The 72,089-nt window shown below is 46.4% G+C and overlaps 1 long non-coding RNA gene across 1 annotated transcript; it reads left to right on the plus strand.

The window, feature by feature from the left end:
* The first annotated feature begins 20,954 nt into the window (after positions 1 to 20,954).
* On the plus strand, positions 20,955 to 31,729 carry LOC136572003 (uncharacterized). The gene is made up of 2 exons (XR_010785730.1): positions 20,955 to 21,163; positions 31,477 to 31,729. It is a non-coding gene; the product is annotated as an uncharacterized lncRNA (long non-coding RNA).
* Positions 31,730 to 72,089: the final 40,360 nt, after the last annotated feature.

Below are 72,089 nucleotides of genomic sequence, written 5' to 3' on the forward strand. Positions count from 1 at the left end.
GGATCATGCACTAACACTGCATATGGCTATTGGGAGACAGTCTGGCCAGGGTCGCCCTATTCCCTGCATCATTTTAAGCATCTTTCTCTTTTGTGTGCCATTAAGTCTCTCCACCTTTCCACTACTCAATGGGCGATAGGGTGTTTAAAAGGCCTGGGATACACCCAGAGCAGACGTGATGCGTTGCATTATTTCCCCTGCGAAGTGTGTACCTCTGTCTGACTCAATCACTTCTAGTTCCCCGTATTTGCAAATTACCTCGTTCATGAGCTTCTTTGCGGTCACCTACTCGTCTACCTTGGTAACAGGGTAGGCCTCTAACCTGAGAAGACATCAACACAACAAGCACATATTCATACTTCTCAACAAGTGGGAGCTGAATATAGTCAATTTGCAATCCCTGAAATGGGTAGAGTGGTCTAGGCAAGTGTTTCTTGGGGCATCTTTACCTTCTGTCCTAAGTCGCCTATGGCACAGATCCTGCAAGTTTGGACAAATGATGCAGCAGCTACAGAGAGCCCAGAAGTCACCCATCCTCGTTCAAGCATTGACGTCATTGCTGCTTTTACTAGATGCGTCTTGCATGAGGAGACTAGGGGGGTTATCTATGGTCAACCCTGTGGTGTTTCTTGTAAACACCTTTGTTAAGATCAACATAGGTAATCTCTGGCAGGAGAGAGCTCCACCGTGGGTATTCTTCTGTTGGGGATGGCTCTGGCTTTTCTTCCAGGAATGAGAGACAGGAGAGCAAGTGAAGGATCTTCGCATGCCACACGGGCATCTTCCGGCTTATGCTACTGTGGTACTGAAGATGATAAGTCAGTGGGGTCTGGGGATGAGGGAGATCAGGACTCTGTAGAGGAAGCTCCTCAATAAGAGGGTTCTGTTGACCCATTTCCAGAAGCCTCTGGCGCTCAAAGACTGCCCAAGGCGGGACCTGGAGGGAGGGTTACGTTTATTGAATTCTGACAGGATCCCCTTGAAGTTTTGGGATTTGACTTGGCGCTGTTTCCACGGGAGACTGTATGTAAGGGGCAACTTGAAGAGCACGCCTCTGGCGGATAGCGGTTGCCCCCGTCCGGAGTGCAGCGATATGCTGGAAAGCATGGAGCATTTCCTGCTTCAGTGTCCCTTTCTTACAGAGGTGTACAATCTGGTGGGAGCCTCCATTGGTTTGCCCAGGTTGGAAGGCCTCTCGTATGCGGAATGGGTCTATGGGGCATTCAGGGACCTTGGTGGTAGAGACCGGTGCACTTTGTTCCTAGTCAGCCTATTGGTCAGGTTTCACATGTGGAATGTGCGGTGTTTAGTGTCGACGGAAGAGAAAATCCTCCCCGTGGAAGAGGTGAATAGAAACAGTTTTCTTATTGTTCGGGTCTTTTTAGGGATAGATTAGCGAGAGGTAGGAATAGTTTCTCTGAGGGTAAGTTTTAGGGAAAGAGTAGGAATATTGTAGGGACAGATTAACTATAGGAATAGTTTTTCTCTATTTGGTCGGTGCCCGGGTTATCATATCCAGTCCTTGTGGAGGGTTGAGAGTGACACTAGTAGAGTTTTTGTTTTCGGTCAAAGATGAAGTATGTAAGGCTACAGGTAACTGAGCTTAGTCTTTCAGGTATTAATGTGTAGTGTTGGGTTGTGGTTATGCAGTAGATAAGAGATGTTATATGTTTTGTATATAGGATTAGGGGTTATAGATTAGTTGGGTGGCGGTTTATTGGGGGGAAGGGGGATTTATGCCTCAGCCATAGCTTGACACATTCCGGACAATGAACACTGGGCATGGACTTTTAGTGCGGGCGTGGCCATCAGGCTGTGGCGGGCAGGGAGTGTAATACAGTGCAGCTTGGCTCGTCCTAGACATAGACGTTAAGCACGGACTTGGAATGCAGGCGTGGCTCCCAGGGGTTTTGTGTGGTGTGTGTGGTGATTTGGTCTGGCTATAGGGTTAGTTTAGAATTATTGAGGTTTTATTCTCTAGGTTGTGGGCATTACAAAAAAATGTAAATTAAGAAAAAAGGGTATTGGGTCATTATTATTATTACTTTTGTTATTACTATTGTTAGTTATTGTCATTATTATGTAATTGCTTTGGTTTGGAATTGCAGTTGTTAGGTTTTCTTTCTTCTTTTTTAGGGGGGGGGGGGGGGGGATTTCAGGCTGGATCCTGTGAGTTATGATTACGTTTTCTTAAATGTGGGTTTATTGTTATATGTAGTATGTAGTGTATATGTATTGGTGAGGATGAGTGAGTGTAGTTTTGGAGTGCAGGTTGGTGGTGTGTGCTATATGTATTATTTGGACCAGATGGACCTTTGGCTTTTATTTCGTTGTGCTGAAGTAAGACTAATTCCAGTTAAAATAAGTAGTAATTTCTTTTTGTTTACGTCTTATGCTAACTGAGCAATATTTATGTTCTTGTCATTGTTATGTTTTTCACTGCTTTAAAAAAAGGTCTACAGCATGTAACTCAGGAGCAGTACAGGATAAGTAATGTATGTACATAGTGACTCCACCAGCAGAATAGTGAGTACAGCTCTGGAGCATAATACAGGATGTAACTCAGGATCAGTACAGGATAAGTAATGTATGTACACAGCGACTCCACCAGCAGAATAGTGAGTGCATCTCTGGAGAAGGCTGTGTGCTAGTGAGCTCTGCTGAGATCCAGAGGGTGTGGTCGTCTCAGGCACAGCTTCAGAGTTTGGCCCAGCAAGGTGTGCTGTTTCTGGGGCTTCCAGCAGCAATGGAGCCCCTGACCTCCTCCCTCCGGCTTCGGTCGGGGGAGGGAGGGTAGAATCCCAGGAGGGAAAGAGAGCTAGTCGGGGCAGTAGCAATGTCACCCTGACTCCCCGGCTGGATACAGAGCCCAGGAGGACAAGATCCCAAGCTAAAGGAAAGCAGGTCAGTGCTAAAAGACAGCCTATAAGTTGGGGCGAACGCCAAAAGGGAGAGTCCGTGGAGGAGCTGGCATCCTGTATCGCCACACATATGCGGGACTATGAAGAGGCTGGGAAAGAGCTGGTGAAGCAGCGCAGAGAGCTACAAGCTGCCCGCTGTGACATGGAGTGAGCCTCCCATGGTAGAAAGATGGCAATAAGCCAGAAAATTAAAACCTGTGAAGAGGCTATATTGAAATGTATGAGGAGGAAAGGGAGAAGATCCTGGAGATCAGCAGTCCCTTTAGGGAAAAGTTGCTAAACGACAGGCGGTTCTCCCAGATGGCAGCCAGGAGCCCTGGCAGCAGAGAAACTGGGGGAAAATACCAGCAGAGCAGCACAGAAGAATCGGAAGCTTTGGAGGGGCGGGCGGCATGCTCTGCTGAGCAGCAGCCCTCGCTGCAACCAGGAACGGGCACCAGCATCCTGGCGGAGCAGATCTGCCTGCCCTCATCGTCAGATGACTCGGACGGCAGTGACTACGAGAGCAGCAGCAGCGGACAGGGGGCGCTGTTGATGCAGCAGATCATGCTGCAGGAGTCCCCTGCAAGAATACAGGCTATGCACTTTGGGGATGAACTGCCACCAGAAACAGCAGCGGAAGGTAAAAAGACAAAGACAAAGAAAAAGAAGAAGAAAGCTTATATCCAGGAGAGGTTCGTTTATGTAACCAAGCACCCTGGCCTGATTGCAAAGTCAGGACAGGGGGCTAGCCCTGGGCTCCTAGACCCGGCCTCTTTTGTGAGTCCGGTGCAGGGGACCAGGGAAGAGAGGGTTAATGTGACCCAAAGCTCCAAGCCCGCTTGTGCCAGTAGTGGGACTGGAGGAGTTAAGGAGGCAGAGAAGGTCGGTGAAAAGGGCAAAATGAAGGGTCGTGGCCCGACCGGAGGCACTGGCGCTGTTAGTCGCAACCCAGTGGGAGGGGGAAGCGATTCAGCGCCAGGTGGCATAAAAAAAGATGGCGGCTTGGCTGTTTCCCCTGTGTCCCTGAAGTGCCTGTCGGGGGGCTGAGGGGCCGCAGTGGGTGGTGGTAGGGTCGGCCAATCCTCCCACCCATCCTGGATGTCCCGCTGCAGATCCCAGAGTCGCTAGTGTGGGCAGAGCTTCAACAACAAAAAATCCTATGAAATTACACACGGCGGATGTGGTTTTGCAGCCTTAGTCAGCTGCTGAGGTCGGGGACTTGCCCTCTGGGAAAAAATTAACTAAGCAAAAGGCAGGTCCTGGTCAGGAGAAGGGTGTAAAAAGTGTGAAGAATGTGAATGTGAGTACCGCTGTTACCCCCGCTACTGCTGCTGTTGTCTCTATACCTCCAAATGTCCCCAAACCCCCAGGCTCATTGCCTGCTGAACAAGCAGGTACAGTTTCAGTAGATGGTCGGGGGGTGGGACAGGATCCAGTTGGCCCTCCAGCGGCGACAACATCTGGCAGAAGTTATGCCAGTGTTCCCGCTTGGGGTAGGGGAGAGGCGTCCTCCTTGTCTTCGGGCTCCGGGGACGGTGTCTTACAGCGGCGTCTCCTGGAGGCTTTAAGGAGAGGGGAGAGCTCAATGACTGTAGGAGGTAGAGTTGTGGACTTGTCTCTTTGGGTAGAGAGACATGGACTTGGAGCCTTCCGAGAGCAAAGGGGGGAGACCGTATGGTCCCTGCCGACAACCGGGCAGGACATTGGCTGTAGGAATGTCGCCTGTCTTCAGTGGAGAGGCAGTGATGCGTGCCCATCGAGGGGCAAAGTGGTTGAGCTTCTGCTGAAGATGGGTTTTAGGGCGCAGGACATCTATGCCCTTATCCACCCCTAGGGCTCGTCTGAGTTCGACATCAGCTTTGCTCGCCCAGAGGGTCTTGAGCTCTTCTGGGGGAACTATGAGCTGATGAAGGACGAGCCCAGCTGGCTTGGTTTTGCTGCGCAAGTGGTAACCCGCCAAACTGGAGTGAAGAGTGTGACCGTTTTGACCCGTAATGAGTCACTCTCTTGTTATGACATCATGACTTGGCTCAGTCGATACGGTGAGGTAGTGCATATGCCACAAAAAACAAAGATGAACACGGAATCTGGTCCGGAGCCTGGACATTCATGGTAAAACTAAAGCGTTCAGGGAACTCGGTGGCCCACATACCATCTGCGGCTTTCCTCGGTAGGGATCGCATTCTGGCCTTCTACCAGGGGCAACCGAAGCTCTGTCACAAGTGCGGCGACCCCACACATTTGAGTGCGGCCTGTAATGTCATCAAATGCACTCTGTGTGGCGAGGTAGGTCATCTAGCAGCATCTTGCATGGAGAATAGGTGTCACCTGTGTGGTGACCTCGGTCACCCATTCAGCCGCTGTCCACGCTCTTTCGCCAATGCAGTCATGGCCCCAACGGAGGAGAGCCATGAGGTTGCCTCTGCGGGGGAAGGGACCAGCAGAGGTGGAGGAGTCCAGGAGCCTGTGAAGAACAAACATTTTGGGGCTGCTGCACTAAGGCGCCAAGAGAAGCGCAGAAGGAGCAGAGAACTAGTGGAGACCCACGTGGCAGGTGGGTCAATGCTGGCACCTGTTCTGGATGCGACTCATGCGGCTGAGGCTCCAGGGGAGGGCGAGTTGAATGAGGAGGTCAGAAGGATCCAGAGGGAGGTGGCTGCCACTTCTTCAGATTCCTCCCACTATGAAAGTGTGGATGAGGATGGCAAGGAGTGGCGACAAAAAAATTGAAAGCAGGGAACCGGGGACAAAAAAAAATACGGGTAAGAAGATCTTCCCCTATACTGGCCCAGGTGCAGGAAGGTAAACCAAACTCACCTCTTGTTGAGCTCTCCTACAGGTTCCAAGTTCTCTCTTCTTCTTCTTCTTCAGAGGAGGAGGTGGAGGGTGAGGATCCTGGGGCAAGTGTGCGGCCTACAGGGGGCGCCGAGTCTTCCTCTTGTGAGGGTACAGTAACCTCCAAGGGGAGGGCTGGCCTGGGGCCCGGTGACAAGGACGACGAGGTTGAGGAGACCCTTGCCATGGACCTTTCGGTGTCAAAAAAACGTGGCAAGGAGTCTTCCTCAGACCCTGAAGTGAAAAGGGGTGGGAAGAAGAAAGCCATTTAACTCAATCATCAAAGATGGCGGCACCTGCTCCGTTGATGCTGGCATCAATTAACATTGCCAGCATTAAGTCAGATATGGCGAGATTTGCGGCCTTTGATTTTCTCGGCCGCGTTGAAGCCGACATTTTGTTTTTGCAAGAGACTAGGCTGCCAAATTTAGCAGCTATACATAAAGCAAAGAGGGAGTGGAGGTCCGGGCCATCCTACTAGTCTCTTGCGTCCGAGCCGTATAGCGGAGTGGCGGTTCTTTTTACCGCAGCAGTTGAATGCCGACGGGTAATTGAGTTAGAAATAGGGAGGTGCCTGATCTTAGATGTCCTCATGAAGGGACAAGAGCTACGGTTGGTTAACATCTATGGTCCCCAAAACCCACGGGACCACAAGGATCTCTTTATGAGGATCAAGCCATACCTTTTTACCAGCCGTCAGGTGATCTTTGGGGGTGAATTTAATACCATCACGAGGACCTGTGACAGGGGAGGCTCCCTAGATCGGCTGGCTTACGATAGCATCGCACTTAATAGCATAGCTAGCGAAGCTCGCCTAGTGGATGTCCACATCCGGCCCACCCCAGGCCACGATGGGTTCACCTATTATAGAGGTGAGAGCAGATCTAGAATAGACAGGTTTTATTTGAAGGAGGAAGCCATCTCTTCACCGGTGTCTGTTGTTGAGGTGGAGTTCTCCGATCACTGTTTAATATTATTTTCTCTGAATGTTGCAGAGACCCCCCGGATGGGCAGAGGTTTGTGGAGGCTGAATTCGTCACTCCTGGAGGAAGCAGAGATAAGACAGTCCTTTGAGGATTTTCTGCAGAGCCAGGTACCATTACTGGATCTCTGTAGCAGTAAGTCAGAGTGGTGGGAGATGTTCAAGAAGAGAGCGGCAAGGTTCTTCCGCCAGCTCTCTAGCCTTAGGAGCCTGAGCAGGTACCCCCTGTATCAGGGCCTGAGGAGGAAACTCGAACATCTCGTCTCGACTGGAGGTAGCCGCGAGGAGATCTCTAGAGTGAAATCTATGCTCAAAGGGTGCCAGTATAATAGGCACGCGTCTTTAGTTTTTGAGAGGGATTTCGGGAAGTACCACTCGCCCGACCCCTACAGGAACTGCAAGATGTCAGTGAATCGTAAGGTGGTCACGGGACTGATTGACAGTACAGGATGCCTGAATAGGTCCAGATCAGGGATTCTGGAGGTCGTCAGATCCTTTTACTCGCATGTTTTGGGCAGGAGGGATCTTGATCGGGATGTGATGTTGGCTTTCCTCGCTGAAACTGTCCCTGAGCCAGGGGTAGACACCTCTCTTGGTGTTTTGACAGAAGAAATCAGAGTAGAGGAAGTTAGACTGGCGATTGATGGGCTTCGGCTCAAAAAGTCGCCAGGTCCGGATGGATTAACATCAGAGTATTATAAGACCTTCAAGGACCTCTTGAGTTCCCTCTTGACTGAGGTATTCAATAAGTGTCTTTCCTCGGGCACTCTGCCAAAGTCAATGAGGAGGTCAGCCTTGATCATTCTGTCAAAGGGTAGAGATTTGAGCCGTATTGAGAAATGGCGTCCCATAGCACTTCTCAATATGGACAGGAAGGTTCTGGCAAAAGTGCTGTTTAATCGGCTGGTGAAGGTTGCACCCCGACTCCTCTCAGGGGCCCAGAATTGCTCGGTTCCAGGCCGCAGCACCTTTAGTGCGGTTCTCGGTGTCCAAGAGCCAGTGGAGCAGGGTAGGGCTGGTCACTGGGAGGGGTACTTGCTGTCCCTGGATCAGGCCAAAGCATTTGATCGGGTTAACCACGAGTACCTCTGGTCTGTCCTTCTGAGATATGGTCTGCCAGTGGGGTTTGTCAATTGGCTTCGCACATTGTACGCAGGGGCTGAGACTTTCCCGCTAGTGAACGGTTGGGTCGGCCGCCCTTTTGAGGTCAGGTCTGGTGTCCGTCAGGGTTGTCCTCTGAGCCCTTTGCTATATGTGTTTGCCATTGATTCTTTCCTTAGGAGGCTTGATGGTGGACCTGTGGCGGGGTCGGGATGGATCGGGCGGTACCGGAAGCCACTCTGAGGGTGGTGGCGTACGCTGATGACGTAACTGTCTTTGTGTCCTTGAGAGGGGAGGCAGAGTACGTTATGGATGAGGTGGACCGCTATTCGGAAGCATCCAGATCTGACATCAACCGGGATAAGTGCAAAAGTCTCTGGCTAGGAAGGGGAGATTCTACTTTCAGTCTCCTGGACACCCTTCCAATGCCCCAGGATTCAGCTAAAGTTCTTGGCATCGAATTTGGCCGGGGAGATTACCCCAAGCAAAATTGGGTGGCTAGGCTTGATGGTGCTACTCAGAAGGTGGCCCAGTGGAAGGGTTGGTCCTTGACCCTTCGGGAAAGGGTTAGCCTGATCAAAACATACCTGCTCCCGTTATTCATCTACTTGGGCAGTGTATGCATTTTGCCAGAGCCTCTCTGGACCCGGGTCTACAACCTGTTCTTCCTGATGTTGTGGGGGAATAGGTTGAACCTAATCAGGAGAGATGTTACGTACCGCACGAGGAGACTAGGGGGGTTGTCTATGGTCAACCCTGTAGTGTTTCTTGTAAACACCTTTGTTAAGATCAACATAGTTAACTTCTGGCAGGAGAGGGCTCCTCCGTGGGTATTCTCCTGTCGGGGATGGTTTCGGCCTTTCTTCCAGGACTGGGAGACAGGAGGGCAAGTGAAGGACCTTCGCATGCCGCACGGGCATCTTCCGGCTTGCGCTACTTTGGCTCTGAAGGTGATATGCCGGTGGGGTCTGGGAATGTGGGAGATCAAGACTCTGTCCAGGAAGCTCCTTGACAAGAGGGTCCTGTTGTCCCATTTCCAGAAGCCCTTGGCACTCAAAGACTGCCCAAGTCGGGACCTGGAAGTGGGGCTATGTTTGTTAAACTCTGACAGGATCCCCTTGAAGTTTTGGGACTTGGCTTGGCGCTGTTTTCACGGGAGACTGTGTGTAAGGGGCAACTTGAAGTGCAGGCCTCTGAGTGATAGGGGTTGTCCCCGAGCAGAGTGCGGCAATGTGCTGGAAAGCATGGAGCATTTTCTGCTTCAGTGCCCCTTCAATACAGAGGTGTACAATCGGGTGGGACCCTCCATTGGTTGGCCTAGGCTGGATGGCCTTTCTTATGCGGAGTGGGCTTATGGAGCATTCAGAGACCTTGGTGGCAGGGACCGTTGCACTTTATTCTTAGTCAGCCTAGTGGTCAGGTTTCACGTGTGGAATGCACGGTGTTTAGTATCAACGGAGAAGAGAATCCTCCCCTTGGATGAGGTACGTAGGAACATCTTGGGTGACCTGGCGAAGGTGCGCTCTTTGGATTATGAGAGGTTGGGCACAAATAAAGCCTCTCTCCTATGGAGAGGGTTTAATTTTGGTTAGGGACAGTTTTCTTTTATTGTTAGGGTCACTTTAGGGAAAGCGTAGGGGAAGTTAGGGAGAGTTTTTTTTTCTGAGGATCAGTATTAGGGAAAAGAGTAGGGAAATTTTAGGGACAGATAACTCTAGGCATAGGTTACTTCAAGTATCGGTGCCCGACTTATCATATCCAGTCCTGGTGGGGGGCTGTGTGTGGCACTAGTAGCTTTTTGTTTTAGGTCAAAGATGAAGAAGTATGGCTGCAGGTAACTGAACTTAGGCTTTCGGGCTTGTGGGAATTGTGTGTTTTAAAAAAAAAAAAAATGTGTGTTATAGGTGTATATATGATATTTGTTTTGTATATAGTTTTGGGGTTATAGATAGGTTGGGTGGGGGCTTGTTGGGGAGGGGGGGATTTATGCCTTAGCCGTAGCTTGACACGTCCTGGACATTGAACACTGGGCACGGAGTGTTGGTGCGGGCGTGGCCCTCAGGCTGCGGCAGGCAGGGCCTGTAATGCAGTGCAGCTTGGCCCGTCCTGGACAGAGACATTGGGCACGGACTTGGGATGCAGGCGTGGCCCCCAGGCTGCACTGTATGGGTGGAGTGCTGGGTGTGTGGTGGCGGGGAATTAGCTCAGGAATAGTTGGGATAGTTGATTTCATTTGAGTTTTGTGTGCATTTATATATTTTTAAAAAAAAATTGAAAAAATAAAAATAAAAAATGTGAAGAAAAAAATAAATTAAAAAAAATTAAAAAAAATTGAAGGGGAAAAAAATTTTTTGAGAAAAAAAAAGTTAGAATGATGGTTTAAGTTCCGTTATATTGATAAAGATTTCTTAGTTTTTTTCCCCTCATTTAATTGCTGTTTATTTAGTTTGGTTTTAGTTCATTGTAATTTGGACCAAAGCAGGTCTGGATTAGGTCAGACTGGATCCCTTGAGTTAGGTTGGTAAATATGGCTTTATTTTGTCTCCTCCCCCAAACCCTTAGTTTAGTATCCCGTTTTTCATGTTTTCTTCAGTTACAGATTATATAGGTTGTGATGGTTTGGATGGTGTGTAGTGTGTGTGCGGTATTTTGAGCCTGACCAGAAGGACCGTTTAGTTATAATTTAAGGACAAGTTTCGTTGACCGAGAGCCGGAGGCTTCAGACAAACTTTTATGTATTTAGTATTATTAATTTGTATTTGGTTATTGTCTCTATGTGAGTTATGGGTCTGTTCTGTTTTGTTGCTGTTATGTTTTTTTAATTTTATAATAAAAAAAAAAGATCTACAGGATGTAACTAAGGATCAGTATAGGATAAGTAATGTATGTACACAATGACTCCACCAGCAGAATAGTAAGTGCAGCTCTGGAGTATAATCCAGGATGTAACTCAGGATCAGTACAGGATAAGTAATGTATGTGTACAGTGACTACCAGCAGAATAGTGAGTGCATCTCAGGAGTAGGCTATGTCTTGGAGAGCTCTGCAGGAACCAAGGTGTGGTCAGGAGTCCCAGGTGGAGATCTTGCTGGGATCCCAGGAAGAGTGCACTCTCTTGGGTGCGTGTTTGTGATGGAGTCCCGCACCTGCTCCCTCTGATCTCGGTCGGAGGGAGGGCAGTGACTGCGGCGGCATCAGCGACAGCAACATCTTCGCTACAGGTGCCAGAGAAACCAGCAATGTCAGCAGCAAAGAGGCGGCTTGGAGCTACAAGCAACACGGTGAGGAGAGCGGGTTCTGGTCGTGGCTGCTGCGATGCGGACCAGGTTGGCAGCGTGGTCACAATGGATGTCACAGGAGGTGATGTTGTGACCCGCAGTCAGGCCCGCTGGATAAAATATGAGCCACAGACAGCGACAAAACTGTCAAAATGGAGTGATAGACAGGAGGAGGAATCTATAATAGACATGGCCTCCCGGTTGGCAAAGCATATGCAGGATTACCAGACGGCAGGAAAGATGATTGTCCTGCAGAAGGGAAAACTGCAATCTGCTAGGATGATGAAAGAGCAGAAGTCATCCAAGGAGGACAAAGCAGTGGCCAGAAGGGCAATAAAAGACTGCAGAGACTGTATTAATATGTGGCAGGAAGTGAGAGAGAAGATCTTGAAGGAGAGCGGCCCCTTTAAGGAGAAACTGATTAATGATTGGTTTCCAAAATGGCAGCAGGGCGCAGTGGCCATGCGCAAACAAACCGATACTTCAGGTGATGTTGAGAGCTCGGACGAGGAGGAGTATGAGGATGTGCAGGAGAGTCTGGAGGAGCAGCCTGTGTGTTCTGGTGAGCAATCACTGACCCAGAGCAGCACCACAAGTGCCAGAAGTCTCCAGCCTGAGGAGGTACAACTGCCACCAACATCAGAGGAGTCTGAGGTGGAGGGGAAAAGGATAATGGAAGTGCTACAGGTGCAGAAGACCCCACAGCTGGAAGCCTCTCCTGATATGGGGGGCTTCATGTTCGGCAATGATTTGCCAGAAAAGGACTCGGTAGTTCGTAAAAGGCAACAGAAGAAACCAGAGAAAGCGCAGGAGAGGCTGGTTTTTGTGTCAGTCCCTGAGAGCACTGGTCCAGCTGAAAAGTTGGATCAGGGCTCTGACCCCAGGAACCCCCTTAACTCAGGCCGCTGGAGGGGGGGGGGGGTCCTCCTTGTCTCCGGGCTCTAGGGAGGGCATTTTGCAACAGCGCCTCCTGGGGGATATGCAGAAGGGTGAGAGTTTGATTACGGTTGAAGGCAGAGAGGTGGACCTATCTCTCTGGATAGAGAGGCACGGCTTAGGGGCCTTCCGAGAGCAAAGGGGGGGAGACCGTATGGTCCCTACCGACACCCGGGCAGGACATAGCTCGTAGGAATGTGGTCTGTCTTCGTTGGAGGGGCAATGATGCATGTCCCCCAAGGGGGAAGTTAGTAGAGCTTCTGCTGAAGATGGGCTTCAGGGTGGTTGACATCTTTGCCCTGATCCATCCCTACGGCACGTCTGAGTTTGACATCAGTTTAGTTCACCAAGAGGGTCTAGAAATCTTCTGGGGGAATTATGAACTTGTGAAAAACGAGCCCGGCTGGCGAGACTTTGCCATCCAGGTGGTGTCTTGCCACAATATTATCAAGAAGGTGACCATTTTGACTCGTAATGAGTCACTTTCTTGCTTTGACATTATGACGTGGCCCGGGCGATATGGTGAGGTGACGGAGATGCCCAAGAAAAACAGGGATGAGCACTGCATATGGTCCGGGACCTGGACATTTATGGTCAAGCTGAAGCATTCAGGAAACTCAGTGGCTCACATTCCATCTGCAGCCTTCCTCGGCAGGGATCGTATCCTGGCCTTTTACCAGGGGCAGCCGTAGCTCTGCCACAGGTGCGGCGACCCGTCACACTTGAGTGTCGCTTGTAAGATCTTGACGTGCGCTCTGTGTGGGGGTCTGGGTCACCCAGCCGCCTCCTGTACAGAGATTAGGTGTAACCTGTGTGGTGACCGCGGTCACCCATTTAGCCGCTGTCCGCGCTCCTTTGCCAATGCGGTTTCAGCCCCTATGGATGAGGGTCATGATGTGGCCTCTGGGGGGGGGGAGAGAACCAGCAGAGGTGGGGGAGCTCAGGAGCCAGGGAAGAGCCGGCAAAAGACGCCTGATGAGCAGAGGCGTCAGGAGAAATGCAGACGGAGTAGGGAGCTGACAGGAGCACCCACAGCAGGTGGGTCAATGGTGACCCCTCTTCCAGAAGCAAATCTCGCAGCTGAGGCTTTGAGGGACAGCGAGTTAAATGAAGAGGACAGGAGGATCCAGAGGGATGAGGATGAGACCAATTCTGCAGATTCCTCCCACTATGAAAGTGTGGATGAGGAAGGCAAGAGGTCGCTAGAGAAAAGGCGTAAGCTAGGTGCCACGAGGAGGAAACGTAGGGGGGATTCAAGATCTTCTCTCACCCCGGGCCAAGTACTGGAAGGAAAAGCCTGCTCACCTCCATTTGGACTCTCCAATAGCTTCCGAGCCCTTCAAGACATCTCTTCCTCCTCCTCTGAGGGGGAAGCGAAAGGCAAGGTTCCTAGGGCACAGAAAGGGTAAACACCTGGCGCTGGGTCTTCTCCTCGTGGAGGCATAGTTCCTTCCGGGCAGGCGGCTACTCTAGAACCTGGAGACAAGGACGATGAGGTTGGGGGAACCCTTGCTATGGACACATCTGTGTCCAAGAAAAGAAGCAAGGGGCTTTCGTCTGACCCCAAGGAAACGGGCATGAGGAAGAAAGCCATCTAATTTAATCACTTATGATGGCGGTACTCACTCCGCTGACGCTGGCATCAATTAACGTTGCCAGCATTAAGTCAGATATGGCTAGATTTGCGCCCTTTGATTTTCTCGGCCGTGTTGAAGCTGACATTTTATTTTTGCAGGAGACCAGGCTGTCCATAAAGCGAAAAGGGAGTGGAGGTCAGGCCCTTCCTACCGGTCTCTTGCGGCCGAGCCGTATAGCGGAGTGGCGGTACTTTTTACGGCAGCGGTTGAATGCCGATGAGTTATTGAATTAGAAATGGAAAGGTGCCTGATCTTAGGTGTCCTCATGAAGGGACAAGAAAAAAAGACTTGTCAACATCTATGGTCCCCAGTCAAAAAAGGACAGGAAGAGTCTCTTTATGAGGATCAAGCCCTACCTTTTTACCAGCTGCCAAGTTGTTTTTGGAGGTGATTTTAATACAGTCACAAGAGTCCGTGATAGGGGAGGCTCTGGAGACAGGCAGTTGGCTTTTGAGTCGCACTTAATAGCGTAGCTAGCGAAGCTCGCCTGGTGGATGTCCACATCCAGCACACCCCATGCCACGAGGGATTCACCTTTCATAGAGGCAGCAGTAGGTTTAGAATAGACAGGTTTTATTTGAAGGAGGAAGCCATCTCTTCACCAGTGTCCGTTGTTGAGGTGGAATTCTCCGACCACTGTCTAATATTGTTTTCTCTGAATGTTGCAGAGACCCCCCCGAATGGGCAGAGGTTTTTGGAGATTGCTTTCTCCAGGAGTGACGAATTCAGAGATAAGACAGTTTTTTGAAGATTTTCTGCAGAGCCAGGTACCATTACTGGATCTCTGTAAGAGTAAGTCAGAGTGGTGGGAGATGTTCAAGAGGAGGGCGGCAAGGTTCTTCCGAGAGCTCTCCAACCTTAGATGCCTGGACAGGTACCGCCTGTACAACGGCCTGAGCAGGAAACTCGAACATCTCGTTTCAACTGGAGGTAGCAGCGAGGAGATCTCCAGAGGGAAATCTTTGCTCAAGAAGTGCCAATACGATAGACACGCATCCTTGGTTTTTGAGAGGGATTTTGGGAAGTGCCGCTCGCCCAACCCTTACAGAAACTGTAGGATGTCAGTAAATAGTAAAGTGGTCACTGAGACTGATTAACAGTACGGGGTCCCTGAATCAATTCAGATCAGGGATTCTGGAGGTCGTCAGATCCTACTACTCGCAACTCTTGGGAAAGAGGGATCTAGATTCGGAAGCGATGTCGGCTTTCCTCGCTGAAACTGTCCCTGAGCCGGGGGTGGACACCTCTCTTGGTGTTTTGACAGAAGAGATCCAAGAAGAGGAAGTTAGACTGGGGATTGATGGGCTCCGGTTCAAAAAGTCGCCAGGACCGGATGGCCTTACATCTGAGCATTATAAGACCTTCAATGACCTCTTGAGTCCCCTCTTGACTGAGGTATTCAATGAGTGTCTTTCCTCGGGCACTCTGCCTAGGTCAATGAGGAGGTCAGCTTTGATCCTTCTGTCAAAGGGTAAAGACTCGAGCCATATTGAGAACTGGCGTCCCATAGCACTTCTCAATACGGACAGGAAGGTTCTGGCAAAAGTGCTGTTTAATCGGCTGGTGAAGTTTGCACCCCAACTCCTCTCAGGGGCCCAACATTGCTCGGTTTCAGGCCGCAGCACCTTTAGTGCGGTTCTCGGTGTCCAAGAGCCAGTGGAGCAGGGTAGGGCTGGTCACTGGGAGGGGTACTTGCTGTCCCTGGATCAGGCCAAAGCGTTTGATTGGGTTAATCACGAGTACCTCTGGTCGGTCTTTCTGAGATACGGCCTGCCAGTGGGGTTTGTTGATTGGCTGCGAACATTGCATACAGGTGCTGAGACTTTCCTGCTGGTGAACGGTTGGCTTGGCCGCCCTTTGGCGTGGGGTCTGGCGTCTGTCAGGGCTGTCCTCTAAGTCCCCTGTTGTATGTGTTTGCGATAGATCCCTTCCTTAGGAGGGTTGATCGTGGACCTATATCAAGGGTCAAGATGGATCGGGCGGTGCCAGAGGCTACCCTGAGGGCAGTGGCATACGCTGATGATGTCACGCTCTTCGTATCCTCAAGGGAGGAGGTAGAGTTTGTGGTGTCGGAGGTGGATGGCTACTCTGAAACATCCGGATCTAGGGTCAACTGGGATAAGTGCGAGAGTCTCTGGTTAGGAAAGGGGGATCCTGTGTTTCATCTCCAGGACACTCTTCCGGTGCCCCAGACTTCAGTAAAAGTTCTTAGCATCAAATTTGGCCAGGGGGATTACCCAATGCAAAATTGGTTAGACAGGCTCGATGGTGCCACTCACAAGGTTAATCAGTAGAAGGGTTGGTCTTTGACCCTTCTGGAAAGAGTTAGCCTGATCAAAACGTACCTGCTCCCTTTATTCATCTACCTGGGCAGTGTATGCATTTTACCAGAGCCTCTCTGGACCCGGGTGTACAACCTGTTCTTTTTAATGTTGTGGGGGAACAGGTTGAACCTGATCAGGAGAGATGTTACATACCGCACGAGGAGACTAGGGGGGTTATCTATGGTCAACCCTGTGGTGTTTCTTGTAGACACCTTTGTTAAGATCAACATAGGCAACCTTTGGCAGGAGAGGGCACTTCCATGGGTCTACTCCTGCCGGGATGGTTTCGGCCCTTCTTCCAGGAATGGGAGACAGGAGGGTGAGTGAAGGACCTTTGCACGCAGCACGGATATCTCCCAGCTTATGCTACCTTGGTTCTGAAGGTGATACGCCGGTGGGGTCTGGGGGTGTGGGAGAGCAGGACTCTGACGAGGACGCTCCTCGACGAAAGGGTCCTGCTGACCCATTTCCAGAAGCCCCTGGAGCTCAAGGAATGCCCAAGTTGGGACCTGGAGGGGGGTTGCGTTTACTGATTTCAACCCGGGTCCCCTTGACGTTTTGGGACTTGGCTTGGCGCTGCTTTCACGGGAGACTGTATGTAAGGAGTAACCTGAAGGGCAGGCCTCTGATTGGCAGGGGTTGCCCCCATCAGGAGTGTATGGCCTCAGCTGGCACACCTCTCCTATGCAGAGTGGGCTTATGGAGCCTTCAGGGGTCTTGGTGGCAGGGACCGTTGCACTTTATTTCTAGTTAGCCTAGTGGTCAGGTTCCACATCTGGAGTGCACGGTGTCTAATCTCGACTGAGTTGAAAGTCCTTCCCGTGGATACGGTATGTAGGAACATCCTGGGTGACCTGGTGAAGGTACGTTCTTTGGAGTATGAGAGGCTGGGCAAATCTATGGCTTCTCTGCTATGGAGAGGGCTTGTATTTTGTTAGGGACAGTCTTTTCTTAATCTTCTAGGGGTAGAGTAGGGAGAGAGGAGGGACAGGATAGGGAGAGAGGAGGGATAGGGCAGGGACAGTTTTCTCTGAAGGGTCAGTTTGAGGGGCAGACTAAGGACAGTCTAGGGAAAATTAGGGAAAGAATAGGGAGACCTTTTATTTCAAATTCAAGGGATACTACTTTGTGATGTCTGTGCCCGGCTTATCACCTCCAATCCCGGTGGGGGGCTGTGAGTGCACCATGTAGCCTTTTGTTTTGATTTGGGCAAAATGGAATGAAGTAGGGCTGCAGGTGAGCCGACCTTAGGCTTTCGGGTTATGTGTATAGTATATATTATGTATGTTGGTTTATTGGAGTGTATTATGGTTTTGTATATATTGTATATATTCACGTTTTGGGTGGTAGGTAGGTTGGGTGGGGAGTTGGGGGGAGTGGGATTCACACCTTCAAAGGTAGCCTGGCACGTCCCGAACATTGAACTCTGGGCACGGACTGGTGGAGCGGGCATGGCCCCCAGGCTGCGGCGGGCACAGTGTGGTATTTATAAAAAAAAAACCCTGGTGTGGCTTGGCACGTTCTGAACTGAACTCTGGGCACGGACAAAAAAAAAACATATATTTTTAGTTAGTTCCTTTTTATGCCAGTTGGCTTGTTCTTTCTGTTTGAATTTGGTTACTTAGGTTGCGATTTCAGTTATTTATGTTATTGCTTAAATTTGTTTTTTATGGGTACAGTATGGTACGGCTGTAGTTATAGTTTACAGGGTTTATGTAGTTGTAGTTTCCATAGGTTTATGTTTTAGGTATATAGTTGTATATTGTGTTATATGTTGAGTGTGTACGATGGGCAGGAAGCCCGGATATGGACATTTACTTTGTTTATGGATCATGGACTGTGGGGGAAGGGCCTTATATTGCTTTATATGGTTATTCTTATTGTTACAGTTTGTCTTTGTTATGTTTTTTACTTTTATAATAAAAAATCTACAGGATTAAACCCAGGATCAGTACAGGATAACCTGCAGCTGGACTTGTGAAATTCTATAACCAGGGTGTAATGGTTTTTTTGCAAAGTGCCTTGCAAGAAGTGAGCTGCCTGATTGCGACATGAGAGCTGTTTTATACTTGTATTTAAATATGTTAGTTTTAACGGGTATATATTACTATACCTGCTCCCTAAGTATGACAACATGTGGACACTTCGTCTTTGTGCGTTCCATGTGACACACGACTGTGGACACTTTGTCCTTTCAGACAAAGTGTAATAAAGTTGGTTTAAAATTTGGAACGCTACGTGCGTTCCATGCAGCGTGAGACCATGAAACTCCTCCCACAGCGGGATTTTCCTCCCTCTGTGACTACAGAGAACCACCCACGGCGTCCTCTTTGAGCAAAATCATGGAGCATGTAAGCTATATATATCTGTGTTGTTTTAATGTATGTGTTGTTGAGCTGTACTAGCCGAAACACATTGCTCTTAATTGTAAATAAGTTGTGATATACCAAGAGAGAAGATTTAATATGACGATCTTTTTTCAAAACGAGCGCGGATACTTTTTTCCTCTTCTCTGCTAACGACCTGAGAGCTGGGTTCTCCTGTACCAGAGAGTGAGCGGAAGTCATATACCTGGGGTGGTGTGCCCCAGCTCTTGCAGCAGAAATCTAATTATGAGTCCCATCACCCAGGCTCATCACCAGTTACACGGATTGTTTTGACTTCATCACTGTACAACCTCCCCAAAGGTACTGCGCTAATAATGTGTTCAGGGGACAGTGACTGCAGATTTCAGTTAGCAGATTTCGTCATTTGGTTAACTGATGTTCCTGCAAGGCTAAATTAGTTCAGAGGAAATTGGCTGGTGTCCTTGGGTAACATGAGGACAGAGAAGGAGCACTACTATACTGGTTGGGGATTGCATCTAGGGTGGGATGGTCTGTTGCAAGGGTAAATCGGCTCATGGCTGGAGTGGTGTTTGGTTTGAAGCTGAAGGGCAGTCAGGACGTGACAAATTGGTTTTTAGTAAGCCGGGCCCTTAAAGGTTTTCAGAGGAGAAAGAGGAGACCAGATAAATGAAGGCCAGTTTTGTTTAAATTGTTGGAGGAACTCGGGGTTAGATTGGAAAAAAATTTGTACTGGGGAGTTTGAACTGATTTTATTTAGAATGGCTTTTGCATTGGCCTTTTTTTGGAGCGTTGCGATTGGGGGAGTTGGTTTCTCCTAATAAAAGAAAAGGGGGTGGTTTATTGACAAAGGGGTGTGAGACTTCTGGAAGGCAGTTTGGAAGTTTTTATACGGTGATCTAAAACGGATCACACAGGTAAAGGAAAGAGAATTGTAATTGGCCAAGTTCAGGGGTCACGGATGTGCCCTGTCAGGTGTTGGAAGGTTTATTGTAATGCCTCCGGTTTGGGGGCAGGACTTTTCTTGTGTCTTGCAGATGGGTCATTTTTATCTAGATTCTAATTTATTGCATTTTTTTGGAAGGTTTTGTCAAGTTTGGGGCTTGATAGCTTCAAGTTTAGGTCCTACTCTTTTAGGGTGGGGGTGGCAATAGAGGCGGCAAAATGGAGATGGGGTCCGGAAGTAATTAAGATGATTGGCAGATGGGAGGCTGAAATGTATAGATCCAATATCAGACCGCAGTTGTTATAAAGCTAGGGTTGGAGGGAGTGGGAGGGGTACAAGGGGGAGAGATACATTGAGAAGAAGGATGCTATCTATTGTCTTTTTCAAAGCTATTTGGGGTGATATTTCTCCCCTTCCTATTCCCTCTTACCACCCCTTCCCCCCTCACCTCTCTTTTTCTTCTTTTTCAGGTCTTTGCCCTACTCTGGTGTGGATTATGGGGCATTCCTATGTTTATTGGGGTGCTAAGAGGGCTAGCATATGCAGTTGGGGTTTGCGGCGATTGTAGCACTGCTATGGTGGATAGGTTTATGAAGTAAGTCATGGTGTAGGGTGATATCGGAGTTTCAGCATTTTGTGGGGCTGGATGGGGTACCAAATATTTTGGTACTGCATGTTGGGCGGAAAGATTTGGGAAGACTACCTTTTCAGGAGCTTTTAAGGGATATTCATTATGGTATGTAACTCATGATAAATGTCATTAGGAAAAACAACACAACAGCAGAATTGCGCTTTTTTTGGTCGCCCTGTCTACAAGACAAAGGATTATAAAAAGCGATCAAAAAGTTGTATATACTCCAAAATGGTGCCAATAGAATTGAAGTAAAAATAAAAAGTTATGGTGGTCAGAAGATAGTGGCAGAAAATAATTTTGTATCATTGTTATCCTTCTGATAGTGCCATTTAAATGCCCTCATTGGTATTCCCGGATTCTGAACAGCCCCCCCCCCCCTTCTGCAATGAAATCGTGAGGTGCCGTTTAGGTGCCCTGGATTCCCAGGCTGCTATGGTTGATTACCTATCAGGAAACAGAAACAGGTAGAGTAGGTATGCCTGTATCAGGTCTTGATACTATGGTATTCCATTGTACTCCTGTGAGTGATCAAACAATCACAAGTTCAAGTTCCATATAGGGACTAAAAAAAATTGAAATGGAGTTTCAAAAGTTTTATTAATTACAGTATTATAAAAAAAGGTAATATAAGCTTAAAACCCCCCTTTCCCATATTTATAATAAAAATTTTTAAAAAGCATATTTGGAATGACCCTATAAGAAGTCATGTAAAATATGCCAAGGATTCCTGTTCTGGAGAACTCCACCCCTACACATAAAACTGTATAGATCTGGGCTGTCCTATTTGGCAGCAACACCCAACACTGCGCGCTCCATCATAATCTCACCAAATGGTGTCCAAATCAAGGTGACATCAGAGTCCCGGATACCAGAAAAACAGAACAACACTGAATGCTGATGGGAAACCCTCTTACACATGAGGAGTGTTTTTTTCCCACTGGAGTGGCCCTTTAAGAAGTCATGGAAAATGGAATTCCTTTTCCGGAGAACTCCTAGACATCCAACTGTCCACAACACAGTGCTCAGAGCAGACGGAGCACAGGAGCATCACACAAGTCTACTGCAACTGTTGATTGAGGGAAGCAGGAAAAAATGTACCGAATTACTTCAGATAACGAAACCTCGCAGCCGGATCGAGCGCCCAACCCGCCCCCACCAAACGATTATTTGACCTGGTCCATCGTGAACTTGGTCTGTTTCTTTTGGCCCCTTGGGCTCGCTGCCTTGTTCTTCTCCATCAAGGTAGCCGCCAAAAAATACTTATTGTTATTATATAGTATTTGTTTCTTTATTCTTCTTCTTACTTTTTTACTCAATATTTTTTGCTTAAAGTTTAATTTCTTTTTTTCCCCTTTTTATAATTGTATTTTCTGTTATTTCACTATTTTCCTCTTAGATGTTTCTCTTTTCTTGCTCTCATACTGATGTTTTGTGCATTTGTTTGCTGTCTATATAAGAAGTTGTGGCCGCTGTTTATCAGCCGATTAGGAGACGGAATGATGTCTTGTTTAATAAGTCTAAATATGCAGATAGTGTCAGGAGGAGGTGGAGGTCTACTGTAAGACATGATTGAGGGGAGAAGGAAAGGAAGCATGGATGCACTAAATATGCACATAGGCATATATGGAAGTTTTGCGATCTTCACTCACAGACCTGGTGTACACCCTTAACCCCTTCATGATCTGGCTGAGGAGGGTTTTCTACGAATGGGTGTAGACTAGAGATGAGCGAGCACCAAAATGCTCGGGTGCTCGTTGCTCGAGTTGAGCTTTCCGCGATGCTCAAGAGATCGTTTCAAGTAACAAACCCCATTGAAGTCAATGGGCGACTCGAGCATTTTTGTATATCGCTGATGCTCGCTAAGGTTTTCATTTGTGAAAATCTGCAAAACCTACGAAAGTGATGGAAACGCCACAGAAACGGATAGGGCAGGCGAGGGGCAACATGCAGGGCTGCATCTCAGGTTCCCAGGTCCCACTATTAAGCCACAATAGCGGCAAGAGTGGGCCCCCCCCCAACAATTTTTTACTTCGGACAAACCCTCATTAGCAAGGCACACCTTAGCTAAGCACCACACTACCTCCAACCAAGCACAATCACTGCCTGCGGGACACACCGATGCCTCTTCTCCTGGGTTACATGCTGCCCAACCCACCCGCACGACCCTGTGTCCGCAGCGCACACAAAAGTGTCCCTGTGCAGCCTTCAGCTGCCCTCATGCCACACGCTGGCTATATAGCCACACCACCCTCATGTCTATTTATAAGTGCGTCTGCGATGAGGAGGAACCGGAGGCACACACTGCAGAGGGTTGGCAGGGCCAGGCAGCGACCCTCTTTGAAAGGGAAGGGGGGGGGGGGGGCGATAGCCCACAATGCTGTTGAGAATTGATAATAGATTGACGTTTCGTCTTCATTACAATCCTGTGCCACCTCCGTCAGGAGCTGCACACGTGGGCATAAAGGGGAGTCCGCTGCCACCCCAGCACATCTCCACATCTCCACAATGCAGCAATACTTTGTGTGGGAAGTATGTGAGTGGGCCCTGGGTCAGCCTCTGTCCCAGCAAACACCTTGTGTGGCCCAAGGTGCTGCGAGTGACATAGCAATGGGGACCCCATGTGTCCACACATTCTGTTTGGGTGTCGGATACCTCATCGACAACGCAAGTGGTAAACCATCTGCACCCTACCCAAGTCTGTCAGTGTTTTGGGGACAGACAGGTAAAACACCTCAATGGGAAGTCTGTGTGCACCCACAGCATGGGTGGCTAGCAGGAACCCACAGACGGTACATAAAGAAATCCCATTGCAGTGCCCCGGATAGCTGAGGTTACGTGAGAGAAAACACATGTTGGCTGCGGCCCACACTCCATGCCCTAGACATTCTGTTTTTTTTTTAAGTGCCAGGTAGGTACAGCTCTGCTATGGCAAGTCTGTGTGCACCCACAGCATGGGTGGCTAGCAGGAACCCACAGACGGTACATAAAGAAATCCCATTGCAGTGTCCCGGATAGCTGTGGTAACATGAGAGAAAATACATGTTGGCCTCGGCCCACAATCCATGCCCTAGTCAGTCTGGGTTTTTTGGGGGCCAGATAGGTAGAACACCGCAATAGGAAGACTTAGTGCACCCATAGTATACACAGACCCCTGTAATATTCCTGTAGCAAAGGTGTAAGCTGACCCCAGTAATAGTTATGTTGCAGAAGTCTAGGGAGACCCCAGTAACATTTCTGTAGTAACAGTATAGACAGACCCCAGTAACATTTCATTAGCAGAAGTATAGACAGACCCCTGTAACATTTCTGTAGCAGAAGTATAGGCAGACCCCTGTAACATTTACGTGCCAGAAGTATAGGCAGAACCCCAGTAACATTTTAGTAGCAGAAGTATACGCAGACCCCCTAGTAACCTTTATGTAGCAGCAGCATTGGCAGACCCCTGTAACATTTCAGTAGCAGCAGTACAGGCAGAGCCCAGTATTTGTAACATTTCAGTAGTAACAGTATAGACAGACCCCAGTAACATTTCTGTTGTAACAGTATAAACAAAGCCGAGTAACATTTCTGTAGTAACAGTATAGGCAGACCCCTGTAACATTTATGTAGCAGAAGCATAGGCAGACCCCTGTAACATGTCTGTAGTAGAAGTATAGGCAGACCCCAGTAATATTTTTGTAGCAGCAGTATAAGCAGACCCCTGAAACATTTATGTAGCAGAAGCATAGGCAGACCCCTGTACCATTTTTGTAGCAACAGTATAGGCAGACCCCAGTACCATTTCTGTAGAAGTAAAGGCAGACCCCAGTAACATGTCTGGCGCCGCAGTATAAGAAGACCCCTGTAACATTTCTGTAGCAGAAGCATAGGCAGACCCCAGTACCATTTTTGTAGCAGAAGTATACGCAGACCCCCTGTAACATTTACGTTGCAGCAGTATAGGCAGACCCCAGTAACATTTATGTGGCAGAAGTATAGGCAGACCCCAGTAACATTTATGTAGCTGCAGTATAGGCAGACCCCAGTATCAGTTCTGTAGCAGCAGTATAGGCAGACCCCAGCACAATTTCTGTAGTAGAAGTATAGGCAAACCCCTGTAAAATTTACGTGGCAGCAGTATAGGCAGACCCCAGTAACATTTTTGTAGCAGAAGTATACGCAGACCCCTGTAACATTTCTGTAGTAACACTATAGACAGATCCCAGTAACATTTCTGTAGCAGAAGTATAGGCAGACCCCTGTAACATTTACGTGGCAGCAGTATTGGCAGACACCAGTAACATCCTTGTGGCAGCAGTATAGGCAAACCCCTGTAAAATTAACGGGGCAGCAGTATATGCAGACCCCAGTAAGATCCTTGTGACTGCAGTATAGGAAGACCCCTGTAACATGTAAGTGGCAGCAGTATAGGCAGACCCCTGTAACATGTAAGTGGCAGCAGTATAGGCAGACCCCTGTAACATGTAAGTGGCAGCAGTATAGACAGACCCCTGTAACTTTCTTGTAGTAGAAGTATAGGCAGGCAGGCAGACCCCAGTAAAATTTCTGTAGTAATAGTATAGGCCAACCTTTGAAACATTGGGATACCATGAGCGTAGACGAAGGCCGGAAAAATTAGTTGGATAAGAGTGTAGGCATGGGCCCCAAAAATTAGTGTACCAAGAGTACAAGTGTACCTCTGAAAAATTTATCAACCGAGAGGGCAGGTGAAACCCATAAACATTTTTTTAAAGATTCAGCTCACTGTTGCTTAAGTTGTAACAGATCCTGGAGGCAGCCCTGTTGAAAAAATTGGTACATGTTACAGTCTCAATACTTTTAAATCTTAGAAAAATTATAAAAACATTGGTAGATATAGATGAGCCTTTTGGGCTGCAGAAAAATTGGCCGTTCAGCACGATGACATGTTGTTTCTGGAGGAGAAGTAGCAGGAGGAGGATTAATGTCAGAGACAGATTGACAAAGATAAATGCCCCGTTTTCCCGGTGATAGAGAAGAGTGCTTTTATATGTGGTTGCAGCAAAAAGAATCCGCTGCAACTCTGCCGGTGGAAAAAAGAAGTCTGGGGAAATCCAGGCTTTTTTCATCTTTATGAGTGTAAGCATGTCGGTACTGGCAGTACCCGCTCGCTTTTCCGTGATGATTCCCCCAGCTGCACTAAACACCCTCTCTGACAAGACGCTAGCGGCAGGGCAAGCCAGCACCTCCAGGGCATACAGTGCAAGTTCGTGCCACGTGTCCAGCTTTGACACCCAATAGTTGTATGGAGCTGAGGCATCACGGAGGATAATGGTATGATCGGCTACGTACTCCCTCACCATCTTTTTACAGTGCTCCCTCTGACTCAGCCTTGACTGGCTAGTGGTGACACAGTCTTTCTGGGGAGGCATAAAGCTGGCAAAGGCCTTGGAGAGTGTTCCCCTGCCTGCGCTGAACATGCTGCCTGATCTCCGCGCCTCCCCTGCTACTTGGCCCTCGGAACTGCGCCTTCTGCAGCTAGCGCTGTCAGATGGGAAGTTTACCATCAGTTTGTCCACCAGGGCCCTGTGGTATTGCATCACTCTCGAACCCCTTTCCTCTTCGGGAATGAGAGTGGAAAGGTTCTCCTTGTACCGTGGGTTGAGAAGGGTGTACACCCAGTAATCCGTAGTGGCCAGAATGCGTCTAACGCGAGGGTCACGAGAAAGGCAGCCAAACATGAAGTCAGCCATGTGTGCCAGGGAACCAGTACGCAACACATCGCTGTCCTCACTAGGAAGATCACTTTCAGGATCCTCCTCCTCCTCGTCCACAGGCCATAAACGCTGAACAGATGGGAGGCAAGCAGCATGGGTACCCTCTGCAGTCAGCCCAGCTGTCTCTTTCCCCTCCTCCTCCTCCTCCAAAACGTGCTGAGATATAGACATGAGGGTGCTCTGACTATCAAGCGTCATAGTCTCTTCCCCAGTCTCCTGTTCCTACCGCAAAGCATCAGGCTTCATGCTTTGCAGCGAACTTCTCAGCAGGCATAGCAGAGGAATGGTGAAACTAATGATTGCAGCATCGCCGCTCACCATCTGGGTAGACTCCTCAAAGTTTCCGAGGACCTGGCAGATGTCTGCCATCCAGGCCCACTCCTCGGTAAAGAATTGGGGAGGCTGACTCCCACTACGCTGCCCATGTTGGAGCTGGTATTCCACTATTGCTCTACGCTGCTCATACAGCCTGGCCAACATGTGGAGCGTAGAATTCCACCGTGTGGGCATGTCGCACAGCAGCCGGTGCTCTGACAGATTAAACCGATGTTGCAGGGTCCCGCAGGGTGGCAGCGTCCGTGGTGGACTTGCGGAAATGTGCGCAGACGCAGCGTACCTTGCCGAGCAGGTCTGACAAGTGCGGGTAGTTTTCCAGAAACCGCTGAACCACCAGATTGAAGATGTGGGCCAGGCATGGCACGTTTGTGAGGCTGACGAGCTGCAGAGCCACCACAAGGTTACGGCCATTGTCACACATGACCATGCCCGGTTGGAGGCTCAGCGGCGAAAGCCAGAGGTCGGTCTGCTCTTTCAGACCCTGCAGCAGTTCGGGAGCCATGTGTCTCTTGTCACCTAAGCTGAGTAGTTTCAGCACGGCCTGCTGACGCTTGCCCACCACTGTGCTGCCGCGCCACACCGACTGCTGGCGACGTGCTGCTTACACTTCTTAATTGAGAGGTAGAGGTTGCGTAGGAGGAGGAGGAAGGGGAGGGTTTAGAGGAGGTGGCATAGACCGCCGCAGATACCAGCACCGAGGTAGGACCCGCTATTCTGGCTGTGGGTAGGACGTGAGCGGTCCCATGCTCTGACTCGGTCCCAGCCTCCACCAAATTCACCCAATGTGCCGTCAGGGAGATATAGTGGCCCTGCCCGCCAGCACTTATCCATGTGTCCGTGGTTAAGTGGACCTTCCCAGTAACCGTGTTGGGGAGGGCACGATTTATGTTGCGGGAGATGTGCTGGTTTAGGGATGGGACGACACACCGGGAAAAATAGTAGCGACTGGGAACCGAGTAGCGCGGGACCGCCATCGCCATCATGTTTTTGAAAGCCTCCATTTCCACAAGCCTGTACGGCAGCATCTCCAGGCTGATTAATTTGGCAATGTGCACGTGTAAAGCTTGTGTGTGCGGGTGCGTGGCGGTGTATTTGCGCTTTCACTCCAACGTTTGCGCTAGGACAGTGGAGGTGAGGGTGTGGGTGCAGGCCGGGAGGCATTCGTGCCTGTGTCCTGAGAGGGGGGTTGGATCTGAGTGGCAGGTTGGGGCACAGGGAAAGAGGCAGTGGTGTGACCCAGAGGCTGTGAACGGCCTTCGTCCCACCTTGTGGGGTGCTTGGCCATCATATGCCTGCGCATGCTGGTGGTGGTGAGGCTGGTAATGGTGGCTCCCCGGCTGATCTTGGCGCGACATAGGTTACACACCACTGTTCGTCGGTCGTCTGCGCTCTCACTGAAAAACATCCACACCTTTGAACACCTAGCCCTCTGCACGGAGGCTTGGCGCGAGGGTGTGCTTTGGGAAACAGTTGGAGGATTCTTCGCTCTGGCCCTGCCTCTACCCCTGGCCACCCCACTGCCTCTTCCAACCTGTCCTGCTGCTGCACTTGCCTCCCCCTCTGAAGACCTGTCCTCAGTTGGCTTAGCAAACCAGGTGGGGTCAGTCACCTCATCGTCCAGCTGCTCTTCCTCCGAATCCTCTGTGCGCTCCTCCCTCGGACTTACTGCCCTTACTACTACCTCACTGATAGACAACTGTGTCTCATCATCATCATCCTCCTCTCCCACTGAACCCTCTTGAGACAGTTGCAGGAAGTCCCCAGCCTCATCACCCGGACCCCGGGAACTTTCCAAAGGTTGGGCATCGATCACGACAAACTCCTCAGGTGAGAGAGGAACCATTTTTTCCCACTCAAGGCCGGGACCCGAGAACAGTTCCTGGGAGTCTGCCTGCTCATCATAATATGTTATTTTCATAGAGTGAGGAGGCTGGGAGGAAGGAGGAGCAGCAGCCAGAGGATTCAGAGTTGCAGCAGTGGACTGTGTAGAACAGTGTTCCCCAACTCCAGTCCTCAGGGACCGCCAACAGGTCATGTTTTCAGGATTTCCACAGTGTTGCACAGGTGAAATAATTCTTGTGAATGTCTCAGACATTGCCACAGGTGTTCTTACTATAGGATATCCTGAAAAAATGACCTGTTGGTGGTCCCCGAGGACTGGAGTTGGGGACCCCTGGTGTAGAAGACTGGGTGGCCGATACATTGCTGGATGCATTTTCTGCCATCCACGAAAGGACCTGCTCGCACTGCTCTGTTTGTAATAAAGGTCTACCACGTGGACCCATAAATTGTGATATGAAGCTGGGCACCCCAGAAACTTGCCTCTCTCCTAATCCCGCAGCAGCCTGCTGTGATTCACCTGGACCAGGAACTCGGCCTGCGCCCACACCCTCACTTGAACCGCCGCATCCTCATCCGCGTCCACGTCCTCGACCCCTACCCCTCATCATGGCGGATTACAAATAGAGCATGGGCCAAATAAATTACCCCCCTGTACAGCACTGACAACTGGGCCTTAATTCACCGCATACAGAGACTTGTAGATAGTGGAGGCTCTATGCTGTGACTAGGAAAAAAGTAACCCGCTGTCTCGCGCTGATACCTTGAGGTAATTAACTGCTGGCAGAGACTTGTAGATAATAGAGGCTGTGTGGATTGGGAGAAGACTGTAAAGCCAGTGGATAGTGCTGGCAACTGCGGCGATCTCAACCCCACCAATGAAAATGGTATTGTGGGATGCTCTGCACAGCGGCTGAGCTGAAATACTTAGCAGTGGCCCCGATAATATTACAGTACTGTTTAGCGGTGAGACAGCGGTCTTATTCACTGCATACAGAGAACGGTATAAATAATTATGGAATTATTTGCGTTCACTTTCACGCTGAGAGCGGTATTGTAACGCTAACTCCGGACAGAAAAAAATAATACGGAAGGCTGCAAACAGGCCTAGCTGTGAAATAGTGAGGCACTACAACTCTCAGCAGCCACACAGTAAAATGCAGATGGTCAGATGCAGCCCAACGAAGGAGCGGTTGTTTTTTTAAAAAAAAGAATACAGGCTGTATAGTGTATATCACTTTCCCGCTATTAGTGGCTGTGTTGGCCCTACGCTGTGCGTATAATTCACTGTAGACACAGACCGGTATAAATAAGTATGGAATTATTTGCGTACACTTTCATGCTGACAGCGGTATTGTAACACGACCTCCAGCCAGAAAAAAAAAATACTAGGCCTAGCTGCGTAATACTGAAGCACTACAACTCCCAACAGCCACCCAGTAAAATGCACACGGTAAGAGGTAGCCCTAAGAAGGACCGTTGGGGTTCTTGTAGACAGGATCCTACACTACCACTGTCCCTATCTCAGCAGCACTTTCCCTATTCTCTGTATAATAGACTGCAGACTGAGAACGCTATAGCTGTAATGGCCTGCACAGCCCGAGATGAAAAAAGAAAAATTGTGCACTACTGCTCCCAGCCAGCCACAACAGTAATGCACACAGTCAGGTGTGGCCCTAAGAAGGACCATTGGGGTTCTTGTAGACCGGATCCTACACTACCTCTGTCCCTATCTCAGCAGCACTTTCCCTATGCTCTGTATAATAGACTGCAGACTGAGAACGCTATAGCTGTAATGGCCTGCACAGCCCGAGATGAATAAAAAAAAAATTTGTGCAAAACTGCTCCCAGCAGCCACAACAGTAATGCACACGGTCAGATGTGGCCCTAAGAGGGACCGTTTTTGAGGACAGGGTCCTACACTAACACTTTCCCTATCTCAGCAGCAGCACTTTCCCTAATCTTTGCCAGCGTGTGTCTGAGGCGAGCCGCGGGCGGGACCGCTTTAAATACTCGGCCGTCACTTGATCTCGCCAGCCACTCACTGCAGGGGGGTGGGATAGGGCTGGCACGTCACAGGAGGAAGTGGTAATGCCTTCCCTGCATGTCTATTGGCCAGAAAATGGCGCTAAACATGCAGGGAAGGAAATGGAATTGACTCGAGTACCGCGTGGTGCTCGTCTCGAGTAACGAGCATCTCGAGCACCCTAATGCCCGAACGAGCATCAAGCTCAGACCAGTGTGCTCGCTCATCTCTACCTGTGATGCTATGTGAAGTGATAATGCATTGCAGTACAGACGTGTGATCATAGGTTCTAGTCCGCTACAAATGTAAGAAAAAGCAATAACTTCTTTTTGCACTTTAAAAAAAACAAAATAATTTTAAAACCCACGTTTGGTATCATATCTGTAACGACCTGTACAATAAATTAAGCCCACTATTTATCCTGCAGGCAAACGCTATAAAAAAGAAGCAACAAACCCAAAATGCACCCTCCACTGCGAGGACACAGATCCTGCTATTAACCCCTTACATGCCACGATCAATGTTGATCCTGGACAATAGCATCCAGATCTGCCAAGACCTGTGATTGTTAATAATACTAATAATACATTGCAGTACAGAAGTAGCTCAATGTATCAACTTAGCAATCAGAACTCCATAGGTTCAAGTCCCTGACAAGGACATGAAAAAAAATAAAAATAGTAAAAAAGAAACAATAAAATATAGCAATAAGAAAAACTTTTTTTGCACACTTTCGATGCTTTGTTGTTTTTTTAAAAAAAACAGCAGATTTGGTATCACCGTATCCGTAACAACCAATAAATTGAACAAACAATTTAACTTGCTTATTTAGTTAATTTTGCCTCCCAAAAAACAATAAATGGGGAAAAAAATCCCCATGCAGCTTTCACTTCAACCTCAGTAGTATAAGAAATGAAAGCTGTGCTATGATTACTTGCTATGGGCAGCAAAGAGATTTTATTTTAGACAGCTTTCATAAGAGTGCAATGCCTACTATTCCGTGCCCCACCCTCCCCCCACCGTAGTTGCTAGGGTGATGAGGAGTGAGTGTGAGGCGTAGCGTGTAGTTACATAAAGCGTACACATGAGGGCAGAGTTGTTTTGATTACAAACTGCCCCACTGTGCATAGACGAGTTATAATTAGAGATGAGCGAGTATACTCGATAAAGGCAATTGGTCAAGACTGAAGGTTCGGGTGTCGGCGGGGGAGCGGTGAGTAGCGGCAGTCAGCAGGAGGGAGTGGGGGGGAGAGAGGTAGAGAGAGATCTCCCCTCCGTTCCGCCCCGCTCTCCCCCGCAGCTCCCTGCCCGCTGCCAGCACCCGAATATTCCGTTTCGAGCGGGGAGATACTCGCTAAAGGCAATGCTCGCTCGAGCAATTGCCTTTAGCGAGTATACTCGCTCATCTCTAGTTATAATAGATGTGGGGGCAGGGTGTATAATGAATTCATGGGCAGCATTGCCTTTCAGGGTACCAAGAATGCTGAGTGGTGCCCCCTGGAGGAGTGTAATGGCAGTCTTATTGCCTGTCACTCAGCTCTCCCAGAAACAGAAATAAGTAACAAAAATGTTCTTTGTGCCCCTTATGCCATTACTGAATCTCTCCTTTTCCTTTGCAGAGCCGCGATGCCGCTCAACGGAATAACTCACAGTTGGCCACTGAGCACGGCCGTACAGCCTATAGCCTGAATATTGTCGCTACCGTGATCGGGGTCCTTCTAATCATCATCTCTCTGGTGGTTTTTTTCATTTTTTTTACCAAATTCATGAACAATCTACAAAGCCACCACTTTAAAAAAGAAACATGGGCATCTGAAATGACTGGCTGAAAAGCCCCTAAGGGGGGAAAATGTAAATAAAACCTAAAAACACCTGCTGTGTGCTGTCGTGCTTTATGGGAGTCTAGTACAATTGCGCAACTTATTCGCACTTCTTGGCCATAGAGGCAACAGTCCACTATGTGCGATAACCGAGTATCATCATTGGCATCAGTGTGGGATGTGTAGAGTAATGTCGTAGAGTGGTCCTCCTATAGGCGTCTCCTATCAGCCGGGCTCCAGGACTTCTCTAGTGCTGCACCTGCTCTCTCTCCAGTAATGAAGGGAAGGGAGGAACACAGAGGAGGAGAAGCTAATGAAAACCCCTCCCTTCTTACTTACTCAGTGATAGTTCCCACTCCAAGGACCACCAACCCCATCCAAGATTGCCACTCCTGCCTACAGTTACTTGCACGCAACACGCACAACCATACATGGGGTGAGAATCATATATACAATGCAGTAAAGAGATGGGCATGGGATTTCCGAAAAGCTCCAACATCAGAGAACCAGCAAGAAGACCCCTTTGGTCATTCCTAAAGTCCTTAAATTGCCAGTCCATTCTGGTGGGGAAAGAACATTCTGCATCTTTTCAATAGACATTGTGTTTCAATTTCTCACAAGATAGGTAATTAATAGAAATGAGTGAGAATGCTCGTCCGAGCGTTAGCACACTCGAGAGTACTCGTTACTGGAGCGAGCACCACAAGGTGCTCGAGAAAATTTCAGGGTCACCTCCCCACATGTTTAGCAGCTTTTTTTAGCCAATGAACATGCAGGGAAGGCTTTGGCACTTCCTGCTATGACATGCCAACCCTGTGCTCGTCTATAGCAGTGACTGGCTGGCCGCATCAGGTGACCTACGAGCATAAAAACTCAGGCCACCTAATGCTCGCCTCACACGCAGGCTGGATTAGCTGAGGGACAGAGCTGCTGTCAATCAGGGAGAGCGGTAGTGTAGTTTAGAAGAAGCGTGTAGGCAGGGATTAGAGATGAGCGAACGTGCTCGGCCCCACCCCTTTTTCACCCGAATACCGCGATTTCCAAGTACTTCCGTACTCGGGCGAAAAAATTCGGGGGGCGCCGTGGCGGCACGGGGGGTAGCAGTGGGGAGTGAGGGGGAGAGGGAGAGAGAGAGGGCTCCCCCCTGTTCCCCGCTGATACCCCCCGCACCGCCACGCCTCTCCCCGCCCATTGGCGCCCCCCGAATCTTTTCACCCGAGTACTGAAGTACTTGAAAATGGCGGTACTCGGGTGCGTAAGTACTCGAAACGAGTACGTTCGCTCATCTCTAGCAGGGATCCATATTGCAAGAACCCAACAGTTCTTTTTAGGACTATTCCAACTGTACTTTTGTGCATCAGCCGTTTGGCTGGCTGGGAGCAGTAGTGCGCACCAACCTTTCACAAGCATCCCGGCTGTATACTGTATACTGTTACCGGTTTTATGCAATATACTGCTAGTGGTGTACACAGAGTAGATAGGAAGTAACAAAACTCCTCTCATTTTTCTTTTTTTTTTTGGGGGGGGGGGGGGGGCTTAAAGCGCACGCTATATACCCCTGTGTGCGTTCTATCGATGCATACTATGTAATTTGACTATACGCAGTTTACAGTATTGTTTGGCCTTAAAGCATACACTATATACCCCTGCATGTGTCCTGTCGATGCATACTATGTAACTTGACTGTACGCAGTTTACAGTGTATATTTTGGTCTTAAAGCGTACGCTATATACCCCTGTGTGCGTTCTGTCAAAAAACACTATCTAACAAGACTATACACAGTTTACTTTTTGAGGGGGGAGGCTTAAAGGGGTTGTCCCGCGAAAGCAAGTTGGGGTATACACTTCTGTATGGCCATATTAATGCACTTTGTAATATACATCGTGCATTAATTATGAGCCATACAGAAGTTATTCACGTCCCCGTCTCCATGGTGCCGTCTAATTTCAGCGTCTAATCTCCCGATTAGACGCGCTTGCGCAGTCTGGTCTTCTCCCTTCTGAATGGGGCCGCTCGTGCCGGAGAGCTGCTCCTCGTAGCTCCGCCCCGTCACGTGTGCCGATTCCAGCCAATCAGGAGGCTGGAATCGGCAATGGAACGCACAGAGCCCACGGTGCACCATGGGAGAAGACTTGCGGTCCACCGTGGGTGAAGATCCCGGCGGCCATCTTCGCAAGGTAAGTAAGAAGTCACCGGAGCGCGGGGATTCGGGTAAGTACTATCCGTTTTTTTTTTTAAACCCCTGCATCGGGTTTGTCTCGCGCCGAACGGGGGGGGCTATTGAAAAAAAAAACAAACCCGTTTCGGCGCGGGACAACCCCTTTACAGCATACGCTATATACCCGTGTGTGCATCCTGTCAAAAAACACTATCTAACAAGACTATACACAGTCTACAGTGTGTATTTTGGGCCTAAAGCAAACGCTATATACCCCTGTGTGTGTCCTTACTATGCATACTATCTAACTTGACTGTACGCAGTTTACAGTTTTTTTGGGGCGGGGGCTTAAAGCATACGCTATATACCCCTGTGTGCGTCCTGTCAGAAAACACTATCTAACAAGACTATACACAGTTTACAGTGCGTATTTTGGGCTTAAAATGAATGCTAGTTACCCCTGTGTGCTTCCTGTAAAAAAACACTAACAAGACTATACGCAACTTACAGTGTCTATTTTGGGCTTAAAGTGTACACAAAATACCTCACAGTTTGCATAGAATTTTGCCGAAGAGCATTATACAAGATGATGAAGGCTAGGGGTAAGGGTCGAGGACGTGGGCGTCCGAATGAGGGTGTGGGCAGAGGCCGAGGTCCTGGGCAGGGTGAAACAGTGCATGCTGCTGAGGGGGAAGTAGAACGCCGCGTATCGATGCTCCCTAGCTTTATCCCACAGTTTGCAGGTCCACGGGGTAGACCATTATTAATAGCACAACAGTGCGATCAGGTGATGACGTGGATAGCAGACAACATGTCCAGTAATTTATCCAACACCCAGTCTTCAATGCAGTCCACTCACGCTAGCCAAGGGACTGGACCTCTGAATCCTCAGGCTGCTCCTCCTTCCTCCCAGCCTGGTCACGGTTCGCCTATACTCTTGGTACACACGTTTCAGGGGTTCGCCTATACTCCTGGTCAACAAATTTTTCAGGTGTTCGCCTATAGTCTTGGTACACAAATGTTTTAGGGGTTCGGCTATACTCTTCGCAAACAAATGTTTGAGGGGTTCGCCTATACTCTTGGTACACACATTTTTAAGGCGTTTGCCTATACTCTTGGTGCACAAATTTTTAAGGGGTTCGCCTATACTCTTGGTAAAGCAATTGTTTCCAGGGTTCCCCTATACTCTTGGTAAACAAATTTTTCAGCAGTGTAGGGGTTCACCTATACTCTTGGAACACAAATTTTTCTGGGGTTCGCCCATACACTTGGTACACACGTTTCAGGGGTTTGCCTATACTCTTGGTACACAAATGTTTCAGGGGTTCGCCTATAGTTTTGGTACACAAACATTTCAGGGGTTCGCCTATACTCTTGGTAAACAAATGTTTCAGGGGTTCCCCTATATAGTCTTAGTACACAAATGTTTCAGGGGCTTGCCTATACTCTAAATAAACAAATCTTTCAAGGGTTCGCCTATACTCTTGGTAAAGCAACTGTTTCTAGGGTTAGCCTATACTCTTGGTACACAAATTTTTAAGAAGTTTGCCTATACTCTTGGTGCACAAATTTTTAAGGGGTTCGCCTATACTCTTGGTAAAGCAATTGTTTCTAGGGTTCCCCTATACTCTTGGTAAACAAATTTTTCAGCAGTGTAGGGGTTCACCTATACTCTTGGAGCACAAATTTTTCTGGGGTTCGCCCATACACTTGGTACACACGTTTCAGGGGTTTGCCTATACTCTTGGTACACAAATGTTTCAGGGGTTCGCCTATAGTTTTGGTACACAAACATTTCAGGGGTTCGCCTATACTCTTGGTAAACAAATGTTTCAGGGGTTCCCCTATATAGTCTTAGTACACAAATGTTTCAGGGGCTTGCCTATACTCTAAATAAACAAATCTTTCAAGGGTTCGCCTATACTCTTGGTAAAGCAACTGTTTCTAGGGTTAGCCTATACTCTTGGTACACAAATTTTTAAGAAGTTAGCCTATACTCTTGGTACACAAATTTTTAAGAAGTTAGCCTATACTCTTGGTACACAAATTTTTAAGAAGTTAGCCTATACTCTTGGTACACAAATTTGTAAGGAGTTTGCCTATACTCCTGGTATACAAATTTTTCAGGGGTTCACATATACTCTTGGTATACAAATTTTTCAGGTGTTCGCCTATACTCTTAGTAAACACATTTTTCAGGGGTTCGCCTATACTCTTGGAACACAAATGTTTCAGGGGTTCGCTTATACTCTTCATCAACAAATTTTTCAGGAGTTCGCCTACAGTCTTGGTACACAAATGTTTCAGGGGTTCACCTATACTCTTGGTACACAAAGTTTTACGGCGTTCGCCTATACTCTTGGTACACAAATTTTTCAGGGGTTTGCCTATACTCTGGGTAAAGCAATTGTTTCTGGGGTTCGCCTATACTCTTGGTACACAAATTTTTCAGGGGTTCACCTATACTCTTTGCAAACACATTTTTCAGGGTTTCGCCTATACTCTTGGAACACAAACTTTTCAGGGGTTTGCCTATATTCTAGGTAAACAAATTTTTCAGGGGTTCGCTTATACTCTTGGTAAATAAATTGTTTCTGGGGTATGCCTACACTCTTGGAACACAAATTTTTCAGGGGTTCGCCTATACTCTGGGTAAAGCAATTGTTTCTGGGGAATGCCTATACTCTTGGTATACAAATTTTTCATGGGTTCGCCTATAGTCTTGGTACACAAATTTTTCAGGGGTTCACCTATACTCTTGGTAAAGCAATTGTTTCTGGGGTTCGCCTATACTCTTGGTACAAAAATTTTTCAAGGGATCACCTATACTCTTGCAACACAAACTTTTCAGGGGTTCGCCTATACTCTTCGTAAACAAATGTTTCAGGGGTCCGCCTATACTCTTGGTACACAAATTTTTACGGTGTTCGCCGATACTCTTGGTATACAAATTTTTCAGGGGTTCGCCAATACTCTTGGTATACAAATTTTTACAGGGTTCGCCTATACTCTTGGTAAAGCAGTTGTTTCTGGGGTTCACCTATACTCTTGCTACACACATTTTTAAAAGGTTCGCCTATACTCTTGGTATAAAAATTTTTTCAAGGGTTCGCCTATACTCTTCCTCAACAAATTTTTCAGGGGTTCGCTTATAGTCTTGGTATACAAATGCTTCAGGGTACACAAATGTTTCAGGGTTCACCTATACTCTTGGTACACAAAGTTTTCAGGGGTTTGCCTATACTCTTGGTATAGCAATTGTTTCTGGGGTTCGCCTATACTCTGGGTACACAAATTTTTCAGGGGTCCACCTATACTCTTAGTAAACTTATTTTTCAGGGGTTTGCCTATACTCTTGGTAAACACATTTTTCAGGGGTTCGCCTATATTCTTGGTAAACAAATGTTTCAGGGGTTTACCTATATTCTTGGTACACAAATTTTTACGGGATTCGCCTATAATCTTGGTACACACGTTTACGGGGTTCGCCTATAGTTTTGGTACACAAATGTTCTAGGAGTTCGCCCATACTCTTTGTAAACAAATATTTCAGGGGTTCACCTGCACTCTGGGTAAAAAAATCTTTCAGGGGTACACATATACTATTGGTAGACAAATTTTTCAGGGTTTCGCCTATACACTTGGAACCCAAACTTTTCAGGGGTTCGCCTACACTCTTGGAACACATTTTTTTCAGGGGTTCGCCTATATTCTTGGTAAAGCAATTGTTTCTGTGGTTCGCCTTTACTCTTGGTACTCAAATTTTTCAGGAGTTTGCCTATACTCTTGGTGCACAAATTTTTCAGACGTTCGCCTGTACTCTTGGTCAACAAATTTTTCATGGGTTCGCCTATACTCTTGGTACACAAAAGTTTCAAGGGATCGCCTATACTCTTGGTACGCAAGTTTTTCAGGGGTTCACCTATGGTCTTGGTACACAAAATTTTCAAGGGTTCGCCTATACTCTTGCAACACAAACTTTTCAGGGTTTCGCCTATACTCTTCGTAAACAAATGTTTCAGGGGTTCGCCTATACTCTTGGTACACAAATTTTTACGGGGTTCGCCTATACACTTGGAACACAAATTTTTACGGGGTTCGCCTATACTCTTGGTACACAAATGTTTCAGGGGTTCGCCTATACTCTTGGTCAACAAATTTTTCATGTGTTTGCCGATAGTCTTGGTACACAAATGTTTTAGGGGTTCGCCTATACCCTTCATAAACAAATATTCCAGGGGTTTGCCTATACTCTTGGTACACAAATATTCCAGGGGTTTGCCTATACTCTTTGTACACAAATTTTTCAGGGGTTCGCCTATACTCTTGGTAAACCAATTGTTTCTGGGCTTCACCTGTACTCTTGGTACACAAATTTTTAACGGGTTCGCCTATACTCTTGGTATACAAATTTTTCAGGGGTTCGCCTATACTCTTGAAACACAAATTTTTCAAGGGTTTGCCTATACTCTTGGAAAACCAATGTTTCTGGGGTTCGCCTATACTCTTCGTCAACAAATTTTTCAGGGGTTCGCCCATACTTTTGGTAAACAAATGTTTCAGGGGTTCGCCTATACACTTGGTACACAAATTTTTCTGGGGTTCGTCTATATTCTTGGTACACAAATGTTTCAGGGGTTTGCCTATAGTCTTGGTCAACAAATTTTTCAGGGGTTCGCCTATACTCTTGGTAAAGCAATTGTTTCTGGGGTTCGCCTATAGTCTTGGTAAAGCAATTGTTTCTGGGGTTCGCCTAAACTCTTAGTCAACAAATTTTTTAGAGGTTCACCTATACTCTTCGTAAAAAAATATTTCAGGGGTTCACCTAACTGAGTAAAAAAATCTTTCAGTGGTACACCTATACTCTTGGTACACAAATTTTTCAGGGGTTTGCCTATACTCTTGGAACACAAACTTTTCAGGGGTTTGCCTATACTCTTGGTAAAACAATTGTTTCTAGGGTTTGCCTATACTCTTGGTAAACAAAATTTTCAGGGGTTCGCCTATACTCTTGGTACACAAATTTTTAAGGGGTTCGCCTATAGTCTTGGTACACAAATGTTTCAGGAGTTCGCCTACACTCTTGGCCAACACATTTTCAGGGGTTCGACTATAGTCTTGGTAAAGCAATTGTTTCTGCGGTTCGCCTATACTCTTGGTACACAAATGATTCAGGGATTTGCTTATACTCTTGGTAAACAAAATTTTCAGGGGTTCCCCTAAACTCTTGGAACACAAACTTTTCAGGGGTTCGCCTATATTATTGGTGCACAAATTTTTCAGTGGTTCTCCTATAGTCTTGGTACACAAATGTTTCAGGGGTTCGCCAATATAGTCTTAGTACACAAATGTTTCAGGGGTTCGCCTATACTCTTAATAGGCAAATCTTCCAAGGGTTCGCCTAGACTATTAACCCCTTAATGACGCGGCCATTTTTCTTTTTCCATTTTCGTTTTTTCCTCCCCCCTTTAAAAAAATCATAACTCCTTTATTTATCCATCCACGTCGCTGTATGAGGGCTTGTTTTTTGCGGGACGAGTTGTATTTTTCAATGGTGCTATTTAAAGTACCATATAATGTACTGAAAAACTTTTAAAAAATTCTAAGTGGAGTAAAATGAAAAAAAAAACGACATTTTGCCATCTTTTAGTGCGTCTTGCTTCTACGGCGCACAAATGGCAACAAAAACGACATGATGACTTTATTCTATGGGTCGGTACGATTACTACGATGCCAAACTTGTTTAGCTTTTTTTTTTACTATACTCCTCTTTTTTTTTTTAAAAGACATAAAATTTTTTTCAATTATTTTCTGTCGTCATTTTGTGCGCGCAATAACTTTTTTATTTTTCCGTCGATGTAGTTGAGCAAGGTCTCATTTTTTGCGAGATGTCCTGTAGTTTCTGATAGTACCATTTTGGAATACATATGACTTTTTGATCGCTTTTTATTGCATTTTTTTCTGGGAGACAGGGTAACTAAAAAAGTGCATTTCTGGCGTTCTTCATTTTTTTTTTCGGACGACGTTCACCGTGCGGAAAAAATTATGTGCTACTTTGATAGATCGGACTTTTACGGACGCGGCGATATCAAATACATATTTTTAATTTATTATTTAGATTTTTTAATAATAGATATGGCAAAAGGGGGCTGATTTAAACTTTTACAACTTTTTTTTTTTTTCAATTAAAAAAAAACTTTATTGATTCTTTTTTTTACTTTACTTTGAAGTCCCCCTGGGGGACTTTAAGATGCGATGCTTTGATCGCTCCTGCAGTATGACGTAATGCTATAGCATTACGTCATACTGCTTTTTGACAGGCAGCCTATGAAGCCACCCCACGGGGACGGCTTGATAGGCAGTCTGCTAAGGCAGCCCTGGGGCCTTTCATTAGGCCCCCGGCTGCCATGATACGTGCATGGCTCCCACAATCTGACCGCGATCGGCCGCTCGCGGCTATTGCCCGCGGGTGTCAGCTGTTATAAACAGCTGATGCCCACACTGTATGAAGAGAGGTTGCCACGCAACCTCTCTTCATACATACCCCGACGCTCCATGACGTACCGGTACGTCATTTGTCGTTAAGGGGTTAATAAACAAATCGTTCAAGGGTTTGCCTATACTCTTGGTAAAGCAAATTTTTCAGGTGTTCACCTATACACTTGGTAAAGCAATTGTTTCTGGGGTTCGCCTATCGTTTTGGTACACAAACTTTTCAGGGGTTCGCTTACACTCTTGGAACACAAACTTTTCAGGGGTTCGCCTATACTCTTGGTACACAAATTTTTCATGGGTTCGCCTGTACTCTGGGTACACAAATTTATAAGGGATTCGCCTACACTCTTGGTAAACAAATTTTTCAGGGGTTCACCTATACTCTTGGAACACAAATGTTTCTGTGGTTCGCCTATACTCTTGGTACACAAATGATTCAGGGGTTTGCCTATGCTCTTGGTAAACAAAATTTTCAGGGGTTCCCCTAAACTCTTGGAACACAAACTTTTCAGGGGTTCACCTATATTCTTGGTACACAAATTTTTCAGGGGTTCGCCTATACTCTTGGTCAACACATTTTCAGGGGTTCAACTATAGTCTTGATACACAAATGTTTTAGGGGTTCACCTATACTCTTTGTAAAAAAAAAAATATTTCAGGGGTACACCTAACTCTGGGTAAAAAAAATCTTTCAGGGGTATGTGAGGATGGGTAAATTCAAGAAGCCATAGACCCAGTTCGTCCAAAGAGCATGTAGATGTTTATTTAAAGCAGTCCATCTTTACATGGCAAACAGAAGAGTCCATAGACATGTTCCTTACACAGTCCTTGCATAACTAACGAAAGAACTGCACTGAACTCCACACTAATTGCTCAGGTGAGCCTTTATAGCAGTGAATCCTCCCACAAGCCTTTTCAGGAGTCCTATAAAATCATTAATTTGCTGCTGGGCTGTCTCTATATCCTCAGAGCAGACACCAGGCTGCAGCGCCACCAGTGCAGGTAAGTACAAACAAACATAATACATTTTAGTCAGAACCTTTCCTTTAGCCGTAGTACATGGTTCCCAGTAAAAGAAAGGGATAGATAAAGCATTAGGTGGCCAGCCTAATGAGAAAAGCAAAGAAGCATTCACACCCATTCACACAAGTGTTGTAAAAGTAAAGGAACGCATGCATCACAACTAAGGTTACACATGCTTATGACAATAGAAAACCTTATACATCTTCACAGGGTACACCTATACACTTGGTACACAAACTTCAGGGGTTTGCCTATAGTCTTGGTACACAAATGATTCAGAGGTTTGCCTATACTCTTGGTAAACAAAATTTTCAAGGGTTCGCCTATATTCTTGGTACACATGTTTCAGGGGTTCGCCTATATTCTTGGTACACATTTCAGGGGTTTGCCTATACTCTTGGTCAACACATTTTTCAGGGGTTTACCTATATTCTTGGTAGTCAAATTTTTCAGGGGTTCGCCTATACTCCTTGTCAACAAATTTTTCAGGGGTATGCCTATACTCTTGGAACACAAACTTTTCATGGGTTCGCCTATATTCTTGGAACACAAACTTTTCAGGGGTTCGCCTATACTCCTGGTAAACAAACGTTTCAGGGGCTCGCCTATACTCTTGGTCAACAAATTTTTCAGGTGTTCGCCTATACTCTTGGTACACAAATGTTTCAGGGGTTCTTCTATAGTCCTAAAACAGAAATTTTGGGGGGGTTCGCCTATACTCTTGCTACACAAATTTTTCAGGGGTTCCCCTATATAGTCTTGGTACACAAATTTTTCAGGGGTTCCCCTATATAGTCTTGGTACACAAATGTTTCAGGGGTTCCCCTATATAGTCTTGGTACACAAATGTTTCAGGGGTTCCCCTATATAGTCTTGGTACACAAATGTTTCAGGGGTTCGCCTATAGTCTTAGTACACAAATGTTTCAGGGGTTCCCCTATATAGTCTTAGTACACAAATGTTTCAGGGTGTCGTGGAAGCTTCCTTTGTGGAACCACGGCTTACTCAATTTGGAATGTTTACACCCCTCCATATTAATTCTGAATTGATAATGCGCATAAGAAGTTTTCACACTGACACGAGGTTCAGCATGTATAGCTTCCTCAATTCTACTTTATTGTTGGGCGCGTAGCCTGTTTTAAAACAGTTTAACATATCCGCCCATCTGGGCAGGTCAAAGATTACATAGATACAACGTATTGTTTAATTATTGGATAAGCATCTTGCAATTCCTCCATCCTCCATGAGTGGGTTGTCTTGGCCCCACGTGTGGTTCCTTCGATATGATTGGATGTTACATCATGAGTTAATAATAGCATAGACCTCCCATGTTATTCGCGTCTGTTTCCAGTAAAATTGCTGGGGAAATTTTCGCGGTAACTTGAAAGCGGAAGCTTGTCTCAGATTCGGTTCATTGTCTACTTCCTAGTTCCTTTAATCACCCATGCAACCGGACAAACAGATATATTTATATCTTGGTTGCGTGCTAAATTCCATCCAGCAGAGTTTATAAAACAGATATTTTCATATGAGCGGAAGTACCTATTGCATAACTGTAAGAACATTATATTTGTAGCAAGACAGAAAGCAAATATGTATACAGAATGTTAAATTGACAACTGTCTACTGCCAAGGCCCACCGATCTATATATATATATATATATATATATATATATATATATATACTGGGCTTCCACCACAGACCCCCCTTGAAACTATGTTTCACTAAACTCGCCCTGCTCCGTCCCACCCCCACACTGGAGTACACTGGAGCTATTGCTGTCATGGGGGTATAGGATGGTTCGACATCATCACATTCTGGATCCATGATGACGACGTTTGCGCTGACAGTGGGCTTTTTGTTGGACGTCGTAGTGGGACAGGTGGACCAGGCAGTCATCAGGGTCGGAATACACTGTATGCAACGACAAACAGAAATTAGGATGACTATAAAGGTGACAAATATAATCAGGTTAGGAGAGGTGCGACTTTTACTATTTCAGGTAAACACTGCATAACTTGTATAGAACCCCGCCTTCTTGACGTTACCTTGATTCATCAACAAGAGTGCAAAGTCAGGACTATCTAATGACTGATCAACATGACTGAATCTTTGTCTTATTAGTAAGTGCATTATCATATATATTAGTCTGGAAGGAAAGAGCTACCAGGTGATTATTCCCACTTCCCTTTTCCAGAGGCAGCAAGGTAACAGGACCAGGGGCGTTGTAACACCAGCATGTTGCGTGGACATAAGCAGAGTGCACTGCAGATACAATAAAGCAAAATCTTAGCGAAAACCTATCACAGTGTTCTAAATACACAATGTTTCAAAACTTATTTATATATATTTTTTCCTTCTCCCGTTAGGTACCTTACTGAGGAAAACAGATTAAGGTTAGCTCTTTTTAGTTAGTGCGGTCAGCTTCTTAATGGCAACTGCGTCTTTACCTGCGGGTCACGTTTTGTCTGGAATGTAGGTACAAGTCTCCCCTATCATCTTACAGACACTCCCTTTTTTGGCTAAAATCGTACCTAGTGCCATTGTATTTTGAAAAGTCATAGTCGAGGTAGGTCCTATTGGTCGACTAGTCGCTATAAGGCGTCCCTAGTATAACTTATAAATCACTTTTAATTGTAATAAACATAATTAATCCAGTCAACATTTTATTTACCATAATAATCAGGAAAATTTTTAAAAACTCGTCAGGTACCCCCCTTGGCTGTCTTATGACGTCAATGCACACGTGTAGGTCCAAACTATCACCAGGAGCCTCTCTTCTCACTCTAATGTGCTGTTACAATACTTGTAGTGTGCACAGGTACGCACGGATTGGGACTCCCTGATCTTCGCCCACACCAATGTCCCTCCTGGAGATAGTCCTGATGGTGAACACGTCCAGGCCGCCTACCCTGACCCTACACTACCTAGTGACAAGACTGGAAGGAGCCGTCGTACCTATGCAGAAACAAGGGTAGACCAACATGACAGGATAACTACAGAACACAGCAGAGTTGGATCAAGATAGAGTAACTATGGGGGGTAACCTCATTATCTTCAATGCTGTCTGACAGGATGTGGGGGAGCATAAGGGATTTACTAAGGCACACTCCCCTGTCCAATTACTTTCTAGACATGATGTCACATTATTTTACCTGTGAAGTGTGTACCTTCGTTTACCTCATTCACTTCCGGTACCCTGTATCTGCAGATTACCTCATTCATGAGCTTCTGTGTGGTTACCTGCTCATTCACCTTAGTATCAGGGTGGGCCTCCAACCTGAAAAAGACTCGAGCAACAACAAGCACATATTCATGCTCCCCAACAGGTGTGAGCTGAATTTGGTCAAATTGGCAATCCCTGAAATGGGTAGAGTGGTCAAGGCAAGTGTTATATGGCCACCTTACTTCTGTCCGGACTTGCATATGGCAAAGATCATGCCAACTGGACAAATGATGCAGCAGCCACAGAGAACCTAGGTGTCACCCATTCTTGTTCAGTGTCGCCGTCATCGCTGCTTTTGATTCTGCGTACCAGTTGGGCCATCATGGGGGACAGGGACCTCTGTAGGCAAGTTCTGTTCATTGTTCGCCATACGCCGTCCTGTTCTGTCGCTCCCGTCTTTTAGCCCATCTGCTTTCCTTCCTCGTTGACTTGTAACTGTAAAGTCCTTAACATATCAAAGTCCAAAGTCTTATCAAAGTCCAAAGTCTTATCAAAGTCCAAAGTCTTATCAAAGTCCAAAGTCTTATCAAAGTCCAAAGTCTTATCAAAGTCCAAAGTCTTATCAAAGTCCAAAGTCTTATCAAAGTCCAAAGTCTTATCAAAGTCCAAAGTCTTTATCAAAGTCTTTATCAAAGTCCAAAGTCTTTATCAAAGTCCAAAGTCTTTATCAAAGTCCAAAGTCTTTATCAAAGTCCAAAGTCTTTATCAAAGTCCAAAGGTTTTATCAAAGTCCAAAGGTTTTATCAAAGTCCAAAGGTTTTATCAAAGTCCAAAGGTTTTATCAAAGTCCAAAGGTTTTATCAAAGTCCAAAGGTTTTATCAAAGTCCAAAGGTTTTATCAAAGTCCAAAGGTTTTATCAAAGTCCAAAGGTTTTATCAAAGTCCAAAGGTTTTATCAAAGTCCAAAGGTTTTATCAAAGTCCAAAGGTTTTATCAAAGTCCAAAGGTTTTATCAAAGTCCAAAGGTTTTATCACTGACTCATGCTGTCAGTATCTATTCTTCTTTCTTCCACGGCTTGAGGGCCGCTGCCTTTGCTGTGTTGTCGGCGAGGGTGTCATCTCTCGCTTCTCCATTGTAGAAATCGGTGTGAATTCTCCATTGCCAGGTAGTAGTAGTAGGGTTTCCATGAGACTCTGCACCACTGCACCATTCTTAATTGGCTGTCCTACTGAGATAACAAGCTGTCTGGCCTTCCATATTAGGCCATATCATGAGCTATGCCAAATGCACTCCAGGAGTCAGTGTAAAGAGTTGCCGACTTACCTTCTACCACTCCACACGCCTCAGTGAGGGCCTCCGGTTCCGCTTCTTGCCCTGAGACATGCGGAGGCAGAGCTTCTGCGTTTAGGACATCTTGTTGTGTTACCTCTGCATATCTGGTTCGGAATCATCAATCCTCACCCTGATACCATCTACAAAAGAAAACTCAAAATATGCATCATTAACAGTGTGTACATCACTACAATAATGTCAGAATTTTGTTGCATAGAATCTTAAAAAACTTAAAAAAAATAGCTGATCTGTCATACTCAGATCACCTATGCCTTCCCTCCCCCGTTTGAACCGGAATACCTGATTAAAAGAAGAGTAGCCGGATTCAAGGTATTACAACATTGGGAAGAAATATTGGGGGAGGCATGGAAAGAGCACATTGTAGCCGGATCTAATAGACCAGAGATAAGTGCTTGGGTTGCACTTGCATGAGTATGTTCTGGATGTCACTTGGGGTGTGGACCACTAGGGGGTAGTCCAATACCAACTTAGAAGATTTGTCAACCATTGCCTGTACTGCTGCCACCGCACAAACACATGAGGGAGCTCCTCGAGTCACTGGATCTAACCTCATGGCTGTGGTTGTCCTCCGTGCTTTTGTGTCAATACTGTCGTATGGGCAACAGTATGAAACAAGGCCCAGAAAGGTGCGGAATTTGGCAACGGGTGTATGTACAGGTATGGTCTGCAGAACTTGGTTAGTCTTTGGAGGCCTCCAGGCCTTACAGCCTTCTGCAAGAGAAATTAAGAGTGAAATTGTGGCCGGTTGGCAGTTTTTTTCAAAGCATCAGCACACAGCACCTAACATGTGTGGCTGACCCTTCACCCCTTTTTTTTTTTTTTTAACTAGGGGGATACTGTTTGACCCAGGGGTGTGTATCTGGGTCTCGTATATATTATCATGGTGGGTATATTCAATTTCCCTATGCCTGTCTTGTGGGTGTCAGGAACCGTGGAAAGCTGAGTTTGAGACAGGAGGAAAAAACAAAACTTTTTCTTCTGGCTATCTATGATTCTTACCCCCTCCTTGGATAAGAGACGTGTTCTTGCATCATCTAGCTCCACCCCTCTGAATTTGGCTAATCACTTACTTCCTTATTCTCTCATTCAAGGTTGGCAGTCCTTGGATACACATCACAACCCAATAAAGATAAAGTCTTATGCATCACACAATTACATTTTACAAATTACGGGTCAATCTGCCCTGTTCCTCCTGTGGATACCTGGCCTTATCGTTACCTGCTTGTTTCCTATTCCTTGGCTTCTCTGCAGTTTCTCTTACTCCCTGTAGTTTATTTATTTATTTTATATTGTCTGCGAATGTACTTTACTGGTGCTGGGACGTTGTCAGGGCTAGTAACTTCCTCTTTTTAAAATCTCTCGCTCCCGTGACAGCCTCGCTCCCGTGACAGCCTAGCGACAGGATTACAAGGGAGAACGTGGCTAATTTTTACTTTTACAACAGTTTTTGTCCCAGACTTCCAGCGACTGGGCAGATGCAGTCTTAGATGCCGGGCATCTCCCTCTGATTGGTAATGTACTGCAATTCTCTCTATTTACTAAACTGTTATATTGAACGCTGGTGTCTTTGGCTTGTGCTGATACAGACGCCATTTCAGCCTACCTTCCTCTTCCTCTTTCTGACACTTAGGGAAATTCTAACGTCTAATGCATAAATCACATATATTATGTTGTAACTTTACTGTCACAGCGGTGACCACCTAACATTGTATGTGGTTACAATTGAATTGGGGACTTGGCAACATAGATGTATTTTCTTGTGGGCATGATGGGCTACGCAGTCTGTTACAGTTACAGTTTGTATTCTTAAGAGCCCCCTCAGGATGTGAGTGGCATATAACTTTTTACATTTGTGTGACAGATGTATAACAAGGATTATATTACATGACAAGCCATCCTCAGTAGTTTTAACATCCAACAGTAGTTATTTATTACAGCACAGGAATTGCTTAACCTCTATTCAGAGTTATGGCACTTCCTCTTTTTAAATGTAGTTAGCAGCCTTTTTTTTTTTTTCCTTCCCTCTAAACACATTCAGTTATACTTTCTAACCTATAAAGTCCAAACCCACAGCGCGCCGCTGTGTACGGTGCATTAATCTTGGCTATAACCCAGCCAATGCGTTCTCATTGCCAACAATCCCTTCTTACAGTTGAGCAGGACTGATACTACTTCTATATGACAGACAACAAACTATTCCTATATAACAACTCAGCAGGATTAGCTCTACACAACAGACAAGCACACTAACTTTATAAAACTGACAGGTAGGACGTTTTGAGCACACAGAAAGATTGCTTGATTAATCAATGATAACTTGACTCTCCACCCCTTCCACACTTTTCTGGAGGGTGTAAGAATTGACCTTGGTACATTGTTTGTTGCCTTTCAATTTCAATCATGGCTGTCAGATTCATGACTATAGAAGTCTCCTCAGACGCCGGACACAGTATGTCCCGCCCTAGAGTCTCTAGCATTTCTGTCACTACACAGTTTATTAATCTACCCTCAGACGGAGGGATCTACTCGTGCACGTTTAAACGATAAACAAATATTTGCAGACCATCATCCTCAAGCAGTGGACCATAACCACAGCGGTGGGCGGGGTAGGGTTTACTCTGATTACAGATCTCCCATCCGAGGGTACTTATTGTCAATAACAATCCTTTTTTGCAATTTGGGCAAGACATGTGCGGTATTCTCATACAATTAGACAGACAAGTAGACGGAGCACCAGTACGGCTGGTTTAGTCTAAACTGCCCCTCGGGATACTGTCTGGCAGCCCCCCTCTCCTAGGTCTCTTACCAGACTCTAACGGAGCAGCGGTGCCTGTCCAGACGTTTGACCGTTTCCTGACTCTAAGGTTTTAGACACCAAACCTGACCCGAGCAGGACCACCTAGTCAAACTACCCCGACAGGTCCCCTTACTCTAAGGTTTTAGACACCAAACCTGACCCGAGCAAGGGGCCCCTGTATGGGGACTTCCTCCCCCTTAAAGCAATTCACTGACCTTGCCAACCGACCAGTACTCTCAAAACAACAGGCATGTAAACATTCCTTTTATATCTTATGACAGGTTCTTATAGAGTGATCGAGACTTATAGAAATACCTGTCGAGCGGGTCCAAATCGTTCGGCCTTGACACGGCACATAGGCGAGCCTGAACTTAGCCACACAGGTATAGATAATTAATTTATCTTACCGTGTTCTGATGAGATTTTGGGCCCACCAAGTCCAAGGTCGCATATGTCCGTGTCTTCTGTCCGAATTCTATGGAACCTGTTGATCACTCCCCGTACGGGCCACCAGCTGTCGTGGAAGCTTCCTTTGTGGAACCACAGCTTACTCAATTTGGAATGTTTACACCCCTCCATATTAATTCTGAATTGATAATGCGCATAAGAAGTTTTCACACTGACACGAGGTTCAGCATGTATAGCTTCCTCAATTCTACTTTATTGTTGGGCGCGTAGCCTGTTTTAAAACAGTTTAACATATCCGCCCATCTGGGCAGGTCAAAGATTACATAGATACAACGTATTGTTTAATTATTGGATAAGCATCTTGCAATTCCTCCATCCTCCATGAGTGGGTTGTCTTGGCCCCACGTGTGGTTCCTTCGATATGATTGGATGTTACATCATGAGTTAATAATAGCATAGACCTCCCATGTTATTCGCGTCTGTTTCCAGTAAAATTGCTGGGGAAATTTTCGCGGTAACTTGAAAGCGGAAGCTTGTCTCAGATTCGGTTCATTGTCTACTTCCTAGTTCCTTTAATCACCCATGCAACCGGACAAACAGATATATTTATATCTTGGTTGCGTGCTAAATTCCATCCAGCAGAGTTTATAAAACAGATATTTTCATATGAGCGGAAGTACCTATTGCATAACTGTAAGAACATTATATTTGTAGCAAGACAGAAAGCAAATATGTATACAGAATGTTAAATTGACAACTGTCTACTGCCAAGGCCCACCGATCTATATATATATATATATATATATATATATATATATACTGGGCTTCCACCACAAGGGGTTCACCTATACTCTTCATAAGCAAGTCTTTTAAGGGTTCGCCTATACTCTTCATAAGCAAGTCTTTTAAGGGTTCACCTATACTCTTCATAAGCAAGTCTTTTAAGGGTTCGCCTATACTCTTGGTAAACAAAATTTTCAGGGGTTCGCCTATACTTTTGGAACACCAATTTTCAGGGGTTCGCCTATATTCTTGGTACACCAATTTTTAAGGGGTTCACCTATAGCCTTGGTACACAAATTTTTCACGGGTTCGCCTATAGCCTTGATGCACAAATGTTTCAGAGGTTCCCCTATATAGTCTTAGTACATAAATGTTTCAGGGGTTCACCTATACTCTTGGTACACAAATGTTTCAGGGGTTCCCCTATAGTCTTGGCACAATGTTTCAGGGGTTCGCCTATACTCTTGGTCTACACACTTTCCAGGGGTTCGCCTATAGTGTTGGTAAAGCAATTGTTTCTGCGGTTCGCCTATACTCTTAAAACACAAACTTCTCCGGAGTTCGCCCATACTCTTGGTAAACAAATGTTTCAGGGGATCGCCTATACTCTTAGAACGCAAATGTTTCAGGGGTTCGCCTATACTCTTGGTCAACAAAATTTTCAGGGGTTCGCCTATAGTTTTGGTACACAAATGTTTCAGGGGTTCGCCTATACTCTCGGTACACAAATTTTTCCGTGATTTGCCTATACTCTTGGTAAAGCAATTGTTTCTGGGGTATGCCTATACTCTTGGTACACACATTTTTCACGGGTTCGCCTATACTCTCGGTACTCAAATGCTTCAGTGGTTCGCCTATGCTCTTGGTAAACAAAATTTTAGGGTTTCTTTTAATCTCTTGGTAAACAAATGTTTCAAGGGTTCGCCTATACTCTTAATACACAAATTTTGAAGGGGTTCGCCTATAGTCTTGGTACACAAATGTTTCAGGGGATCATCTATACTCTTGGAACACAAGCTTTTCAGGAGTTCACCTATACTCTTGGTATAAAAATGTTTCAGGGGTTCGCCTATACTCGTAAAACACAAATGTTTCAGGGGTTTGCCTATACTCGTAAAACACAAATGTTTCAGGAGTTCGCCTATACTCTTGGTCAAGAAATTTTTCAGGGGTTCGCCTATAGTCTTGGTACACAAATGTTTCAGGGGTTCCCCTATATACCTCATTGGTAGTGTTTTATATAAATATGGGAATCAAAGAAAAAGTATCCAAAATAGCGCTTCACGGGAAGAAGTATATTTTTCTGCACCTTAAAAGGTGTAGTTTTATTGCAACGCGTTTCAATAAAACTACACCTTTTAAGGTGCAGAAAAATATACTTCTTCCCGTGAAGCGCTATTTTGGATACTTTTTCTTTGATTCCTGAATACACTGGGCTCCCTGGTCCTGGGGACCCCAGACATCCAAGCAGCTCTCCAGACAGGATTGGGAAGGAAGTCCGTCCAATTTATTTACAGGCTGTCCCGGATTTGGAGGTACTAGTGAGTTAACCCTTCATAGGGTTGCTCACCTAGTGCCGGGTAAGTCCTTTTCCTTATACATTTATATAATCATTAGCACTGCAGGAGCGCTTCCACTGATCCCGACACCATTGTTATTTTATATAAATATGGTGATTGTATGTTATCTTACTGAGCTTGAAAAAGGCTGTTTCTCCAGCCGAAACGCTGCTGTCCATTACCCTTGTCTGGGATACTCAATAAAGGTACGCTTTTATCCATACATCTTGTGCGGTGGATATCCTCTTCAGATCAAGTTTGCTACCAAGTGCTGCTATTCTACCCTATTCACTTCACGTGGGTTCCCCTATAGTCTTAGTACACAAATGTTTCAGGGGTTCGCCTATACTCTTCATAAACAAGTCTTTCAAGGGTTCGCCTATACGCTTGGTAAACAACATTTTCAGGGGTTTGCCTATATTCTTGGTACACAAATTTTTCAGTAGTTCACCTATACTCTTGATCAACAAATTTTTCAGGGGTTCGCCTATAGTCTTGGTACAAAAATGTTTCAGGGGCTCGCCTATAATCTTGGTCAACACATTTTCCATGGGTTTGCCTATAGTGTTGGCAAAGCAATTGTTTTTGGGGTTCGCCTATACTCTTGGAACACAGACTTTTCAAGAGTTCGCCTATACTCTTGGTAAACAAATGTTTCAGGGGTTCGCCTATACTCTTGGTCAACACATTTTCAGGGGTTCGCCTACAGTCTTGGTACACAAATGTTTCAGGAGTTCCCCTATATAGTCTTAGTACACAAATGTTTCAGGGGTTCGCCTATACTCTTCATAAACAAGTCTTTCAAGGGTTCGTCTATACTCTTGGTAAACAAATGTTTCAGGGGTTCACCTGCACTTTGGGTAAAAAATCTTTTGTTGTAGAATGCGTTGCTGAATTGTGATGTGTAAAAGTACTGACATGTGAGTCCCCTTTATGCCCACATTTGTGGCTCGTGAAATTTTGTGACAGAGGTGGCATGGGATTAGAATAATTGGAAACCAACAGTCCTTTTTAGGACTACAACTCCACATTTGTGCATCATCAATTTAGCTGCTGCGACCAGTAGTGCGCACAAAGCATTCACAAGCATCCCGGCTGTATACTCCATACTCTTACCAGTTCTATACAGTATACTGCTTATGGTGTACACTGATTATATAGGAACTAACAAAACTCCTCTCATATTTCATTTTTTATTAGATTGTGGCTGAAATAGGACCAAGTGTTAAATAGTGCAGATCGGGAGGAGACACAAGACTGTGCACATTTTACACTGTCTATTTTTGACTAAAAGCATCTGCATAATAGGCCCAAGTGTGTGTCCTGTTGATCCACACTATTTAACAAGACTGTACACATTTTACACAGTCTATTTTTGGCTTAAAGTGTACGCAAAATACCTCGCAGTTTGAGCAGCATTTTGGTGCAGTGAATTATACAACATGATGATTAGGGGTAAGGGTAGATGACGAAGATGTAGACGTGTGCATCCGAATGAGTGTGGGCAGAGGCTGAGGTCTTGGGCGGGGTGAAACAGTGCCTGGTTTGGCCACTCTATTTCTTCATAGTACATGCTGTCGTTCCCTGGGGCACTGGTGAAAAAGTCCCTCGGGGAGAGGCTGGGGCTGGTACAGACGATAGCCTTCCTGTCGGTGGACCGCCACCTGGATCCCATTAGGCAACTACAAGCTCTATGTTAAAAAAAATATATTTCAGGGGTTCACCTATACTCTTAATACACAAATGTTTTAGGGGTTCGCCTATACTCTTAGTAAACAAATCTTTCAGGGGTTCACCTATACTCCTGGTAAACAATTACCCTGCACTCTGGCTCTAAAATCTTTCAGGTTCTCACCTGCAATCTTGGTAAAAGAAATTTCTTTTTTTAAAAAATTGGTTGTTTTCTTCATTAAAAATGTAGAAGTACTGGCCTCTGAGTTCCCCTATTTTTTTAATTTTTTTTCTCTTTACTTGCTTCCCCAACTGGGAGAGGTGTCATTGTGTGCCCAGCCGCTCGGAGAGGGTGCCCGGGTCAGACGGCCGCCCGCCAGCTACCACGGCCAGACAGTGGGGACTCAGGGACTCCGTTGCTCTGTCCCAAAGGGAGGAGGCATTGGGGCAGCTGTGGTGCGTTGACTCTAGTGTGCTCATTCCCACTCAGTGCTTTGAGAAAATAGGTCAAAGACTGCCAGCTCTCCGCCAGCACTCCCCGACAAAAGCAGAGGCGGCATCAGTCCGGAGGACGTCAGGAGCCGGAACGACCGGCCTACGGTGTCTAGGCGCTTCCATTGGCCAAGTAGGCGAAGGGGTGCATCTTACCCCGTCTGGGATGGGGACAGCTGGACGGTGCGCTGGGAAAATTTTTTTTTTATATTCTGTGGATGCAGGCTCGTGCCTGCATCCTGGGGGGATTGGACTGCAATGCCAGCATGTAACACAGGAAAAGAGGCAGTGGTGTCACCCGCAGGCGGTGATTGGCCTTCATTCCACCTTGTGTGGTGCTTAACTAAGATGTGCCAATGTGTGTACCTTGCTGATTATGGTCTGGCCCAACTAAATTGTTAGGGGGGTGACCACCAGGCTCTTGCTCACAATTTGGCTTAATAATGCGACCTGGGAGCCTCAGATGCATCCATGCTTGCTGCCCCTGCTGTTCACTATCCGTTTCTGTGGTGTTTTCATCATTTTCTGATGCTTTCAGGTGAAATACACAACCTTCCCTATGCAGAGCATGGGTCAGCTTGAAAAATGCTCGAGTCTCCTATTGACTTCAATGGGGTTCGTTACTCAAAATGAGCTCTCGAGCATTACGAAAAGCTTGACTTGAGTAACGAGCACCCAAGCATTTTGGTGCTCGCTCATCTCTAGCAATTAAACTTGTGTATATAGGACTCCACCAGCGTAATAGTGAGTGCACTGGTTCCAGGGTGTGGTCACAGAGGAGGGTGAAGCTCTTGCTGGATCCCAGGAATAGTGCATAGTTCCTGGATTCCGTTTGCTATGGAGTCCCATTCCCCCCCCCCCTTCCCCCCCCCGGCTCTGGTCGGGAGGGGGGAGGAATGAACCCTAGGAGGGGAGTGGATCCAGTTGGGGTGTGAGCAGCATCACCCAGATTCCCTGGGAGGACGTGGAACACAGGAAGACCCACAGCCAAACCAAAGGCAAGGTTAGTGTATTAAAGGCACCTACAAATGTCAGCTAGGGAGGGCACAAGAAAAATGAATCGATGATTGACATGGCATCTCGGATAGACTATAAGGAGGTAGTTAAGCAGCTTCAGAAATATCGCAGGTAACTGCAGGCTACCCTCAGCGATCTGGACAAAGCTCCTCAGGGGAAGAAAAAGATAATTGCAGCAGAAAAAGTTAAATCCTGTAAATTCTATAAAGAGGAGAGATACAGAATACTCCAAGCCAGCGGCCCATTCAAGGAAAAGCTCCTAAACGACGAGTGATTCTCCGGAATGACGCACCTGAGCAGTGACAACAGCTTAGACGAGTTAGAGAATTGCGCAGGACGAGATGGCGGTATGTTCAGGGGAGCAGCCGTCCTTACAGCAGAAGGGAACTGCAGGGAGCAGCATTTCTGTTGAGCAGTTTAGCCTGCCCCCCACATCGGAGGAGTCCAGTGCTGAGGACGGGGATGATGACAGCGACAGCAGCGGTGAGGGGGCCCTGATAATGCAGCAAATTATGCTGCAAGAGTCCCCTGAAAGGATGCAAAATATGTACTTTGGTGACTACCTGCCTGAAGGAACATCTGTGGTAAAAAAGAAACAGAAAAAAAGATGATGAAAACCACCGTACAAGAAAGGTTTGTGTACGTCACCAAGCGCTTTGGTCCGGCTGCAAAGTCAGATCGGGGTGCTAGCCCTGGTGTACCCTTAGTCCCAGGATCTGCAGTGTGTCTGGGGCAGGGGACGAGAGGGTTAATGCGGCCTAAAACTCCATTCCTGCTTGTGTCAGTAGTCGGAATGGAGGTGATAAGGCTGGTGCTGGTGGTTGCCCCCCAGTGGGAGGGGAAGCAGTCAGCATCAGGTCCTGCTGGTTGCGGCTTGGCTGTCCCTCCTGTGTCCTTAAAACGCCTGTCAGGTGTAGAAGGGGTGCAGTGGGTAGTGGCCAGGTCTGCCGATCCTCCCATCATGACTGTATCCCAGTGGCAACTAAGCAAGTAAAAAGAACTGCAAGTCCCAGAAAGGCTGGGAAAATGGGCGGAGCTGGGGCTCCAGAGACAGCTCCTACAAAGAATAATGCAGGACTTGGTGTTGATTCTGTCAGTGCTGGTCTCCAGCCTCAGCCTGCTGGAGGCTCCCTGGACATGCCATCTGGAAAGGGCAACATTCAAAGCAAAGGTGACGCAGGTCCTGGTCCAGCAAAAGGGAAGATATGTATGAGTGGTGTGAAGGATGCAACTCTTAGTGCTACTGCTGCCCCTGCTCCCGTAGAGGCTCCGGAAACTCCAGATGCCCCTAATCCCCCGGGAGGTATGTCATCGGCTGTACAGGTGGGTGGGGCTTCGGGTAATGGTCAAGCGATGGGCCAGGATCCAGTCACCCCTCCAGCGGTGACAACATCTGGTAGAAGCTATGCCAGTGTCGCCGCTGGAGGGAGGTGTTTTGCAACTGCGCCTCCTGGAGGCCTTGAGGGGGGAAAGCTTGATGAATGTAGGGGACAGAGTTGTGGATTTGTCTCCCTGGGTGGAGAGACAGTCTTGGTGCTTTCCGAGAACAAAGGGGGAGACTGTCTGGTCCCTGCCGACAACCGGGCAGGACATTGGCCGTAAGAATGTGGCTCGTCTTCAGTGGAGAGGCGATGATGCATGCCCATCCAGGAGTGAAGTGGTGGAGCTTCTGCTGAAGATGGGTTTTAGGGCAAATGATATCTATGCAGTGATCCATCCTTACAGCACGTCCGAGTTCGACATCAGCTTTGTTCGCCCAGAGGGCCTTGAGCTCTTTTGAGGAAACTATGAGTTGATGAAGGACAAGCACGGCTGGCGTGATTTTGCTGCACAAGTGGTAACACGCCAGACTGGATTAAAGAGTGACCATTTTGACTCATAACGAGTTCCCCTCTTGTTACGATATTATGACTTGGCAAAGTCATTATGGTGAGGTCGTAGGCATGCCCAATAAGAACCAGGACGAACACTGCATCTGGTCCGGAGCCTGGACGTTTATGGTGAAACTAAATGTTCAGGAAATTCAGTGGCGCACATACCATTTGCGGCCTTCCTTGGCAGGGATCGTATCGTGGCCTGCTACCAGGGGCAGCCGAAGCTCTGTCATAAGTGCGGCGACCCCACACATTTGAGTGTGGCCTGTAATGTCATCAAGTGCACTCTGTGTGGCGAGGTAGGTCATCTTGTGGCATCTTGTGCAGAGATCAGGTGTCATCTGTGTGGTGACCTGTCACCCACCCATTTAGTCGCTGTCCACGCTCCTTCGCCAATGCAGTCATCGCTCCAGCAGAGGAGAACCATGAGGTTGCCTCTGTGGGGGAAGTGACCAGTAGAGGCAATGGAGCCCGGGAGGCAAGGAAAAACAAACATGCTGGGGCAGCCAAAATAAGGCGCCAAGAAAAGCGCAGAAGGGCCAGGGAGCCGGTGGAAACTCAGGTGGCAGGTACGTCAATGCTGGCCCCTGCTCCAGATGCAAATCATGTGGCTGAGGCTCCAGGGGACAGGAGATCAGGAGGATCCGAAGGGAATTGGATGCCACTTATTCAGATTCTTCCCACTATGAAAGTGTGGGTGAGGTCAAAGATTAGTGGCAAAAGAAAAACACAAGCAGGGCACCAGGGAAGGGAGATCTTCCCCCTACAATGGGCCAGGTGCAGGAAGGCAATCCGAACTCTCCTCTTGGGCTCTCCAACAGGTACCAAGCTCTCTCCTCCCCTTTGGAGAAGGCAGAGGGAGAGGTGTGTAGGGCAAGCGTGAGCCCTACAGGGGGTGCTGAGCTCTACAGGGGGTGCTGAGCTCTACAGGGGGTGCTGAGCCCTACAGGGGGTGCTGAGCCTTACTCTTGTGGGGGTTTGGTGATCTCCAGGGGGAGGGCTGGCCCAGAGCCCAGCGGCAAGGAGGACGAGGAGCCCCTTGCCATGGACCTTTCAGTGTCCAAAAAATGTGGCAGGGAATCATCCACAGACCCTGATGAGAAGGGGGTGGGAAGAAGAAAACCATCTAACTCAATCACTAGTGATGGCGGCACCCGCTCCGTTGACTCTGGCATCCATTAATGTTGCCAGCATTAAGTCTGATATGGCTATATTTGCGGCCTTTGATTTTCTCGGCTGCATTGAAGCTGACATTTTGCTTTTGCAAGAGACCAGGCTGCCAAATTTGTCAATCATATATAAGGCAAGGCAAGAGTGGCGGTCAGGTCCATCTTATTGGTCTCTTGTGGCCGAGCCATATAGTGGAGTGCTGATCCTTTTTACTGCAGCGGTTGAATGCTGACGGGTTATCGAGTTAGAAATAGGGAGGTGCCTGATCCTGGATGTTCTCATGAAGGGACAAGAGCTTTGGCTAATCAACATCTATGGTCCCCAAACCAAGCGGGACCGCAAGGATCTCTTTTTGAGGATCAAGCCATACCTTTTAACCAGTCGGCAGGTGATCTTTGGGGTGACTTTAACGCAGTCACGAGGACCCGTGACAGGGGAGGCTCCCTAGGTAAGCTGACTTATGATAGTGTCGCGCTTAATAGCATAGGTAGCAAAGCTCGCCTGGTGGATGTCCAAATCCACCACACCTCAGGCCACAAGGGGCTCACCTACTATAGAGGTCTGTTGAGGTGGAATTCTCCGACCACTCTGATTTAGTTTTCTCTGAATGTTGCAGAGACCCCCCCCCCCGGATGGCCAGAGGCTTATGGAGGCTGAATTCATCACTCCTGGAGGAAGCAAAGATAAGACAACAGAGAATTCCATGCAGGAAAGTGTCATCCACGCTTGCTTGCAGAATAAAATATATAATCTTCCTTTATTTAGACATATTTAAAATTGCCAGGTATACACATCTCTAAACCAGATACGTATCGGCTGCACAGAGCCTTCGTCAGTGTGTAGCCGATACGCGTCTGGTTTAGAGATGTGTATACCTGGCAATTTTAAATATGTCTAAATAAAGGAAGATTATATATTTTATTAAGCAAGCATGGATGACACTTTCCTGCATGGAATTCTCTGTTTAAGCCCAGGAACGGGGGCAGGTGAACCCGCTTGAGCAAGCAGTGGATCGTGAGATATATGAAGTGAGCAAGCTGACAGCACAGCACACCATTTTCAAGTGTCAGAGATAAGACATGACGCCTGGAGACCAGAATGCCCCTCTTCGTATACCCCACCCAATAAACACAGACACCTTTTTTCATTTGGATATTTTATTGGCCACAGCAGCCTTTCTTTAACAAAAAAACATACATTATGAATTAACGAGGGGGGGGAATCCTTGGAGTGACACAATCTGGTGCTCCCACAATCAAACCAAAGTACACGCTGCCCCACAGCCGTAGACAGGCTCAGGGGCAACGCAATGTGCCCCAAGGGGGCTACCACACTTAGGGCTTACAGCCGGCGGAGGGTCTACTGCCCCCCACTACCAGCCAAGTCCCTGCACCAGATCCTACACCGATTACAGAGGAGGGAGTCTACAGGTAGGACCATGCCCAACCGACTCCCCCCCTACACATTTTCCACCGCCTCCAAGGACCCCCCACCCGACACTGCTATGACAATTAAACTATCGACCTTCCTCACCCACCAACTAGCAAAACGGGCGGGCGGGCGGGACTCTCTGTAATCTCCTCTCAAGGTGACCACCCACGAAGCGCCCCCACTATATATAACCCCCCTCCCACTAAACTTTCCACCTATCCTGACCCTCACCTCAACCTTCTAGCACTTTCTATCTCCACCTATTCCCAACTTTAACCCTTTCCTGACTACCGGCTATCTGGTCCCCCTCGTCATGCCAGGCTTCCTCTTAAAGGGGCCACGACCCCTCCCGCTCCAGCCCGTGACTCTTTTGAGGATTTTCTGCAGAGCCAGGTACCATTACTGGATCTTTGTAGCAGTAAGTCAGAGTGGAGGGAAATGCTCAAGATCAGGGTGGTGAGGTTCTTCCGCCAGCTCTCTAGCCTCAGGAGCCTGAGTAAGTACCATCTGTATCAGGGCCTGAGGAGGAAACTTGAACATCTCGTCTCGACTGGAGGTAGCTGCGAGGAGATCTCCAGAGTAAAGTCTTTGCTCAAAGGGTGCCAGTATAATAGGCACGCATCGTTGGTTTTTGAGAGGGATTTCAGGAAGTACCACTCGCCCCATCCTTACAGAAACTGTAAGCTGTCAGTGAATCGTAAAGTTGTAACTTTACTGATCGATGGTACGGGATCTCTGAACAGGTCCAGATCAGGGATTTTGGAAGTCATCAGATGCTTTTACTCGCACCTTTTGGGAAAGAGGGCTCTAGATCAGGATGTGATGTCGGCTTACTTGGCTGAAGCTGTTCTTGAGCCAGGGGATTACCTCTCCCTTAATGTTTTGAAAGAGGAGATAAACGTAAAGGACTTATGGTCATTGGCGATCCATGTAGGGATTGATGGGACACTGTTTTTGTAGGGTGCGGCGCAGGTCTTAATTGGTCAGACCATGCTGTTGTGGCTAGTGGGGGGTCCTTGCAGTTGGTAAACAAAATTGGTAGGGGTGGGAAGGCAGGGGGTGGAGAGCCACCTTCCCCCTTAGTTATCGATGGTTGGTCTTGAGCCTGTCACTTTTGGCTTTGACAGGGGTAGTCCCTGCAGGGATGGTGGTGTCTACCTTGTAAAGGCTAATGGGTCTCTGAGTCATTGGGAGGTCGCTGGAGGCATTTTGGTATATAAATTTCCTTTAAAATGGTGAAGTGATAGATGTTGGGGCTCCAAGGACCTCCACTTGTGTTGGATAGTTAAGTTGAGTTAATTTATTTAAATGGGTTTGTAATAAAATGGCTGCTGTGGCCAAATACAAAACCAGAAATGTTCAGTCTTTAATCAGGAGTGTTGTAACAAGTGGCTGGTAATGGATAAAAAGGGACAGCAGGGCATGACTCCGTTATACCCATGTGATGGACTTGTCTTCACCAAACAAAACATCTAAAATATCATTAACCCCTTAATGACATGGCCTATTTTGGCGTTGAGGACCAAGCGATTTTTTGGTATTTTTCCATCTCCATTTTTCAAAAGCCATAACTTTTTTATTTTTCCGTGGACGCGGCCGTGTAAGGGCTTGTTTTTTGCGTGGCGATCTGTAGTTTTTATCGGTGCCACTTTTGGGTATATAGACAATATCGTAAATTTTTTTTTTTTTTTTTTTTAATAACAGGGAGAGAAAACACATCAATTCTGCCATAGATTTTTTTTTTTTTTTACAGCGTTAATCATGCAGCATAAATGACACACTAAAATTTTTCTGCGGGTCGGTACGGTAACAACGATACCAAAATTGTTATATTTTTTTTAGGTTTTTACACTTTTTTGCAATAAAACCCCCTTTTTTTGGAAATCTTTTTTTTTTCTCTATAGCTGCATTCAAAGTCCTGTAACTTTTTTATTTTTCTATGTACGGAGCTCTATGAGGGCTTATTTTTTGCGAGACGAGCTGTAGTTTTTATTGGTACCATTTTGGGGAATGTACGGCTTTTTTGATCACTTTTATTGCATTTTTTGTGAGGCAAAATGCTAAATATTAGCATTTTGCCTCTGTTTTTTAGCGTTTTTTTTTACGCTTTTTGTCGTACAAAATAAAAAGCGTGTTCAACTTTTTGTACACGTCGTTACGGACGCGTCAATACCCAATATGTGGGGTTTTAGTTTTTTTTCCCTTTTTTTATGCTAATATTAGAAAAAGCATAAAAAAGGGGTTTTTTACATTTTTTTTTTTACATTTTTATTTTTTTTACACTTTTCTTTTCTTTTTTTTAATACTATTTGAGTCCCTCTGAGGGACTTACATCACTGTGCCTATGATCGCTGTCATAAGGCATGGCAGAGCTACTGCTCTGCCATGCCTTATCGCTTGTACAGCGATAATAGGCACAGGCAATACAGGACGCCAGTGTCTGGCGTCCTGTTGCCATGGTGACAGGCCGGGCTCTCGCGATAACATCGCGAGTTCCGGCCGGAGACACACAGGGATCGCGATCCCTCTGTGAACTCTTTCCCTGCCGCGATCTACTTAGATCGCGGCAGGGAAGGGGTTAACAGCGGCGGGCGCATCTCCGATGCCCCCCCGCTGTTGGAGCGGGACGCCGGCTGTGACTGACAGCCGGCTCCCGCTGCGGGATAGCGCGGGATCACATGTGATCCCGTGCTATCTCCAGGACGTACCAGGTACGTCATGTTGCGGGAAGTACCAGGCTGCCATGACGTACCAGGTACGTCCAGGAGCGGGAAGGGGTTAAGGGTTAGGTCTAGCGATGACCGAGCCTACTTGGCCACGCCCCTTTTTCACCTGAGTACCGCGATTTTTGAGTACTTCCATACTCTGGCGAAAAGATTCGGGGGGGCGCCGTGGGTGAGTGCGGGGTTGCAGCGGGGAGTGGGGGGGAGAGGGAGAGAGGGCTCCCCCCGTTCCCCGCCACTACCCCCCACGCCGCCGCGCCCCCCGAATCTTTTCACCCGAGTACTGAAGTACTCGAAAATCGCGGTGCTCTATCGAGTAATTACTCGAAACGAGTACGTTCGCTCATCTCTAGTTAGGTCACTAGTCAAATCCCCACCGTCACTACTCAATTCATCAATTGTATAAAAAGTCAGTCACAGTCTAAGTTCTTAATAAAATTAATGTCACTATATTATTTGGGTTCATAAGGAACAGTCTCTTCTAAACAACCCTACCTTTTTTTTTTCTTTAATCTCCTCCTCCCTCCATTTTCTTAATCCTCTCTATAGAATGCTATGCGATAATTTTATTTCTTCCTTTTCCTTGTTTTCATCCTTAATTATCAGAACCAAGGCAGTGCGATGTTTTTCAATAATAAAGTGTGACCTCCTTTTTGAAAAACTCAAAAGCATCTCATCCCACTCTCTCAAACCATTCGGATTCCGTATATTTTCAACATGTGGTTATAAATATTTAATCCCTTGGCGGTAATCCCGAACTCCAAATATTTTTCTAATGAAGCAATTTCCCATAAATCAAGCATTTCCCTAGTTAGCTTCTCCAGTCATCTTGAATCTTCCTAGTGTGATTCGGATAGAAAACATTATCTTTATCTGTACTCTTAGAAAAATTAACAACATTTTTGAATATTCTTCAGCTGACCTTTATGGTCCATCCATAATTCAAAAATAGCAATAATAGAATTAAAACCCACAATACAAATGGCAAAAATTAAAAAGTTTACACAACCAAATACAACCCAACTGCAGAAAATCAATGGGTACAATAAGACAATCGTATAGGTATCCGTGCCGACACATATAGAACCCTGGTGCAGCAGCTGAATAATGATTTCTACCTAGCCATCAACCCGTGAATAACCAATCACCACTTGGAGAGATCCAATACACCAGAAATTCAGCGCAAAAACAGGTAGAAAGGGCACTACTGATCCGTAACCTAAAGGGACAACCAAGTAACTGGCATAAATGTGCCTGATACTATTATGTCCCAACAAGTCACTGAATATAATTGTCCAAAGTCACTGAATGTATAAGTAGAGATAACTTCAATGGTAGAAAGATACAATATGTACCACGTTCAGTGTACGTTAGCATCTATTGTCACAATGTGGCAATAACATACAATCAAAGGTGCCCAGCAGTTATAGTGACCCAGAGTCAGGGTATTTCTCTCTGTGTCGTTTGCCTACCTCATGTGTATTTGTGTATGTCTGTGTACTATGTTGGTGTTACCTATCCTCCTAGTGTGTTCTGCCCCCTAACCTGCTGTGTGTGATGTGAGTGGTTGGTTAGGAACATTGGTGGTAGAGTTTATTAGGAATTGGAGAGTGTGAAGATGTAGTCGGTGGAGGAGGACGTGCGAGCAGGGGGCTAAAGCTCTGAAGCTACTGCCCAAGCAGAGCCTTGGGCCTATTCCAATGTCTGGGTAATCTCCCCCACGGGGGAGCTCGGAGTTTAAATGCTGTTGCCTTGGTTCAATGGTGGTGATTGCATACCCCCTCTGTGTAACTACTGCAGTTCTGAGGATGAATGAGGAGTGATTCACCAGAACGTTTGAGTGTGACTGGGACAGAGAAAGAAAAGGTCGTAACAAAAAATGAAAGGGTTTGCCATGTGTTCCCCTACATGTCAGGAGTACATTCCTCCAGAGTTCGTCCATCAGATAACTGAAACTGAGGATGCTCATAAGTCGGGAGTAAAAGAGTGACTTATAGATACAAATGTGTTGGAGATTCTGAGGAGAGGGAAGGAGAAACATGCCAGATACATTATGCCGAAGACTGTTGTAATGACGTGTTTTTGAAAAATCAGTTAAAAATGCTGTGTGCCTCCAGTTTAAAACTACTTCTTTGACTGTGGACTCTGTTATTTGGTTCGGGTGTTCGATCACTTGAAAGAGGCACTGAAGCGTCACATGAACAAACGGGTAACAAATTCAAATCATGGTTGCTATGAGGCTTGAATCGCTTTGGATTTATAGGGAGGAGATGGTAGCGCCACCCATAACCCATCAGATTTTTTCCCGCTATCTACCCCAGCCAAAGGACTGACCCTGCCTGTTGTACAGTGGAATAATAAAAACAATTGCCAAACAGGAGACTACCTGTGAATGTACGTAACGTCACAGGAAGCAGAAGAATCAGCCAGCTGGAGGTGAAGTAACCCCTGCAGGAGACAGGATCTCTGGTAAGGAGACTGACTAGAAAGGAATAGTTGAGTGTAGAACCTTTTTTTTAATGACAGAACCCCTTTAATGCTATAACTGTCTGTACCCGATGAATAGGGTGTCCTTAATATTCTGACAGAGATCTGTCACAAACACATACAACTTAGAGGACAGCCCTAACAGACCCCACCTCAAAAGGACAGCCAAGCCAACCGTTCACCTGTGGGAAAGGTTTCAACCCATGCATACAATGTTCAAAGACAATCCCCCCCACCACCACCACCCGTAGCTCAGAAGGACAGACTAGAGGTACTCATGATTAACCTGATCAAATTCTTTTTCACTGATCCAGGGACAGCAGGATCCTCCCCCAGCACCCTACCAAGCTCCACTGCCTCCCAGACACCGAGAACAGCACTAAAGGGTCTATGGCCTGGAACACAGCAATGCTGGGCCCCCGAGAGCAGCTGGGGTTCAATCTTCACCAGCCGATTAAACAACACTTTCGCCAGAAGCTTCCTGTCCACTTGAGAAGTGCTTTGGGACACCATCTGTACTCTTTGACAAAATGATGAGCTAGGTTGGGTGAGCAAAGTGTATGTCAGCATGTAGCTTGAGGGCCTCATGCCATAGCGAACTGCGTTTAAATGGACTGTTCAAGCTCCTAACACGTAACGAAGAAATACTAAGTCATAATGTATAAATAAACAAAAAAATAGCTGCACTGACTTCATGCTACCAGAGAGTGCTGGACATGTAGCATGAAGAAAGACCTCATCAATACAACAAAAACAAAAGTAGCAGAAGAACAAATTTAAAAAGTGAAAAGCAATAAATTAGTGTCACCAAGTACCCATTGCGGGAAAGGTGAATAATTTGAGGGTATTAACATATCCAAACATAATACAAATAAAGTAGTAAAGAAAGAAGAGTTGAAAAGTACAAAAGAATAACATTCCTAAAGTACATTATTACTAAAGTACTTATCAGTTAGGTATGATGACCATTCTTGCCAGTGGAGGACCTCACTTGTGTAATCTGAGGTGGGGGCCTACTTGTTGGAGGTGTAGCTTGATCAAAAGGAAAGTAAGGCCGTAGCGGAGGCCTGCAGAGCCATGGGCAGAGGCCGTCCATGACAGGGTTAACGGGGAGTGGGAAAGAAGGGGTTAACAGTGAAGACTGGGGGGGCGGGCCTATGGAAGTGCAGGAAAGAAAGAGGAGCTAGACAAGAAGGGGAAGACAGTGTGGAGAAGACAGAAGAGTGAGCAGCAGGAATGAGGAAGTCCCACCATCCCGCCCTATGGAGGAGATAAAGAGGGGTTGGGGTGGGTTGTTATGGGGGAATGTGTTGCATGATCATGGCGGCAGCAGATGGGGGGTGGGTCCTTGGAATCGGCATAAGTGGGGTGAGGGGAAGGCAGGGGCTGGATAGACACCTTCCTCCCCTTTGATTAATGGTTATGGTGGGTGTAGTGGCCCAGAACACCATCCTGGTCCCCTCCACAAATGTCATACATGTTTGTCTTATGTTGATGCACGGTGAAAAGCTTGTCCTGTCATATCCAATGTGTGTGTGTTGCACAGCTGCAGCGCTTGAGAGGTTAACTCCAATAAAATTATTGCCTGCCTGTAAATGGTTTCAGCTCCATCTTCAGTGATAGTTTCTGACCTAACATAGAGCTACATGGAAGCACCTTCAGCTTCCTTGTGGTGAAGATGGAGAAGGAGAGATATCCCGTTGCGACTGAAATCTGGATGTGGGTGGAGTCAGTCCAAGGACCATAAAAGAGAGCATTCCTAAGTAATTCTGTATATAGAGACACATTGTAAAGGTACAAATTCAAATTACACAAACCTGCACGGCCATCCAAAGTTAGGATCACCTCACAGAAGTGAGCTACCAGTCACACCCACGCGTCTCCAGTGCGGGGTGTTAATGCTAATCCTTTAAGTAAATGCTGCCAGAGTGTCTTCGGGGTGACCCCTATCCCATTCCTCCTCTGGAGAGCTCCCAATCTAGGAGCAGTACCTGACAGATAACGCGGACTATAGGACAGGTATCATCCCTGACCTCTGAGCTCTGTTCTGGTTTCACTGTAAAGAATTGTAGCTGCATTTCTGTGAATAATTGTTTGCCAAAGTTTATTACAAGCAAAGTTATATCGAGCCCTAACCGATCCTGGGGTACTATACACAAGTGTCTGTTTATTCTCCGCCATGCAGTATACCGGTGTGTGGGAACGATGGTGTCACGCGTGATAGTTATAACCCCCCTCATCCTGTTTATTGGCATTCCCTATCCTAGGGGTTTCGAAGGTGTCCTTCAATCCTGCTCTGGCCTTAGCTATGTGCCATCCCTCTGGGAAGAGAGCCTGGTAAGTACCGCCATGACAAGCCATCACTTATCCTTCCCAACTCTTCACATTTACCAAGGTTCCCCTCTGGGGTGTTGCAGTGGGTTTGTCACCTCTTGGCTCTGACAGGGTGGGGTCCTTGCAGAGAAGGTGGTGTCTAGTCTTGTAATGGCTAGCGGGTCTCCGAGTCGGGAGTGGGCGGCTACAAGGCAATTGGTGTTATTGGGTCTCCTGAGTCAGTTGGTGTGCGGCGGGAGGCATTAAGAACATTTCCCAATATGGTGAGATGACAGATGTTTTGGGGCGCAAGGACCTCCCCCTTTTGGCTTTATGGTTAAAGGTGGGGTTTAATGATATGTTAATTTATGTAAAATGATGTTTTAATAAAATGCCTGCTGTCGCCAAATTATACAAAAGTAAAAGTATGTATGTTATTTGAGAAGTTGAAGGGAGATTGGTGGAGATATAAAAAGGGGAAAGGCTACAGCTGGGGATGACTGTTATACTAAGGGTCATGTCCCGCTTCTTCAGGAGAGACGGTTCCTCCGTCATAGAAGCTGCTACATAAGATGCACCGTTTCTTGAGATGAGAAGCTGAGTAGGGAAACGCCATTTATATTTAAAGTTGGTGCCATGAAGAGCAGAGGTGACTGATGAGAATTGTCTTTGGAGTTGCAAAGTTACTGGAGAGAGATCAGAGAAAATCAGTATGGCATTACATAGGTCTGGTAAAGATCCTCCCTGGTCTGATACAAATGGATTTGATCTAAGACATTCCAATGAACAGCCTCTAGGATGGAGCGAGCTTTGGGAATTCTGTGTGCTCTACAAATGATATATTTCAGTGGAAATATGGATGGAAGTAAAGTTTGAAAGAACTGGAGTAGGTATTGAGGACTCAGACTGGTAGAGTTGGAAGGGACATTGGGTGCAACCCCCTGCTTAGTGCAGGATTCACTAAATCATCCCAGACAGATATTTGTCCAGCCCTTGTTTGAACACTTCCATTGAAGGAGAACTCGCCACCTCCCATGGTAACCTGTTCCACTCATTGATCCCCCTCACTGTCAAAGTTTTTTTCTAATATCTAATTTGTCTACCTTTCTGTTTCATGCCATTGCTTCTGGTCTTTCCTTGTGCAGATGGGAATAGGGCTGATCCCTCTGCACTGTGACAGCCCTTCAGATATTTGTAGACAGCTATTAAGTCTCCTCTCAGCCTTTTTTTTTTTTTTTTGCAAGCTAAACATTCCCAGATCCTTTAACCGATCTTCAAAGGACATGATTTGCAGACCGTTCGGCATCTTGGTAACTCATCTCTGAACTTGCTCCAAATTGTCTGTCTTTTTTAAAGTGGGGTGCCCAGAACTGGACACAGTATTCCAGATGAGGTCTGACTGAGGAAGAGTAGAGGGGAATAATGACCTCACGTGATCTAGACTCTATGCTTCTCTTAAAGGGGTTGTCCCGCGGCAGCAAGTGGGTCTATACACTTCTGTATGGCCATATTAATGCACTTTGTAATGTACATTGTGCATTAATTATGAGCCATACAGAAGTTATAAGAAGTTTTTCACTTACCTGCTCCGTTGCTAGCGTCCTCGTTTCCATGGAGCCGACTAATTTTCGGCGTCTAATGGCCAAATTAGCCGCGCTTGCGCAGTCCGGGTCTTCTTCTTTTCTCAATGGGGCCGCTCATGCAGGATGCCGGCTCTGTGTAGCTCCGCCCCGTCACGTGCCGATTCCAGCCAATCAGGAGGCTGGAATCGGCAATGGACCGCACAGAAGCCCTGCGGTCCACCGAGGGAGAAGATCCCGGCGGCCATCTTCAACTGGTAAGTAAGAAGTCACCGGAGCGTGGGGATTCAGGTAAGCGCTGTGCGGTTTTTTTTTAAGTCCCTGCATCGGGGTTGTCTCGCGCCGAACGGGGGGGGGGTTGAAAAAAAAAAAAAACCGTTTCGGCGCGGGACAACCCCTTTAATACATCCCAGAATTGTTTGCCTTTTTGGTTGCTGCTTCACATTGTTGACTCATGTTCAGTTTATGATCTATTAGTATAACCAAACACTGGGCCTAGGGCAGAGCCTTGTGGTCCCCACTTGATACATTCTTCTACTTGGATGTGCAGCCATTTATGACCACTCTGAGTACGATCACTCAGCCAGTTGTGAATCCACCTAACAGTTGCCTTGTCAATCCCAGATTTGGACATTTTTTCAATAAGTATGGTATGAGATACTTTATTGAATGCTTTACTAAGGTCAATATATACTATATCCATCGCATTTCCCTTATCAACCCAGTCGGTGATTTTGTCAAAAAGGGAATTAGATTTGTCTGGCATGACTTGTTTGTTAAAAACCCATGCTGGCTCTGGTTAATTACTCTATTTTCATCCAAGTACTTGCATACATGCTGCCTAATAATTTGCTTGAAGATATTTTCCAGTATAGAAGTCAGGCTCAAAGGCCTGTAGTTACCAGGATCCACCTTCTTCCCTTTTTTGAAGATAGGGACAACATTTGCCCTTTTCAAAACCTGTTCTCCAGGAATTTTCAAAGATTATGACGAGTGGTTCAGCAATTACTTCCGCTGCTTCCTTTAGTATCCTACGATGTAATTCATCTGGACCTTAAGACTTGAATTCATTTAAGTTAGTTAAGTGTTTCCTCACCATCTCCCTGCTCATAGATAGCCTGCATTCTTTTATTCCCTCAATAGCACAGGGAAGATCAGTTGATGTTCCATCTACTTTCTGAGAGAAAACAGATACAAAATAGGAATTTACAATTTCGGCCTTCTCAACATCATTCTTAACCCATTCACTATTTTCATCTTGTAAGCATCCAATAGCATCTTTGACTTTTCTTTTGCTTTTGACATACCCCCCAAAAGCCTTTATTACTTTTGGCCTCTGTTGCAAGCCTCAATTCATTATTAGCTTTAGCTCTTCTGACACTCGCCCTACAGTTTTGGCAGACCACATTATATTCTTCTTTAGATATTCCCCCCTCTTCAGTTGATGAACATATTTTTCTTTGTTTTTAACATGTGTGCAAGTTCTGTGTTCATCCATCGTGGTCTCTTTAAATGCTTCCCATTCTTCCTTCTTTTAGGGATTGTTAATGATTGTGATTTGAGAATCTCATTTCACAATATTTCCCAACCTTCTTGGACATTTCTGTCCTTAAGAACATTCCACCATTGGATTCTTCCTACCCTCTTTGAGTTCATTAAAATCTGCCTTTCTGAAATTCAACCTTGAGGTCTGAGGTTTCTCAGGTCTTCCTCCACTTTTTATCCAAAATTCAAGGATCGCATGATCACTGTCCCCTAAGGTCCCAGCCACCCTTTCTTCCTTAACCATTCCCTCCCTGTTGGTAAGAATTAGGTCCAAGATAGCAAATCCCCTTGTTTTCTCCTCTACCTTTTGGAAGATAAAGTTGTCAGCAAGGGCAGATAACAATTTGTTGGATCTATTACTTTTACCTGAGGGACATTCCCAACAAATGTCTGGATATGTAAAATCTCCCATGATCACTATGTCATGCTTCTTTGAGAGCTTGGCCATCTGATGTAGAAAGAGTTCATCCATATCTTCTTCTTGTCCAGGCGGCCTATAGAAAAATGCCTACAATGTTGTCCTTTCTGTTCTCTCCTTGTATTCTTATCCAAATAGTTTCTACAGAACTACCATGCTCTGAAGCTTAAGGAAGGTCAGCATGGAATACAGATTACGGAATCCCACAGAATTTTATGTTCTTTCTTTGTGACCTATCTTTAGGGTCTATAACTTTTTTGCGCAGACAGATGATCTCTTCTTCCAAGACATTGTGAGCATCTACCAACTCATTGTGGGCAGTGGAGAATTTGTCCATTTTTTCTTCAACATGGACTGTATGTGTGAAAGGGTGATCAGTATTGGATTGAAGTGGATTAGAAATGTTTGGTATATCTTGAGAAATGTCCGTTTGAAGAGACAAAAGCAGCTCTTTCAGCGTGGTTAAAGGATATCTATACCTGGGTGCAATTGTAAATTACAGGAGGGGTTCTCCATGTTTAGATCATCTGCCGTGGTAGAATTAGTTTCTTTAGCCTCTAGAGTTGGCGGTGGCCTTTAGAGAGCCAGGGATATTTCTTTTAGTGACCTCTCTGGAAACAGGGCTTTATTCCGCTGACTCAGATAAGGAAGAGCCAGAAGAGGAACATCGTGATGGAGAATCTCCTTTCTGAGAAGTCACTGCTGTTTGTTCAGGTTCTGAGCTGTGATTATAAGATCTGTATCTCCACTGCTGCCGTGAGGGCCAAGAGGAAAAAATCTGTAAATTTCCTAGAAGCTGTAGAGTTGATTCACTTTTGGCCCATTTTAGGCTGGGAATAACAAGGTTTTTTTGTAGATTGGTATTGTTCCCTTTGTTGATTAGGGATATTTATGGTATCTTCAGCAAGTTATTATTGTGGTCCACAAATAGATGAGTCAAGAATGTCCAATGTAAATACTGCAAAAAATAACAAACTGATTTGCACCATCGGGTTATGAGTCAAAAATAATCAAGAATGCAGGTTTCGATCAACCACGGCTTTATGTGATGTAGGCCATTTGGGAGGCTCAATACGCAGTCTGCAGTGCCGCTGCCCGGTATGGTAGTGCAGAATTTCACTTGGACAGAACTCCACTAACATACTGAGTATTGCGCTACAGAGGGCATTTTCATCCTTCCAGGTGGCCCGCAGCTATGAGAAATCAACTGATCCGTGGGGGGTCTTATGTGGTGGACCCTGCCAATTTGCTATTGATGAGCTATTCTGGACTAGAAAACCCTTTGAGCTCCCTGCGCCCCTGTGCAGTCCATCACTCCCTATTGCATCTGCTGAGGATCTCCTGCGGGGTCATCTGATGTCATCCAGCATAAAGTGCGGCTTCCTCTCAGGAAATCACAACAGGAAATCTAATAGACAAAGCTCAGGGCTCAGTGATATTTTTGGAAAGGGAGAGGGAGGGGTGGATCGCCCCCAGGGAAGTAATAGTCTGCAGTAATAAAGGCTCAGACAATATTAGGGCTCTTTTGCACGGGCGTTGCGATTCTCAAGCTGAAAATCACAGTAATGAGAAAGGCGCGATCAAGTGGTGGCTAAATCTCATGTTTTCTCGTCCATTCAGATGGCCAGGAGCAGCCCGGAATTCCATTGGCTGGAAGGGAGGGGGGTGGAGTTTAGCACTGCTTGATGTGGCGATGTATTCTAGACACTCTGATATTATCATGTAGGCACTATATGGCAGCATTACTAGCCACAGTACAGCACTAGTATGTAGGCACTGTTTGGCAGTACAGCCATGGTACAATAGTAACATGTAGGCACTGTATAGCAGTATTGATAGTCACAATACAGTAGTAGTGATATATGTAGATATAGATATATAGATATTTCTTTGTATCAGTCAAATGCTGGCTTTACTACTTAGTAACGCTGACTTGGCTTGATGGC

This window comes from Eleutherodactylus coqui, chromosome 6 (genome assembly GCF_035609145.1).
Source record: "Eleutherodactylus coqui strain aEleCoq1 chromosome 6, aEleCoq1.hap1, whole genome shotgun sequence".
NCBI lineage: Eukaryota > Metazoa > Chordata > Amphibia > Anura > Eleutherodactylidae > Eleutherodactylus > Eleutherodactylus coqui.